General features: G+C 46.1%; 2 pseudogenes; one reads left to right on the top strand and one right to left on the bottom strand.

The window, feature by feature from the left end:
- The first annotated feature begins 35,054 nt into the window (after positions 1–35,054).
- Positions 35,055–55,161, top strand: LOC143387419 (aminopeptidase N-like; annotated as a pseudogene).
- Positions 55,162–60,106: 4,945 nt separating this feature from the next.
- Positions 60,107–62,092, bottom strand: LOC143387418 (mesoderm posterior protein 2-like; annotated as a pseudogene).
- Positions 62,093–72,089: the final 9,997 nt, after the last annotated feature.

Genomic DNA, 72,089 nt, shown 5'->3' with positions numbered 1-72,089 from the left:
GACCTTTTAGGATATCAAATAAAAGTCCCAACTCTCCTGTTGGTATACCTAGATAAGGCCTTATCCAATTTATGTCTCCTAATAACTTTTGAAAGTCATTAATTGATTGGAATTGATCTACTCGTATTTGAATTTTAGGTGGACTGACCATGGTTGAAGATAATAGAACTCCTAAATAATTAATTGGAAAATTTAATTGTACTTTATCTATTGCTATCACTAGTTTATAATTTTTAATATGTTTTTAAGTGTTGCATAACATTCTAGCAATGTATTTTTAGCTTTTTGAGCTAATAATACATCATCCGTATAGTGAAATATTTGTAGTTCAGGATTTTGATTTCTAAGTGGCTGGATTACTTTGTTAACATAAATTTGACACATAGTTGGGCTGTTAGCCATCCCTTGAGGGAGTCCTTTCCATTTGTATCTCTGATCAGGACCTTCATGATTCAGTGCAGGGATAGTAAATACAAAACGTGGACTACCCTCAGGATGAATTGGAAATGAAAAAAGAAAACAATCTTTAATATCTATAACTAAAACATACCAGGTTTTTGGCAAAGAAGAACATTGAGGAATCCCCAATTGAGCAGGTCCCATAGTAACCATCCAATTATTAATGGCTCTTAAATCTTGCAATAATCTCCATTTACCAGATTTCTTTTTGATGAAAAAAACGGGAGTATTATGGGGAGATACAGAAGGTTGTATATGTTCTTCCACTAATTGTTGTTTGACCAGGTCATGGACTGCTTGAATCTTTTCCTTAGTCAGGGTCCACTGAGCAACCCATACTGGTCTTTCTGATTTCCAAGTAATTTTTACTGTCTCAGTGGCCCTTTCTGAAAATCCAACCCATGTCTGTCTGTTCCTTGATCAATTTGTATTGGTGCTGCTATACATTGTTCTTGTTTTTCTAATATTTTTCATTTCCTAAAACTTTGTCTAGGCATAATAGTTGGTGCATTTTGATTGATGTTATTTGTTAATGTCAAACCTAATTGATCTAGGACATCTCATCCCCATAAATTTATGGGAAGATGATCCAATACATATGGCTGTATAATTCCTTCACATCCTTCAGGATCCTTCCAATCTAATACCATTGCTCTTCTATGGGGATTAGTCACCACTCCTAGGCCCCAAAGTGTTTGAGTGGCTTGTTGTAATGGCCAATGTTTTGGCCATTCTTGACGAGAGATGATGCTAAGTTCTTCACCTGTATCCAGTAGCCCATTAAATTCATGTTTAGTTTTAGCAGGGGCGAGAATCTAAATCTAAAGAAAGCATAACCCAATCTATACCTGTGGAGCCTAATCCCTTGGAACGTCTTTCTACAGCATGACTGGAAAATTTGGAAAATTTATCATGTTGGCTTGGTATTATTAGTAACTCTGCTATTCTGTCCCCTGGAGAAATTACTGATATAACCTTTGGAGAACTGGCTATAATTTTGATTTCACCTTCATAATCGGGGTCAATTACCCCAGGACTTATCATAAGTCCTTTTAGAGTAGAAGAGCTGCGTCCCAGTAATAAGCCTACTGTTCCTTGGTGAAGAGGTCCTTTTACCCCCGAGGGAATGATTTGAACTCCCAATTCTGGAGTTAGTACTGCTCTGGCAGAGGTGCAGATGTCCAACCCTGCACTCTATCTGTTTTGTCTGATGAGGTATCTGATGGATAATGTGTCCTGGGCACTACCCTGATGGGGTTGCTTGGTTCCTCCAGTGCTCCGTATATTTGTGGTTTTGGGCCCCGGAGCATTGGGCACCCCTGTCCATTTTGTGGCAACGTACCCTGCTGCCTTTCTCCACAATATCATGGAAAAACACCTTGTCCTTGTTCGTTTTTTGATAACGAAGTACCCTCTATGGTGGTTTGAGAACGACATTCGTTAGCCCAATGTCTCCCTCTACGGCATCGTGGCCAAATAACTGGTATTCTACTCCTTTGATACCTAGTTTTGTTAAACCCTCCCCCATTGGGGCAATTCCTTTTAAAATGTCCTGTTTGTTCACAATTGTAGCATGTTCGTGGCCTGGCATCTAAAGCCTGTTTTACTGCAGCTGCCACGACTTGCCCTTGTTCTAAAGCCTGTTTTACAACAGCTGCCATGACTTGCTCTTCTTCATTATTGTCTCTACATAATTTAATATATGTGTTTAAATCTTCATGTTTCCATGGTCTAATGACTTCTCTACACCATCGATTCTCTTGCTCATAAGCCAGTTGTTTTAGTAATGGCATTGCTTGTTCTGTATTCCCCAAAAATCTGGTAGCTGTTTGAATAAGACTATCTACAAATTCAACATGAGTTCATTAGCTCCTTATATTACCTTAGATAATTGACCTTGTAAACCTCCATGTCCTTGTAAAGTCTTCCATGCCTTAACTGCAACTACAGCAATTTGTGCATATACTCCAGGATCATATGCAGTTTGTTGCTGCTGATCCTCATAAGGTCCCTTTCCTAACAACATTACTAGATTTCTCTGAGGATAACCAGCTGCTGCATTTCACCTAGCCGTCTCCTTGCAAAATTCCTCATTGGCAACCTTCCATAACAGGTATTGTCCTCCATTTAGCACAGCTTTACACATATTAGCCCAATCTGCTGGCGTCATGTTCAAGTTGTTAATGTATTCGACCATGCTTACAGTGAAGGGTTCTCGAGGACCATAGTTTGTTACAGCCTCTTTTAGCTGCTTCACTGTTTTGAAATTTAACGCATGGTGAATTCGCTGCCCTCCTGCATCAAATACAGGGCATGTTAATATTTGAGATCTTGTCTCAGGATCGCAACTATCAACTGCCGGGTTTGGGGGCCTTCCAGCATATGGAGGTGGCCTTGTTAGTTGGACACATACGTCCTTTGGAGATAGAAAGGTGTTAGCAGCAGTCTCATTAGTGGTGGTGCTGTTGCCTGGACACTTACACCCTCTGGTGATAGAAAGGTGTTAGTAGCAGTCTCCTGTTTTAACTTTCCCCCTGATGGCTTTTTCTGCTTTACACTTTCTTTCTCTGACTAACTAGCTTGAGAGACCTTCTCTTTTACTTGAATTTTTTCCTCTGTCTGACTAGTACCAGAGACTTCTCTTTAAATTTAAATTTATCCTCTGTCTGACTAGTTTGAGAGACCATCTCTTTTAATTGAATTTTTTCTTCTGTCTGACTAGTTCAAGAGACTTTCTCTTTTACTTGATTTTTTCCTCTCTCTGACTAGCTCGATAGACTTTCTTTTTTACTTCAATTTTTATCTCTGTCTGACTAGCTCGAGAGATCTTCTCTTTAACTTGAATATTTCTACTATAAATATAATACAACCCAAGAAGGTAACACCAAACAAAACTGAACCAGAATAAAAAAAAAGTGGAACAACAGAAAATCATTATAATACCTTTTCTATCCTCCTGAAATGTCCATCCGTCCTTTCTCCCTATCTGTTCCTCAGATGTGAGCAGTTTTTCTTCCATTTTACCCCTCTTCAGGGACTGGCAACTTAAAACAGAAGTGAAGCCAAAAAAAGAGGAATCTTAAGATGGCTTCCCATCCCCTCGCCCTGCCTTCAGGGGTAAGCAGTTTACCTTATCACTTACCCTCTCTCATTCCCCTTGCGGCCCATCAAATGCCACAGTCTGGCTGGGCACAATTCAGGAGCCACTTAACAAAAGAAACGAACTTTATTTTAAGAACAACACACGCCAAACACAAAAGCTCCTCAGGAAAACCTTCAGAACCCAACGGCCACCACCGGCTTCCCACAGGCCAGCAGTGACCTACCTCACTTACTTGGTGATGGAACTCCCTGAACTGGCAGGCACACAAAGCCAGTCCCAGTCCCAGTCCTAGTGGGTTCATTGTTTGGATTTACTAAGGACAGTTTCAGTCTTTCTTGGTACATACTGATGTGAAGATGGCCAAATGACAGAAGAGCTATGAAGTGGAGCCTTTCCTGAGAAAGCATGTAATGGCTCACCACTGGAAACTGACAACTTCACAGAGTTGGTTAAGGAGACCAGATCTGAGACAGGACAGGCCATTTTGCGGGAACATAGTATGGACAACCAGTCAGAGGACACTCCGGATAGTCACAGACCTACGTGGGGGAAGGAGGTGACTTGTGGGTGTGGGTGTGAGTTTGTGGTTTGGTCTTATATTCTGACAATAGGTAGGAAAGGCAGAATGTTTTGTTTGGAGTGGACTGTGTCTAGTAAGTCCTTTGACAAGGCGAGTGTTTCTATGTCTGTGTATCTCTGTGTCCGTGGTTGTAGACCATAGAAAAAAGAATGCATCAATGGATGTGTCCTGTCTACTACAAAGCTTCCCAGCATTCATCCTGCCCAATTTATGAATGGACTGTGCCTTGCCTTATGGATGGGCAACACCTACTATCTTCCTAAGTTTCAGTTTTCTTCCTGAATTCTGGCCACTCTCTAGGATAGGCTCATCATTTTGTGTCCAAGATATGCACCACCTCCAAGCTCTGTGACATGGCCATGTCCTGGATAGCTGAATGGAATTGGAGCATCTCAAAAAACTCAGACATCAGTGTGACTTGTAAAGTCTCAGTGGAGAAACCCTGCTTTGGCCCATTTGCTTACCTATTGTTCATTTTCCCTGAATGTCAGGAAGGTCTTGGATTCAGGCCACCCCTTTGTGAAGTCTGAAGAAAACAGTTTTCAAATAGAAATGAATGGGCATCACCAGTGGCTCTTGCTTAAATGCTTTGGAAAGGGATATGTCTGAATCAGCCTCTTGGCCCTGTGTGGGGCTGTGGCTTAGATGCTCATCACCTGATGAATCTTTTCATGTGTGAATCCATAACCAAAATGGCCAAAAGAGCAGTCCCTGTGGATGAAGTCTCTTGCCTTCCTCTGTAAGGCTTCTGACTTCTCTCAAGTGAGAATCGGGATCCTTTGGGTCAAATGAGTTCTTCAAAGCCCTGGACAGTCTAGCACATAGGTTCTTGGGTTTTCTCATGACTCGAATTCACATAAAAAAATCTATACCCGACAGTCAGTAGACATAAAATTGGAGAAGCAGAGCCGTATTAGGGGCAGGTCTATTTGATCACACCTGGTTCAAAAGAAGGGTGTCCAGGCCACCCTGACTTTAGGCAAATGAGGGGCAAGGGAGCTTATTTTGGACACTGTCTTGGGCTTCGCTGCTCATGGAAACCTCCAGAAAGTGCTTAGAATGAGTGTGTATATATGGAAGAAGATGAGTGCCATGTGGGAGTGTTTCGGTTTTAATTGTGGTCATTTGTGTGGTAGTTAGAAAATATGACTGGGTCCACATGGGATGAACTCTGGTGTGATTCCCCTTAGAGAATGAGTTCTGAAACTGACCTCAGAGAAGTATTACCATGAAATGTATTGGGATTTTAGTTGGCCACGCATGAGAGTCGCCCTTGGAAACTGAGATCTAGGCACAGGGTTGCTTTCCACAGATCACTGGGAATCTCAGCCAGGATATCCATGATTTTATTCTGAAAGACATGGCAGCCATAGTTGAAAGTCAAAACACACATGGACCTCACGTTGTAGACCACAAAAGGCGTGGCTTCATGTGACCTTTTGACCACTCTTTGGGAAGATTTGCCTGTGAGATTTCTCCAGATCTTTCTTTGAAAGGAGCTTCATCACCATTTAATGGTTACTGAATAAATTGAAACCCATAGTGCCTCCAACTACATCCTTGAAAAATGGCTAGATAAATACCATGACATTTTTTTAATTTCCCATGACCAGTTGGCACTAGAGAACATTTGGATGTCTTGTTGCTGATCATGAGTATACCAGACAGTGCCTTGATTGACTGGGTTTAATGAAAATGGTGTAGAATCAAGATGCCAGTAAGTTGGAGACTGGTGAGTAGTGGGCCTAGAGCAGTGGTGTGCAGGTGTGTGATAAAATATCTGTGGTGGGGCCATGTGGATCTGCCATTGGTTTCCAAATGGATTGTGACTGACAAGGTGCAGCCAGAAGACCCTTATATGTAAAGGCATCTTTTTATATGGAGAGGTTTAAGGGCACTGTTCAGATTTAGGATACTATGGGAAAGGGGGCAAGCTATGTGGGATAGAACCCTGGTTGGTGCATTCTCCTGCAGACACTAACACATAAGATGTGACAGAACTCTCTCCAGCACTGTGTCCCATTTGAACTCTTTGTATTTCATGAAGCAAATACCAAACTCCCAGTGCAGCAGCAAGAAACACCACGAAAGTTGGAGGATGACCAAATGTTTTCACAGTTCACACGGGGAAACACTTAGCCCCATGTGGCCACAGTTTACCTATAAAGAGAGAATGTAGCACTGTTGCCTCATGTTCACTGGAAAATCAGAAACCATATCCTCCAGGTCACATAGATTCAGACCCAGCATTGATGGACTAACTACAAAGAAAGCTAAAGCTCCTGACAACATCATATATTTCAAGTGCCCAACCTCAGAGGCAGTTTCCCAAGAAGTCTTTAGGCCCACAGAGCTGCATGTTTGTGGAGTGTTTACCCTGTCCCTTACTTTTGGAAACTCCTCTACAACCTCCAAGTTTGTGAACTCGTGAGCATATTCCATTCCAGATATGTATTCACAGATTTTCTAACTCATCTCCTCTAATTGTGCCTTACTTGGGGCGAAGGTATTGTCAAGGCATTGTTCTGGATGAGAGTGGAAAGATTTTTGTGTAGCACATATTTGCATACACATTGGATTCATTTTTCTATTTTCCATTCAAAATACTGAATCCCTAACACTGACCCATATTTACTAGACTCTGACTACTAATCCTAGTATGATGAAGAAAAATAACCCAAACAGAACAGAAATACAAGGAGTTCAGAGGAGGCATGGTGTATAGTTGGATTGCCTTCTGCATGATAAAGTGTAGGTGTTATAAATCTATTAAATTTTTAATTGAAATAGTTATCCATGTGTTTTTAAAGGTAAAAAATATGTGAATTCCTGTCTCACTTTCTCTGTAACCTATTCAGCACATGTATTTTAATATGCACATATAGAATCCTACCTGGTATCACAAGTAAATTTTTGTGAGGTGGCTGACTTGGAAGATACAAATTGTGAGAAGAGATCACTCCTCCTAAACGCTATTGCAATTGAAAATTCAACTTATGTGTGAGCTTCCTATTTGAACAACATTATACATAAACAACTGATGGATATAAAGAAAGATCCCATGTGTGTATCAAAAACCAAATGGCAAAATACAGTTAATGTGAATAAAGTCTCTTGACTTTCTCAGTACAATTTACCTCCATAAAGTGAAAATAGAGTTCATTTGGGTCAAATGTGTTCTGCAATGCCCTGCAGATGCTAGCCCACAGGTGCTTGGGTTTTCTCATGACTCCAATTCACATAAAGAATCTAAACCCCACAGTCAGCAGGCCTCAAATTGGAGAAGGAGAGCAGTACTAATTGCAGGCCTATTTGATCACTCCTGGTTCACAGGAAGGGTGTCCAGGCCACCCGGATTTTAGGCAAATGAGGCGCAATGGAGCTTATTTTGTACACTGTCTTCAGCTTCGTGCCTCATGATAACCTCCAGCCAGAGGTTATGATGAGTGTCTATATGGAAGAAGATGAGGGTCATGTGGGAGTGTTTTAGTTTTAATTGTGGTCATTTTTATGGCGGTTGGAAGAGATGACTGGATCCACCTGGGCTTGAACTCTCATGTGATTCCCCTTAGAGACTGAGTTCTGGAACTGCACTCAGAGAAGTATTGCCATGAATTGTATTCAGATTTTAAGAGGCCATTCATGAGAGTCGCCTTGGAAACTGAGGTCTAGGCCCAGGGTGGCTTTCCACATAGCACTGGGAGTCTCTGCAAGAAAATCTCATGATTTTATTCTGAAAAACTTGGCAGCCATAGTTGAGAGTCAAAACACACATGGACCACACATTGTAGACCTCAATGGGCCTGGCTTCATGTGACTTTGTGGCCACACTTTGGGAAGCCTTGCCTGTGAGAGTTCTCCAGAGCATTCATTGAAATGAGCTTCCTCACCATGTAATTGTTCCTGAATGAATTTAAACCCACAGTGCCTCCAACTTCATTCTTGAAAAATGGCTAGATAAATACCATGAAATTTTTGAAATTCCCATGACCAGGTGGCAATGGACAATCTTTGAATGTCCTGTTGCTGATCATGAGTATACCAGACAGTGCCTTGCTTGACTTGGTTTAATGAAAATGGTGTAGAACAGAGATGCCAGTAATTTGGCCTGATGAGTAGTGGGCCTAGAGAAGTGGTGTGCAGGTGTGTAATAAAATATCTGTGGTGGGGCCATGTGGATCTGCCATTGGCTTCCAAATGGCTTGTGATTGACATGGTGCAGCCAGCAGACCCTTATATGTAAAGGCATCGTGTTATATGGAGAGGTTTCAGGGCAATGTTCAGAATCAGTTTGCTATGGTCAAGGGTGCAAGCTATGTGGGATTGAAGCCTGGTTGGTGCATTATCCTGCAGACCCTGACACACCACACGTGACCGAACTCCCTCCAGCACTAGGTGAACTCCTTGTATTTTGTGAAGCAAATACCAAACTCACATTGCAGCAGCAAGAAACACCACACAAGTGGAGGATGAATGAATGGCTTCCCAGTCCACATGGAGAGAGACTTAGGCCCCAGTGGCCACAGTTTACCTACAAAGAGAGAATTCAGCACTGCTGCCTCATGTTTGTTAGAAAATAAGAAACCATGTGCTCCAGGTCACATAGATACATACCCAGCTTTGGTGATGTCTCTACAAAGGAAGTTAAAGCTCCTGACAACAACAAATATTTCAACAGCCCAAACTCAGAGGTAGTTTCTCAAGAATTCTTTAGTCCAGAAGAGCTCCATCTTTGTGGAGTATTTACCCTGTCCCTTTCTTTTGGAAACTCCTCTACCACCTTCAAGGTTGTGAACTCTTGAGCATATTCCATTCCAGATATGTATTCACAGATTTTCTAACTCTTCCACTGTAATTGTATTTTAACTTGGGGAGAAGGTAAAGTCAAGGCATTAGATTTTTGTGTAGCACATATTTACATACACATTGGATTCATTTTCCTTTTTTCTATTCCAAATACTGAATCCCTGACAGTAACCTATACCTTACTAGACTCTTACTACTTATTCTAATAGGATGGAGAAAATTAAGGCAAACATATTAGAAATACAAGCAGTTCAGAAGAGGCATATTGTAAAGTTGGATTGCCTTTTGCATTATATAGTGTAGGAGGTATAAGTCTAGTCAATTTTTTGTTGAAATAGTTCTCCATGTGTTTTTAAAGTTAACAAATACGTGAATTCCTCTCTCCCTTTCTCTGTAGCCAATTCAGCACATGTATTTTCATATGCACATATAGAATGGTACCTGTTATCACATATATATTCTTGTGAGATGGCTGACTTTGCAGATACAAATTGGGAGAAGAGATCACTCCTCCTAAACATTGTTGGAACTAAAAATTCATCTTTGGGTGAGCTTCGTAGATGAACAACATGATAAATAAATCCATGTTCAGTAAAATGAATATTTTTGGATCAGTAGATGATATGCATTTCATGATGAATTTTGATTTGCATATATATCGCTACTTTTTAATGTCTGTGTGTGTGTATATATATTTATATAAACACTCTCCAGATTTTTTCAATATATAAAATATATGTGTCTTATTGTACATTCCCTAAATTCATTCATGTTCATGTATGTGGATTTATAATCAAATTTTCAAAAGATTATTCTCAGAAATATTCATCCATCTGAAATACATATTTGTTACCTAGAACTGAAGACTAACTTCAGTGAATGGTGCATACGAATCCTAGTATTTCTACTAGTATTTCAGTAACTGTCCCAATTTAACATCAATGCAAGTAGATACCTATGGAACATAATGTGTATTTTTATGTTCATTTCTAGTCAACACTGGTACATTAATATTTCTTCAGTTTATGCCCATCATAAGATATATATTTTATCCACAAGTTAACAAATTTAAAGGCATTTGTTTCACTTTCTATAACTTCCGGCTTCAGAATACATGTATTCCTATATGTTTCTTGACTGTTCTTTCATTAGACTTCTTTATAAACACATTATTTTCATTTTCATAATTACTTTTGAAGCAAAACTCACACACTCTTCATGATGAAATATAACCCTAATATTACCATTAGAAATATAACAGGTTGAATGAATGATTGTAAAGCAATATAATATTTCCTGTATATTTTCAGATATCAATTGAATCCGTTATTTAAAGCAGAACCAGTTATATTATTTATTCACAGTATGTTCTATTCTTGAATTATCTCTATATTCATTGACAGATGGTACACCTCCTTGTACCCCCAATACTCATTTATACGTCTTTAAAATATTGCTCAAGAAATGGTGGAAGAAATACTCATGTCACATGATCTACATATACATTTATGAAAGTAATATTCTGGAAAATAAAGCAAAGGTCACACTTATGATTGTACTGAAGCCTAAATTTAAAGTGAGCATGGATTTTTAAAAATATCCATGTCCAGGTTGCCTAGTTCTCTCAAATGTCAATCCAAATGGTGACTACATATTTGTTTCTTTCTAAGATTATATATTCACACTCAACCCTGTTGAAAATGTCTAATCCTATCACTCACTTTATACTTTGCCTGATATCCTAATGTCTCTATTGATATCTGCTTTCCTACATAATTTCCCCAGTTCATAATTTTGACTGACTGTTCATTTGTGCTGACACTTACATTCACTCTCTATCTGAAACCCAATTGTTAAATAACTTTTGGTCCAAATCCTATACTCACTCATTGTTCTGAATCTATTGACTATCTCCCAAATCCTACTGCCTATCCTTTTTTGAATGGATGTTCTCTTCGACATTCAATCATTCAAGGTACAAGGTCCGATGCCATTGTATATTAATTTTTCTGAGACATCTGCGCAGGACATAATTCAAAGTTAAGTCTCCCAATCAAGGGCAAAATCACTTTCTGGGCTTCAAATCTTACTTAGATTTCTGTTTTCATACATATATTTCACCTCTATATTTTTATAAATATCGCAGGTTCCCAATACCATTATTCATCCAGGAAAATAATTCCTAACTCAAAGCGAACATGTTATTAACTCAAACCATATACTGTTCCATCATTCTAACTTTATTGAAGAGCAAGGACAGTGTTCGCCTTACAATACAGGAATGTAGGGGAGCAGAAATTATCCCTGGAGAAGATGTAGGCAGCTATGAAGGACCTGAGAGAGCAAAAGTCATCTTCCATGGCAAACAACCTGGTCTGGATGAGGAGTTGTGTCTGAATCAGCCTCTCTGTTCCTAATGTAGAGAAGATGGACGAAACCAGGCCTGTGTGGAGAACTGTTCCTGGGTGCCTATGGGTGATATACCATTCTAACTTGGGAAAGTGTCATGGGAAATAGGGGCAGCATCCATCTCATGGGAACCTTAGAAGCAACTGTTAGGACAAAGTGGTTGCAAAGGCAGTGACCTCATTCAGTTCCTGAATGTAGTGACCTCATCTCAATTCGTTGGTGATGGAACTCTCTGAACTTGCGATCCAGGTAGCCAGACACCCAGAGCCAGTCCCAGTCCCAGTCCCAGTGGGCTCACTTGTTTGGATATTCCAATTACAGAGTCAGTCTCTCTTGGAATATACTGATTTGAGGATGGCCAAATGCCAGGAAAGCTTTGAAGACTGGCCTTTCCAGAGAAAGCAATTAGTGGCTCTCCACGTGCTCCAGACAACTTCACAGAGTTGGCCAAGGAGACCAGATCTGAGACAGGACAGGACATTTCGGAGGAACATAGTAAGGCTCACCAGTGAGAGTACACTCCGGATAGTCACAGACCTACTTGGGAGAAGGAGATGCCTTTGTGGGTGTAGTTTTGTGTTTGTGGTTTTGTCTCATATTCTGAGAAAAGGTAGGAAAAGCGTTTTGTTTGGTTTGAAGTGAACTGTTTCTAGTAAGTCGTTTGACAAGGCAAGTGTTTCTATGTCTGTGTATCCCAGTGTGTGTGTGGTTGTAGACATTAGAAAAGAGAAAGCATCAATGGATGTGTCCTGTCTAGTAGAAAGCTTCCCAGCATCCATCCTGCGCAATCTATTAATGGACTGTGGCTTGCCTTATCGAAGGGCAACACTGACAACCTTCCTAAGTTCCTGTTTTCTTCTTGAAATGTGGCCAATCTCCAGAATAGGCTCATGGTATTGTGTCCATGATATGTACCACCTCCAAGCTCTGTGACATGGCCATGTACTGGATAGCTGAAATGAATGGCGAGCATCACAGAAAACTCAGGTATCAGTGTGAGCAGTAAACTCTCAGTAGAGAAACCCTGATTTGGGCCTTTTGCTTACCTGTTGTTCTGTTTCCCTGAATTTCAAGAAGGACTCTGCCTCAGGCCAAACCTTTGTGAAGACTGAAGAAAACGGTTTTCAAATGAAAATGAATTGGTACCACCTGTGGCTTTTTGCTTACTTGCTTTGGAAAGGGATGTCTCTGAATCAGCCTCTTGGCCCTGTGTGAGGCTGTGGCTTAGATCTCAGCACCTGATGGATCTAAAGAAAGATCCCATGTGTGCACCCAAAAGCTAATTGCCAAAAGAGCAGTCATTGTGGATGAAGTCTGTCGCCTTCCTCTGTAAGGTTCCTGACCTCCATCAAGTGAGAATAGGGATCCTTTGGATAAAATGATTTCTTCAAAGCCCTACAGAGTCTTACCCATAGGTGCTTGGGTTTTCGCGTGACTCCAATTCACATAAAGAATCTAAACCCCACCTTCAGTAGGCCTAAAATTGGAGAAGCAGAGCAGAGCAGTATTAACGGCAGGCCTCTTTGATCACTCCTGCTTCACAGGAAGGGTTTCCAGGCCACCCTGACTTTATGCAAATGAGGGGCAAGGGAGCTTATTTTGGACACTCTCTTTGGCTGCAACCCTCATGGACACCTCCAGCCAGAGGTTATGATGAGTGTTTATATGGAAGAAGATGAGGGCCATGTGGGAGTGATTTGGTTTTAATTGTGGTCATTTGTGTGGCGGTTTGAAGAGATGACTGGGTCCAACTGGGCTTAAATACTAGTGTGAATCCTTTAGAGTCTGAGTTCTGGAACTGACCTCAGAGAAGTATTGCCTTGAATTGTGTTGGTATTTTAAAATTCCATGCATGAGAGTCACCCTTGGAAACTGAGATCTACTCCCAGGGTTGCTTTCCACAGTGCACTGGAAATCTCAGCTAGGATATCACATGATTGTATTCTGAAAGACTTGGCAGCCATAGTAGAGAGTCAAAACACACATGGACCTCACATTGTAGACCTCAATTGGCCTGGCTTTATGTGTCCTTTTGGCCACTCTTTGGAAAGGCTTGCCTGTGAGAGTTCTCCAGATGTTTCATTGAAATGAGCTTCCTCACTACTTAATTGTTCCTGAATGAATTGAAACCCCCAGTGCCTCCAACTTCATCCTTCAGAAGTGGCGAGATAAATACCATGAAATTTCTGAAATTCCCATGACCAGGTGGCACTGGAGAACCTTAGGATGTCCTGTTTCTTATCATGAGTATTCTAGACACTGCCTTGATTTACTGGGTTTCATGAAAATGGTGGAAAACAGAGATGCCAGTAATTTGGAGCCTGCAGTGTTGGGCCTAGAGCAGTGGTGTGCAGGTGTGTTATAAAACATCTGTGTTGGGGCCATGTGGATCTTCCATTGGCTTCCAAATGGCTTGTGACTGACATGGTGCAGCCAGCAGACCCTTCAGTGTAAAGGCATCTTGTTATATGGAGAGGTTTCCGGGAAATGTTCAGAATCAGGTTGATATGGACAAGGGGGCAAGCTATGTGGGTTAGAAGCCAGGTTGGTGCATTCTCCTGTGGATCCTGACCCACCACACGTGACAGAACTCTTTCCAGGTCTGTGTTCCAGTTAAACTCCTTTTATTTCGTGAAGCATATACCAAATTTCCAGTGCACTAGCAAGAAACACCATGGAAATTGGAGGATGACCAAATAGCTTCACAGTCCACACGGGGAGACACTTAGCCCCCAGTGGCCACAGTTTAAATACAATGAGATAATTCATCACTGCTGCCTCATGTTCATTGGAAAATAAGAAACCATGTCCTCCAGGTCACATAGATGCAGACCCAGCTTTGATGGTCTCACTACAAAGAAAGGTAAATCTCCTGACAAAAACATATGATTCAAGTGCCCAACCTCAGAGGCAGTTTCTCAAGAAGTCTTTCGTCCAGCAGAGCTCCATGTTTGTGAAGTGTTTACCCTGTCCCTTACTATTGGAAACTCCTCTACCACTTCCAAAGTTGTGAACTAATGAGCATATTCCATTCCAGATATGTATTTACAGATTTTTTAACTCTTCTCGTATAATTGTGTATTACTTAAGGTGAGGGTAATGTCAAGGCATTATTCAGGACGAGACTGGGAAGATTTTTGTGTATCACAATTTTGCATACACATTGGATTAATTTTCCTAGTTGAACAACATTATACATAAATCCATGTTCAGTAAAATAAATATTTTTTTATCTGTGGATGATGTATATTTCACTATGGCATATGTATTGCTACATTTTAATGTCTTTGTGTGTTTTGTGTGTGTGTGTGTATATATATATATATGTATATATATATATATATATATATATATATATATATATATATATATACTATCCAGATTTTTCAAAATATGAAATATATGTGTTTTATTATACACTCTCTAAATTCTATAATGTTCATATATGTGGGTTTATAATCAACTTTTCACAAGATTATAGTCAGCAATGTTCATCCACTTGAAATACATATTTGATTCCTAATACAGAAAACTAACTTCAGTGAAAGGTATATACAAATCGTAATATTTCTACAGTAACTTACTCAGTTTTACATCAATGCAAATTGATTCCTATGGGACATGATGTGTATTTTGACGTTCATTTTTATTCAACACTGGTACATTGCTATTTCTTCAGTTTATGCACATCATTCGATATATATTTTATCCACAAGTTAGCATATTTATAGGCATTTGTTTCACTTTCAATTACTTTCTGCTTCAAAACACATGTATTCCTCCATGTTTCTTGACTGGTCTTTTCATGAGACTTCTTTCCAAACACATAATTTTCGGTTTACATAATCACTTTTTAAACAAAACTCACACACTTCATGATAAACCATAATCCTAATATTACCATTAGAAGTATAACTTGTTGGAATGAATGATAGTATATCAACATAAGATTTCTTATATATTTTCAGATATCAATTTCATTCATTATTTAAAGTGGAACTAGTTATATTATTTTATCACAGTGTGGTCTACTCATGCATTATCTCTTTATTCAGACACACAGGGTACGTCTCTTTGTACCCCCAATAATAATTTATAGGTCTTCAAAATATTGCTCCCAGAAATGGTGGAAGAATTACTCATGTAACCTGATCTACATATACATTTTATCACAGAAATATTCTGGACACAAAACGCAAGGGTCACACTAAATGGAAAGTGAACATTGATTACTAAAAACATCCATGTCCAGGTTGCCTAATGCTCACAAATATCAATCTTATTGGTGACTACATATTTGTTTCTTCCTAAGATTATGTATTCAAACTCAACTCAATTGAAAATATCTAATCCTATCCCTCACTTTATACATTGCCTGATTTTATAATGTCTCTATTGCTATCTGCTTTCTTACATATTTTCCACAGTTCATCATTTTGACTGACACTTCACATGTGCTGACATTTACATTCACACTCTAATCAATAACCTATTGCTGAAGAACTTTTGTTCCAAATCCTATACTCACTCTTCTTCCTAAAACTACCAACTATCCCAGTTTGAGTGGATGTTCTCTTCTACATTCAATCATCCAAGGTCCAAGGTCCTATGCCATTCTATATCGAATTATCTGAGAAAACTGTGCAGAATGTAATTCAAAGCTAAGTATTTCAATCAATGGCAAAATGCCCTTCTGGGCTTTAAATCTTACCTAGATTTCTGTTTTTATACTTATATTTCACCAATATATTCTAATAAATATTGCATGTTCCAAGACCATTATTAATGCCACAGAATGATTACTAACTCAAATGGAACATGTTACTAATTCTAACCATGCAATGTTCCCTCAATCTAATTTTACAGAAGAGCAGGGACAGAGTTTGTCTTACAATACAGGAATGTAGGGGATCTTCCAACTGCTGAGAACATCAAAGGTCCATGCAGAAATGATCCCTGGAGAAGATGTAGGCAGCTATTAAAGACCTGAGAAAGCAAAAGTCATCTTCCATGGCAAACATTCTGGTCAGGATGAAGGGATGTGTCTGAATCAGCCTCTCTCTTCTTAATGTAGAGAAGATGGACCAAACCAGGCCTGTGTGGAGAGCTGTTCCCAGGTGCCTATGGTTGATATACCATTCTAACTTGTGAAAATTTCAAAGGAAGTAGGGGCAGCGTCCATCTCATGGGACAATTGAAAGCAAGTGTTAGGACAATGTGGTTGCTAAGGCAGTGACCTCATTCCATTCCTGAAGGAAATTACCTCACCTCACATTTTTGGTGATGGAACACTCTGAACTTGGGATCCAGGAAGCCAGGAACCCAGAGTCAGTTCCAGTCCCAGTCATAGTATGCTCACTTGTTTGTTTTAACAAGGACAGAGTCATTATTTTTTTGGTCCTACTTATGTGAGGATGACCAAATGCCAAATAAGCTCTGAAAACTGGCCTTTCCAGAGAAAGCAGGTAGGGGCTCACCATGAACTCCTGAAAACTTCACAGAGTTCACCAAGGAGACCAGATCTGAGACAGGACAGGCCATTTGGGGAAATACATTATGGTCCACCAGTCAGACCATCCTCTGGATAGTCACAGACATACTTGGGGGAAGGAAGTGCCTTTGTGGTTGTGGGTGTGAGTTTGTGGTTTTGTCTCATGTTCTGAGAATAGGTAGGAAAGGTGGTTTGTTTGGTTTGGTATGCACTGTTTCTAGTAAGTCATGTGACAAGGTGAGTGTTTCTATGTCTGTGTATCCCACTGAGTCCGTGGTTGTAGACATTAGAAAAGAGAATGCATCAAAGGATGTGTCCTGTCTAGTACAAAGCTTCCCAGTATTCATCCTGTCCAATTTATGAATGGAATTCGGCTTGCCTTATGGATTGGCAACACCTGCTATCTTCCTAAGTTCCTGTTTTTTTCCTGAATTCCGGCAACACTCCAGAATAGGTTCATGGTTTTGTGTCCAAGATATGTATCACCTCCAAGATCTGTGATAAGGCCATGAACTGGATAGCTGAAGGGAATGGCAAGCATCTCAGAAAACTCAGATATCAGTGTGACTACTAAAGTCTCAGTGTAGAAACCCTGCTTTGGGTCTTTTGCTTATCTATTATTCTTTTGCCCTGAATGTCAGGAAGGTCTTTGCCTCAGGTCACCCCTTTGAGAAGCCTGAAGAAAACAGTTTTCAAATGGAAATGAATAGGCATCAGCTGTGCCTCTTTGCTTAATTGCTTTGAAAAGGGATGTGTCTGAATCAACCTCTTGGCCCTGTGTGAGGCAGTGGCTTAGATTCCCAACACCTGATGGATGTAAAGAAAGATCCCATGTGTGCATCTAAAATCAAAATGGCAAAAATTGCAGTCACTGTGGATGAAGCCTCTTGCCTTCCTCTTTAAGGTTCCCGACCTCCATCAAGTGATAATAGGGATCCTTTGGGTAAAATAAATTCTTCAAAGCACTGCAGAGGCTAGCCCATAGGTTCTTGGGTTTTCTCATGACTCCAGTTCACACAAAGAATCTAAACCCCACAGTCAGAAGGCCTCAAATTGGAGAAGTGGAAAAGTATTAATGGCAGGCCTATTTGATCACTCCTGGTTTACAGGAAAGGTGTCCAGGCCACCCTGACTTTAGGCAAATGAGGGACAAAGGAGCTTTTTTTGGACAGTGTCTTGGGCTGCGTTCCTGATGGAAAACTCCAGCCAAAGGTTATGATGGGTGTCTATATGGAAGAAGATGAGGGCAGTGTGAAAGTGTTTTGGTTTCAATTGTGGTCATTTATGTGGCGGTTGGAAGAAATGAATGGTTCCACCTGGGCTTGAACTCTGGTGTGATTATTCATAGAGACTGAGTTCTAAAACTGACCTCAAAGAAGTATTGCCATGAATTGTGTTGGGATTTTAGAAGGCCATGCATGAGAGTCGCCCTTGGAAACTGAGATCTAGGCCCATGTTGGCTTTCCACAGATCACTGGGAATCTCAGCCAAAATATCTCATGATTTCATTCTGAAAGACTTGGCAGCCATAGTTGAGAGTCAAAACACACATGGACCTCACATTGTAGACCTCAATAGGACTGGCTTCATGTGACCTTTTGGCCACTTTTTGGAAAGGCTTGCCTGTGAGAGTTCTCCAGATGTTTCATTGAAATGAGCTTCCTCACTACTTAATTGGTCCTGAATGAATTGAAACCCCCAGTGCCTCCAACTTCATCCTTCAGAAGTGGCGAGATAAATACCATGAAATTTCTGAAATTCCCATGACCAGGTGGCACTGGAGAACCTTAGGATGTCCTGTTTCTTATCATGAGTATTCTAGACACTGCCTTGATTTACTGGGTTTCATGAAAATGGTGGAAAACAGAGATGCCAGTAATTTGGAGCCTGCAGTGTTGGGCCTAGAGCAGTGGTGTGCAGGTGTGTTATAAAACATCTGTGTTGGGGCCATGTGGATCTTCCATTGGCTTCCAAATGGCTTGTGACTGACATGGTGCAACCAGCAGACCATTCAATGTAAAGGCATCTTGTTATATGGAGAGGTTTCAGGGCAATGTTCAGAATCAGGTTGATATGGACAAGGGGGCAAGCTATGTGGGTTAGAAGCCAGGTTGGTGCATTCTCCTGTGCATCCTGACCCACCACACGTGACAGAACTCTTTCCAGGTCTGTGTTCCAGTTAAACTCTTTTTACATACACATTGAATTCATTTTCCAATTTTCCATTCGAAATGCTGAATCCCTGACTCTAACCCATTTACAATTTACACACTGACTACTAATACTAATAAAATGGAGAAAATTAACCCAAACAGAATAAAAATACAAGCATTTCAGAGGATGCATGGTGTATAGTTGTACTTGCCTTTTGCATTATATAGGGAAAGAGTTATAAATCTAGTCAATTTTTTGTTGAAATAGTTCTCCATGTTTTTTTAAAGTAAACCAATATTTGAATTCCTGACTCCCTTTCTCTGTAGCCTATTCACCACGTTTATTTTTATATGCACACATAGAATTCTACCTGGGACCACACGTACATTCTTGAGAGGTGGCTGACTTGGCAGATACAAATTGTAAGGGATCACTCCTCCTCAACGATATTGGAACTGAAATTTCAAATTATGGCTGAGCTTCCTACTTGAACAATATTATTCATAAATTCATGTTCAGTAAAATAAATAATTTTGCATCTGTCGATGATATATATTTCATTATGAATTTCGATTGGCATATAGCTATTTTTAATGTCTCTGTGTGTGTGTGTGTGTGTGTGTGTGTGTATGTGTATATATATATATATATATATATATATATATATATATATATATATACTCTCCAGATTTTTCAAAATATGAAATATGTGTCTTATTTTACAATCACCAAATTCATTCATATTCATGTATGTGAATTTACAATCAACATTTCACAAGATTATTCTTAGAAATATTCATTCACCTGAAATACATATCTGTTTCCTAGTACTGAAAAGTAAATTCAGTGAATGGTGCTCACAAATTCTAATATTTCTAGAGTAACTGACCCAGTTTAACATCAATGTGAGTAGATTCCAATCGGACATGATGTGTATTTTGACGTTTATTTTTATTCAACACTGGTAGATTACTATTTCTTCAATTTATGCACATTATAGGATATATATTTCATACACAAGTTAGGCCTTACATGTAATTTAATTACATGAAATATATGATATATATTTCATACACAAGTTAGGCATACACAAGTTAATTTACAGGCATTTGCTTCACTATCAATCACTTCCTGCTTAAGAACACATGTATTCCTCCATGTTTCTTGACTGGTCTTTTCATGAGAAAAGAGACGGACAAGGCAAGGCAAGGCACCTAAGATAGCACCGAATAGAGGGAAACAGTCCTATTTGGTTGCGACCAGATTTAGAGGGCATTGCTTCTGTTGTAATCAATTAATTCCCTGAAACCCAAGTTTAGGTTGTTTCAGAATTTTGTACCAACATGTAAGGGAGGGGCTCATAAGTTCACAGTCTCCAGAGGTTCACAAAAAGCAGTTTTTGTTTCTGTTTTTTTCTCTGTTCTGAGCAATTAACATTTTAAGGAGACGTGGGAGAGGCAGAGCTTTTTTCATCTCTTTTTTTTTTCTCCCTGCCAGCTGTTACCGTGGAGTCCAGTTGGTTACTTTTTTATCTTAGATATGTAGCCATCTCTGTGAAGCCCCAGCTCAAGGCCAGAGGCCTTGTTCACATATTGTCAGCATTGTTACTGACTCTTTCTAAACACATTATTTTCGATTTCCATAATCACTTTTGTAGCAAAACTAACATATCTTCATGATAAACCATAACCCTAATATTACCAATAGATATATAACTGGTTGGAATGAATGACTGTATATCAATATAAGATTTCTTATATATTTTCAGATATCAATTCAATCCATTATTTAATGTGGAAACAATTACATTATTTATTCACTGTATGGTCTATTTATGCATTATCTCTATATTCATAGACACAGTGTACACCTCTTTGTACCCCCAATACCCATTCATATGTCTTAAAAATATTGCTCCCCGAAATGGTGGAAGAAATACTCATGTCACCAGATCTACATATACATTTTATCACAGTAATATTCTGGACACAAATGCAAAGGTCACACTTATGATTGTACCAAAGCCTAAATGGAAAGTGAGCATGGATTACAATAAACATCCATGTCAAGGTTGCCTAATGCTCTCAAATGTCAATCCTATTTTGGCTACATATTTGTTTCTTCCTAAGATTATATATTCTAACTCAACCCTGGTGAAAATGTCTAATCGTATCACTCACTTTATACTTTGCCTGATTTCGTGATGTCTTTATTGATATCTGCTTTCCTACATATTTTCCCCAGTTCATTATTGTGATTGTTCACATGTGCTGACATTTACATTCATTCTCTAACCGAACCCCTATTGCTAAAGAACTTTTGTTCTAAATCCTATACTCACTCTTCTTTCTAAACCTACCGACTATCTTCTTAATCCTACCGACTATCCCTATTTTACTGGATTTTATTTTCTACATTCAATCTTCCAAGTAATGTTCGTGCGAGCGTTGGAAGAAGAGACCACCAAGAGACTGTCTCATGCAACAGCAAAGGGTTTATGGGGCGTCCAGCATGCTGGGGCTCAGAGCTCACATGAATAGAGCAGACAGCCCTGAGAACAGCTTAAGCAGAGCTTATATACTTTCCTTGGAGAGGGCAGGGACGGAAGTTTATTGAGGGGTCAGAGCAACTGGGCTGTTTGCGTGTAACTAGGTGAGGGAATACATTCTGCAATTTGGCAGTTGGGGAAAGCACATTCTGGGAACAAGATTAGCAAACAGTTCTCAATATTTCAACAGTGTTTTGTTAAGCATACAGAAAATCAAGAAGATACAAGTACCTATTTTATTAACCTTTCATTCCCCACTTCTTTTTCTGGCTGCTTTTAATTATAAAAGTGATCATTGGGGGGTGTCACATTCTATGTCTGCAAGTGGGAAATTACCATAAGTTTAACTTGTCCAATTTGAGCTTGGAGAAGAAAAAATTACACGTTTGAGCACACAGGGTTTTATAGTTAGCAATAATATGAGCATAATTATTGGACCTGCCAGGGTTGATAAAAGCGTAGTTATCCAGAAGGACTGTATGAACCAGACTCAAATCACCCTTTTTGGGTGTCTCTCTCTTATTGACTCTCTTCAATGTGTCTTTTTAAATTACTCATAGATTTTGTTACAACTCCAGTATGGTCATCATAAAAACAACATTCCTCACTCAATGCAGCACAAAGGCCCCCTTCTCTCATGAAGTGGAGGTCCAACCCTCGACTTTTCTGTAAAACAACTTCAGACAGAGAGGATAAAGATTCCAGAAAAGCTGTGATGGAGGTTTCTAATATCTTTAAGTTTTGGTCTATTTCTGCTTCTAATTGGGTTATTGTTGTGTCCCATGGACCATGACAGTGGTTCCTCTGCCCACCCCTGCAGCAACTCCTATTCCTAATAGGATGGCTAAAGTGAGGGATATATTATCCCAGTGGAACCGGGTTGTATGCCCCCCTGTTTGAACTTCAAATGAACCTGGGTCATTATAGAGCACTCTGGGAAACATCTGCACCATTACACAATTAATCACATCTGTTGACCATTTTATGAAAACATAAACAATGTTTAAGGATATAGAATTATACTGTTGTAAGGACAGGCAAGGCAAGGCACATAAGACAGCAACGAACACAGCTAAACAGTCCTATTTGGTTGCAACCGGATTTAGAGGGCATTGCTTCTGTTGTAATGAATTAACTCCCTGAACCCCAAGTTTAGGTAGTTTCAGAATTTTGTACCCAACATGAAAGGGAAGGGGCTCAGAAGTTCTCAGTCTGCAGAAGTTCAGAAAAAGAATTTTTCTGTTATTTCCTCTTCTCTGGGCAAGTTAACTATTCAAGGACACCTGGGAGGGGGAGAGCTTTTTCTTCCCTTTCTTTTATCCCCCTGCAGCTATTACCATGGAGCCCAGTTGGTAATTTTTTATTTTAGAAATGTAGCCATCTCTGTGACGCCCCAGCTCAAGGCCAGAGGCCTTGTTCACATATTCTGTGAAAAACTATTAAGGGGGTGTCTAGCTTAGGAGTGCTGATTTTTCCAGCCAGTGGCCAAGTAGAACAGGTCAACAGAAAAAGAGGAAGTTTATCTACAGTGAACTCTTTTCTCGGGACTCTCTTGCTGAAAGTCCTAAAGTCAGCAATGGTGAAGACTTCTGGAGAAGTTCAGTTAAGATTTTTCTGTGGGTCTGGTACAGAGGGGGAAGACAGGGAAGGCATGTCTGAGAGCAGCACCTTGGGTCTGAGCATGAGGAAGGAGAGATGTAAAAGAATTATGGGAAATGGGTTTGGGATTTTCCAGGAAACAAAATGTTGAGCATTAGAACAGGTAGAGCAGAGGGGAAGACGGGAGCGAGTATCCCAAAAAGCCTGTGAGGGACTTTAAATTGTTAGTAACCTGTTTTCAGTGATGACAAAGAAACTTTAAAGGCCATTTTCATTACATCTTTGATAGGGGTCTGAGGGCTCTCCTAAGCTGGTTTGGGCTTTGGGTTAGCTGGTAAGAGGACCTGGTGGGACCCAGTGCAGGCACTGACAGGAGAAGAGAGGAGTGAGTGGGTGGAGGGGTACCTCAGTACCTGCTACCTCAGAAAGGGGGCAATGGTCTGAGAACCTGCGGAGGTTTGGGTTTTTGATCTAGTAATGGGAGGAGAAAAATCAGGTTGCTGAGGTGGGACTGACAGCAGAGAGTCTGGAGCAGAAGGCTGAGGGTGAGGATATATTGGAGTAGCATAGCTCAGGATGTGAGTGAAAGAGGGAAAAGGCCTCCACATAGGGGAATTTTCTTTTACCCTTTTGAGAAGTTGCAGAAGTTAAAAAGGTCACACAGAATTTGAAAATCTAGAGACTACTCTGGGGGCCATCGGTTTTGGTTGTCTAATTGAATATATGGCCAATCCTGTGTACTAAATTGATGAGCAGTTTGGGTTCCACCAGGCAGCCCCTGTATCCTCAAATCCCCATGACTTACAGAAGTAGTCAGCTTTTCCCCCACACAGCCGTGGCGGTTTGTCGCTTTGATAGTCTCCCGGGCAAGCATACTAATATAGGTTAGCCAACCTGCATCTGCCTCGCATGTACCTACAACCATAAATTTTGTTTCCATTGTCTATATTACAGAAAGGATTTAATGGAATTTTAGTGGGATCCTCTTCATCAGGGATATTCTAATAGGAAAGACCTACAGCCAGCTGACAAATGTCTGGGTGGAGAGATGGCTACCAGATCGATAAGGGGGCTGTATGCGAGAGAGTCCATACTTCTTGTCTAGTATGATTTGTGATCAGCCATCGTTGCTTAATTGGCTGATGAGCGTTAGGTCTACTGGTGGCCAAGGGGAGAGTCCATTGCCTTATCCACATGGCGAATACAAAATTTGAAAGGGTTACCAGTCTTTTCCAGTTTCCAGGGAGAGTCTGGACAGGGCGCAGGCTTGAGATGAGAGGCATGGATCCAGGAAGTGATTCCGTCTACCTTTACCGCTGTAGGTGTTATATAAGGCACTTGGTATGGTCCTTTCCATCGGGGTTCCAGGGATGACACCTGATGTCGTCTTATGTAGATGAAGTCTCTTACTTGATATCGACGTGGAGTCCCCTCGTCCCCAGGTTGGTAGGCCGTGGCCAGCTGTTTTAGCAGGTATCTCTGAGTTCTTTCAAGAGCTTTAAGTCTGTCAAGTAAGGGAGTTTGGAAGGGATCGTTAGGTCTTAGAGTTATGTAAACTTTGTAAAATGATATTTAAAAAACAAAGATTAGCTTTAGAACTAAAACACTTCAGATTTATAAAGAGCCCTGCCTTACCTGAGATAAGGCTCTGTGTCCCACCTTACTACATGTGAGAATGACTACGAAAGCAGTAGGTCAGATGCTATTTCATTTAAAGTTATGTTCAAAAGTTTTTTTTTTTTTTCTGTCAAGATTACTAGGATCTCAAACAGGGGATATAATGTATAACTCAGCCAAAAAATTCAGGGTAGCTATTACACGAACGAAGTATATTGACTCTTGTTAATTTTATTTTGTAATTTCCTTATAAGTGATCTAAAGATTCCCTGTTAGTGTTTTACAGAAGTGTTGCTTTAAGAACACAACATAGGTTAATTTAAGATAATAAGTCATCACCCACAAGACAGACAGAATGATACAGATCCCAATTAATTAAAATTTAAATAATTTTAAATTATAGACATTAAAGCCCAGTACTCTTAATTTAAGGCTGTTAAAATTTATTTGCTGGATGTTTAAGATTAGGATTTAAAATTAAAGTTAAATGAAAAGGGACAAGAAAACCAATTTTTGGCTGTTGCCCTCTGAGTCAGTCTGTATCCAGGAAACACGGGACTTCTCCAAAGAGCTTTGCAACTCTGAGCCACATAACCTCCTGATCAGGGAGATTAATGAGACCACTGGAGAACAGAAAGCCAATCAGTGCATTTGCTAAGAAGAGGAGAGTCATCAGAGAAGGGAGACATCCCTGATGCTTCTGAGGGAAGCCAAATGGTCAAGCAAGACCTGGACCCACATAGCGCAAATGGCACTAGCAGAACTGAGAAGCTGCTCTCAAGTTTCCCCAGGAATGACTCCCATAAAAGCTCTGCTGACTGTTAACAATAGATAGAAACAAAAGTCAGTTTGACTGCTTCATCTTAAACACTTAGCAAAGACAGTGAAAACCAAAATACAGCCATTACTGGGCATTTTAAATAATAATAATAATAATAATAATAATAATAATAATAATAATAATAATAATATTTTAAGGTATACATTTTATTTTAGCCTCCCAAAATAAGTAAGACTGGAGGCTACAAAGAAGGATTCTCAGACAGGAATGCCTCATAACTATAAAAAGAGACTATCAAGAGGAGCTGCCAGAGGCAGAAGTTTTTAGTTTAAGGCCTACAGATATTCCTAAACTACACAGGTAGGCTTGGTGTTTGTTAGTACGATTATCCAGCCCTGAGTAACAGAATTAAAGGTTTCTCTATTAGACACAGTGGTCATACTAGTAAAAGGATTTTGCAAGATCAGATGACATTAAATTATTAAACTGTATCTTATGGGGATGGACAACAGTAACACTAAAACTTAAATATTAGGTTGACACTCCTGATAACTGGGGATATTAAAGACTGGTGAGGGAACTTGTATACAGTGACATGTTCCAGCTGCTGCAACATTTATTCAGTACTCATGTTTTTTTGTTTCTCTCATAGAAGAACCCATCCCCAGATGACTTTAAAACCTGTTCTTCCCCAACCAGACTTCAATCCAAACTGACTTCTAAAAGGCAACTCATGTCCCTCAGGCCGTGCCCACTCACGTAACCGTCTCTCAGCTCAGAAGAAGCCAAAATGAGTGACGCCTCTCTTCTTACAACAATGGAGCCAAAAATAAATAGATTATCAATATAAGTAATTAATTAAGTCAGGTAAAATCAGGGAGACCTGTATTTGGGTAAGTTCAAAAAATAGGGAGACTGTTACCTGAGGGATTAAAATTCCCTCAGTGCTCTTCCCCTACCCTATCAAATATTTGAAAGGGTCACATTAGAAAAGAGGGTAATGATAGACACAACCTGATCTTTTATTAAAATTGGGAGCCATCTTGCCACAAAGCCATGAAAAGATAATTTTGTCTTAACTATAAATTACAGCAAATTCTGAACCTGCTTGGAATGCCTGCCCATGCCTTGAACTCACATATGCCTGGCTCTCTGACCAGATAACAACCCTTTCTAAAACTTTATTGACACCTCATAAATATTGTCCTTTCCTGGCCAGATGACACTCTCTGAGGCTCTAATGATCCTCATAAATTTTGATCTTGGGGGCAGCAAAAAAAAAAAAAATGTAAACTACCATTAGTGTGATGCTTGTCAGAGTTCTGTAACCCCCCTTTTGTGTAACTTTCTGGGCTATAAAGCTGGGTTGTAGGAAAGGTGGGGTTGCTGTCTTGTTTCCGCCGTTTTGGGAGGGAGAGGCAGCCGGGGTGGTGGAAATAATAAGCTTGCTTTAATTTTATTTTAATTGGAGTCAGTGGTCTTTTCTTGCGTCCAGGTCTAAAAGGTAAACACTCCACAAACATGGAGCTCTGCCGGCCTGAAGACTTCTTGAGAAACTGCCTCTGAGTATGGGCACTTGACATATATGTTGTTGTCTGGAGCTTTAGCTTCCTTTCTAATGAGACCATCAAAGCTGGGTCTGCATCTGTGTGACCTGGAGGACATTGTTTCTATTTTTCCAAAGAACATGAGGCAGCAGTGCTGACTTCTCTCTTTGTAGGTAAACTGTGGCTGCTGAAAGCTAAGTGTCTTCGCATGTGGACTGTGAAGCCATTTGGAAATCCTCCACTTTTCAGGGTGTTTCTTGCTGCTGCACTGGGAGTTTGGTATTTGCTTCATGAAATACAAGGAGTTCAACTGGGACACGGTGCTGGAGGGAATCCTGTTACAGGTGGTGGGTCAGGGTCTGCAGGAGAATGCACCAACCTGGCCTCTAACCCACATAGCTTGCCCCCTTGACCATAGCAACCTGATTCTGAATATTGCCCTGGAACATCTCCATATAACAAGATGCCTTTTATGGAGAGGTTCCAGACATATGAGTGATTCCTGTCTGCACCATGTCAGCCACCAGCCATTTGGAAGTCAATGCAGATCCACATGGCCTGACCACAGATGTTTTATCACACACCTGCACACCACGGCTCTGGGCCAACTACTCAGCAAGCTCCAACATACTGGCATCTCTGTTCTACACCAAGTCTCCTGATTGTTGTTTCCCCTGGTGTGGAAAAAGTTAACACAGTCACTCCGTTTATGACTGCCAATTAAGCTTCCTCATCTGCCCTTCTGTTTCCAACCGCCACGGGGTCGTTTCCTGGGGAGGAGGCTCGGAGAAGCGAGTCACGCGCGTGGCGGCCCCAGGCAAGTGGGGGGTGATGGGAGAGGGGCGCGGGGCGGGGGAGCAGCAGGCCGTTGGTGGGCGGGAGCCCGAGGGGGCGAGCGAGAGAGCGAGCTTGAGATGCCGTGTGCGCAGAGCCAGACAGATACTGCGGACGACCCCTTTCTCAGATGGGTAAACTGAGGGCCAGGGAGCGCCACGGATTCTCTTGGCCAAGTTCCCTCCAAGATCTCATGGCCAAGTGGGTTCCCCAGCGGGCTCTCAGAGGCTCAGAGGCCCTCCGCTGGAGGGTCTCCAGGGTGTGGGGACAGCCGGAGTCTCGGTAGGAGCCGAGGGAGAGCGGGCAGGGCATGGCAGTGCAGGGTGGGGACGCAAGGTGAGGCGCCGCTGGGAGGGCTGGCCACGGTAGGTGGGTGGAGCCAAAGGCGTGGGGAACCCTCAGCTGGTGCTCGGGGTCTCCTAGCGGTGGCTCCGGGGCGGGGCTAGGGGAGGCCCCTGGGCCAACCTTGACTTCCTACCTCCTTCGGAAGCCCTCTGCCCCAGCCCTCGACCAGTAGGAAGGGCACTCAGTTTTAAATGCCCATTTTACAACCCTGGTGTCCCCTGCTCGGATCACAACCTCATACAGGTGCCGGGGTTTTGGACGCGGAACTGAGTATTAGCGCTCTCCCTGGGGAGCAGCCGAGACAGGTGAAGGCTTGCATTGCAAACGGCGCTTGTTCTAGGGAGGTGTCCCCCAAATAGGACTCATGGGGTCTTAACCCGGTCACCTCCAAAGTCCCCAGCTGTGCTTAAATCCCTCCTTCTGCCCGAGCTCCTTAGGATCCAAACGGGAGTCACGAGGTTGGGTGCCTTCTGGGATTGACACTGGGACTCGGGATCTGATGGTGTCATATCCGAGTTACAAAATGCCCCCAGGCTTCCCTGGGCCTCATTTGATTCTCCTATGCAAGGGGAAAGTTGGACGGGTGGTCCCTCAGGTCATGTTTTGAAGAGAGGAGGTAGACATGTAGGGTGGGGGTGTTCAGGAAGAGGTGGGGATGGGCTCGCATTCTACAGGAGGACTGGCCTTGCCCCATTACCCAGTGTGAGAGGAGCTGGGGGAGGAGAGGAGAGAGTTGCCCAGGCCCAGCTCTCATCCTCTCTAGCGGGCCTCCCTATAGAGCCTGGGAGTCTGAGACTAGACCCAGACTTGTTTTGAGTACAACAAAGTTACTCAGAGATGGAAAAAAAAAAAACAAAAACAGGCTACACTCTTTGAGGCAGCCCAGTCCCCTGCCCTCACATTCCCCTAGAGCCTTCTAGGCCTTGGGGCCTACAAACATTTAAAGCAAGTCCTCCAGCATGTATGGCAGGCCAGCTACTCACACTGAGGCCCTAGTGCCCTTATCCACACGGGCCAGCAGCCATCTATCCCCAGCCTGAGCCCAATCCTGGGTTTCTGTCACCAGAGGCCCTACAGTGGCCCCAGCCATAGCTCTAGAGGCAGGGCCAGGGTCCTCCACAAACCTGTGTGTGAGCCGCTGCTTACAGGAAGTTTCACTTCTCAGAACTGGGCCCTGCTCATGGTCCTGACCTGACTAAAAGAATGTGTCTTCTATTTAGGTCTTTAACTCTTCTGGGCTCTGCCACTATAGAAATGAGGGGCTGTATGGGAGGATGCTTTTGGTAGGCATATATAACTACCGTTTATAGAATCTGATGCTAACTTGATGTGTGGCCTTGGACAAGTCACTTAACCTCTCTGACCTCCATTTTCTTATCTGTAAAAAAGGATAATTATCCCAGCGTGGTACCTAGTAGATGCTTTCATACTGATGAGAACTGCCAGGAAGGACCTTCAGCCCAGCATGGCCTCTCCATAGCTTCTGTACTCCCCCCACCCCACAAGGACCCCTCTGTTCCCTCCCTCCCAAGTGCCTTGCATTGGGCTACAGATGCTCCATGGAGCCTGATGGGGTTCTCACAGGATGGACAATGTCTAAGGCTCCCAGAGGAAGCACCCTGGGGTCTGGCCCAGGCCCAGCCAAGGCAGCTGTGGTAGAGGCTGGAGCAGGGCAGGAGAAGCCATGGTCAGAGTGTACCCTGATGGGGCCCAGCCTTGTGCTTGCCCCCATGACTACTCCTTTAGGACTTCAGGTTGTCCTCTCACTCCCAGCCTGCCCAGCCCCATATTCCACAGTGGAGGCACTCAGGAAGAGTGGCCAGGGGCCTATCCAAGGAGACAGTGGTCTAGGATGCAGCCTGGGTCACCCAGCGGTTTCCTTGACTACCCATCCACTTTCAGGCCACAGCCCTTCCCAGCTCCTGGGTCTTTGTGCAACTTTACCCTCTGATCTGAGACAAGGCAGCTTCTTCCTTTCAGATGACATCTTCTGCACATGTGACCATGCCTACATCTTCTGTGGCACAACTGTTGGCAGTATGAGTGTTTTGTTTTGTTAGTTTTTTGTCTTCTGATCTCAAATATCAGCAAGCTGGAAATGTAAGCCTATAGAGAAGTGGTCTTGGTTGAGATGGGCTGGGGGTCTTGGCTTCAACTCCAGCAAGAAATGAACAGTTTGGAAAAGAAGGCATACATTTTACTCACCTGCAGAAAGATCCCATGCCAAAGACAGCCCTTAGGTGACAGCACCCCCAAATCATAAAGGGCACAGCAGTGGTTCCCAAGTGGGTGTAGAGGTAGAAGATGACTTTAAGTGAACAGGTTTGTTGTGGTGGTTGTTTTGCGATACTAGGGATTGAACCCAGGGGTGTTCTTCCACTGAGCTACACCCGCAGCTCTTTTTAAAATTTTTTGCTTTGAGACAGGGTCTCTCTAAGTTTCCCAGGCTGCCCTGGAACTTGCGATCCTCTGCCTCCCAAGTCACTGGGATGACAGGCACATGCCACCATACCTCACTAAGATGAACATTTTTAAATTAATAGTCATGAGTTGATGTTTATCAGAAAAGAAATATAATTTAACACATCCAACCATGGTTTCATTGTCATTGTTACTCAAAAGGAAGCTAAGAAAGAAAAAATGAATTGATTTAAAGAAAATATTAAGTAAACAATGTGCAGACAGATCACAAAAAGTGGTTCACATGCACCATCTAGGAGTTTGGGAAAGAGTGTGGCGACAGGACCTGCCCTAGGCTGGAGCTCCACCTTTAACTGCTGTCTCTTATTTTCCTATTGGTGCCTCCATTTTACAAGCCTGTCTGCTGTTGCTAGGTGCTGTGCCCAGGTGGGGCTTGGATGTACACCGTGCTACCCCTGTGGGGGCATGGGGAGGGCTGTGTTGGGCAGCACCACTGAAGGGAGACTCTAGGACCTGTAGGCAGGTGATGTGGGAAAGGCTGGCAGCTTTCAGGCCCTGAGGGCCCAGCTTGTGTGCACATTGGTTCAAGAAGGAAAGAACTTAGTAGGCTTGAGGAACCCAAAGAGGCCAGTGGGGTGGAGATGGGGGTGAGGGCTCGAGATGAGTTGAAAGAATCATCTGGGATGGATCACTGGACACATAGGTCATGGCAAGGATTATGGGTATTGTTGTTCATTTAGCCAGCATTGACGGGTGCTTAGGTCTCATGGCAGGCTTCTGAGCACAATGATGGCCTTTTTGTAAGTGTTGTGATAGAGATGTGAACTGGAGGCCAGGGAATACAGATGGGAGAGGGGCTGCCATACACGACAAGACAGGGACATTTGAATTCGGTTTTGAAGGATGAATAGGAGTTTGACAGGACGAAAGAGCAAGACATTCTTGGCAAAGGTGCAGAGGTTAAAAAAAAATTGCTCAGAGGATTTGGGGAAATGCTGGCAGCTGGAGCCACAGTGGGAAATGGAAAGACAGACAGGCAGGAGGATCAAGCTCACAGAAGATCATGAGGCTTCATTCCAAAGGCATTGAGGTCCTTGGGACATAGTTTGTGTGGGAGAGTCACCCCCAGAATCTCAGGCAGATTACTCTACTAAATGTGGTGGCAGGGTTGGGTGACAGTGAGAGGCAGCAGGGCCACCTCTGCCTGATGGGGGTGTGAAGGTGGCCAGGCCTGGGCCCAGGCCGGGGGCTGGAGAAAGGGCTGCAAAGCCTGCCCTCCTTCGCTGTGCCCCTAGCCTGGGCTGGCATGGTGCCCAGAGCAGGGACCTCTCATGAGGGGGCCAGGTCAGGGCTTCCTGCTGTGCCAGATTGGAAGACCAGAGGCCCCTTTCCAAGAGAGAAGATTGCAGCCAGCTGGGCCCGTGGTCTGTGTCCAAAGCAAACAGGAAGAGACCACGGTGGGCCAGGCAGGGCCTTTTTCTTTGTTTGGAGAAGGGATTAGGCTGAATGGACTTTTGGGTGTTTCTACTGCAAAGGTGTGAGGGCTTTGCACCATCTAGGAGTTCGGGAAGGAGTGTGGCGTCAGAAGATCTGCAGCAGGCCCAGTCACTTCTCAGAGTGAAGTGAGGGCCAGGGGGATGTGTGGCCCTCAGCGGCCAGCCTGTGGGCACTGTGAAGATGACCTTCCCTGGGCAAATTCCACTCTGAGCACATAATGAGTCACCCTTGGGGGCCACTATGCCCTCTGTCACTGTGCCCACACCAGAGCACTACCCCAGATGCTTGGCTTCCTGTCACTGCCCCTTGGCCATCAGCCCAGGCTTCGTGGGACTGGCTACAGGTCCCTGTAGTGGGAAGCCCACTTTAGTCCCACACCAAGGCCCCGGGGACGGGTCTCTGGAGGGAAAGGGAAATGTCAAATGTTCAGAGCACCCTCAGTCTGAAATGCGAACTTTCAGGATTCCCCCCCAAAGAGCCTAGGCACAGACCCCAGCCTCCATGGACCAGATGAGAGTGGCCATCTTTCACTGTTCACTCCACATTTTGGGCCTGAGTGAGTTAATCTAGGTGGCCTTTCAACTAATGCACTTGTTTATTTAACAAGACTTCGTGTGGCCGTTGGCTGGCAGGAGGTGGGAGATGAATGAGACCCTCAGGAGCCGACAGACGCGCGAGCCCTGGATTCTTGCGCCTGCCCAGAGTTCTGCACGTCTACGGAGGCTGGGGAAGGCCCAAGAGGGTGAACACTTCTCCTGGAGCATGTGTGGGACAGGGTATAGGGTGGAGTGAACGCTCCAAAGACGTCAGTAAGGAATTTCCCCTGGATTGAGTCATTGGTTCACCCATTCATCCATCTATCCATCCACCCGTCCATCCACCCATCCACCCACCCATTCACATACTCACTTCTCCACATGTGCATTCTCTCAATAAATGTATCCTGAGCACCTACCGCACGCTAGGCATCAGGCCACCCTTGGGGGCCACAGCCAAGGTCCTGCTCTTGCAGGGCCTGTAGTCCATGACTCAAGTCATCATCACACGGATCAGGTGGAAACCTGTGCTGAGTTTTAGGGCTTTGGAGAAGAGATTTATGATGGTAATGGCTTGTCAGGGAGGTCGGCATGGCTTCTCTGAGGAAAACTTGAAAGATGAGCAGGGATTAACTCAGGCAAAAGGGAAGAAAATTCAATCCAGGCAACTGGAGCAGAATGTGCAAAGGCCCTGTGGTCGTGGGGCTGGATGAAAGCCAGAGTGGCTGGAATAGTGTTGGAGGGGAGAGTGGTGGGAACCAGGTTGGAAGTGGTTGGGCTAACTGCTTCTGGACTTGTGGGCCCCTTGAAAAGGTGTGGTCTGGGTTCTACAGAGCAAAAGGAAGACTTTAAGCAGTGGCAGAAAATTATTCAATGTGTGTGGTGAAGAGTTTTGAAGGCCCTGGAAGATGAAGGGAGTCCATGAGGGTACAGCAGGGTCCACATCAAGGACATGGTTAGTTGGGGGTGAAGTGGACATGGTGGTGAGTGTCAGGCTGTGTCGAGAGACCCAGCTGGTGGACAAGAAGGACAATCAGTGAACATAGTTTTCCTGTGTGGGCATATATTATTAAGTATAAGTAATCTCTTCATTTTTAACAACAATAGAAAAAAAAGGCAGCACTGAGCTCGGGTGAGAAGGATGGGCATGTCTGCTAGGTTCTACTATGGGGTGTTTAGTGATTTTTCCTTAAATCTGTTGTACAAACCTGAGATATAGATACTGTAAAGGTCACATACGGGAAGAACTTTAGTTTCCAACTTCTTTATTTTATTTTTTAAAATTTTTTTTAGTTGTAGATGGACACAATACCTTTATTTATTTATTTTTATGTGGTGCAGAGGATCAAATCCAGAGCCTCACACGAGCTAGGTGAGCACTCTACCACTGAGCCCCAGCCCCAGCCCTCCAACTTCCTTACTTTAAAAAAAAAAAGCAGCAGCCAGGTGGTGCACACCTATCAACCTGTCATCCCAGAGGCTTGGGAGGCTAAGGCAGGAGGATCACAAGTTCAAAGCCAGCCTCAGCAATTTAGCAAGGTGCCAAGCAACTCCATGAACCCTGCCTCTAAATAAAATACAAAAACTGGGTTCAGTGACTGAGTACCCCTGAGTTCAATCCCCAATACCAAAACAAACAAACAAAAAAACCCAAACCAAACAAAAACAAACAAACAAAAAACCCAGGAAAACAACTCATTGCACTTTATTCAGGGAGCTAATTGAGGGGAAGGTTTTTGACAGAAAAGAAAAGGGAGGGGAATCGGAAGAAGGCAAGAGAGGCTAGGACCTTGTCGCTAAGGTGCCCCTGGCATCTTTCCAGGGATCAAACCTAAAGGGTGATTTCTGAGTGTTTGTGACAGGGAGCTGGGAATAGCCTTCATTCTTCTCTGTGCATGTTCCTGATCTTTCTTCTGGGAAGTCCTTCCCTGACTCTGACTTCAATCCTGATGTTGTGCCCACCATCTCTGTTCACAGGCAGATCAGTGCCACCTGGCGGCTCCCTCTTCCTCCTGGGCCCACAGCCTAACGCCTGTCCTTCAGTCCTCCAGCCCAGCTCCCAACTGCCTGCAGCCTGTAACCAGGCACCCTTTGCTTCCGACAGGCACCCCTGAGCCGAGCTCCGCACAGGTTCCTGGATCTCCTCTCTGGAGCCCTGGGCAGAGCGTGCCCCTGCCCAGGCCAGTGACCTTCGCTTGTCTGAGCGTTGGTTAATCTTTTCCCAAGCCAGTGGCGGTGGGGCTCCTCCCTCTGCAGGATATAAGTCTGGCCCAAGGCTGCTCCATTCTCTGCCCAGACTGAGCTGCCCTGAGGGCCCTGCCACCCTCACCATGGCCAAGGGCTTCTACATCTCCAAGTCCCTAGGCATCCTGGGCATCCTTCTGGGCGTGGCAGCTCTGTGTACCATCGTCGCTCTGTCTGTGGTGTACGCTTAGGAGAAGAATCGGAATGCTGAGAGCTTCACCGAAGCCCCTGAAATCCCTGTGGTCTCCACTACTGTCTCAGCCACCACTGTGGACCAGAACCTTCTATGAAACCAGTACCGCCTGCCCAAGTCTCTGATACCTGACTCCTACCAGATGAAGCTTAGGCCTTACTTCACTCCCAATAAAGATGGCCTGTACATCTTTGAGGGCTCCAGCACCGTCCTCTTCACCTGCAAGGAAGCCACCAACGTCATCATCATCCACAGCAAAAAGCTCAACTACACAAGGAAACAGGAGCACATGGTGGTCTTGCGGGTGACTTCCAGCCCCCTGCCATCGACAGGACTGAGCTGGTGGAGCGTACAGAGTACCTGGTGGTACACCTCAAGGGCTACCTGGAGGTGGGCCACAAGTATGAGATGGACACCGAGTTTCAGGGGGAGCTGGCCGATGACCTGGCAGGCTTCTACTGCAGCGAATACATGGATGGCAACGTGAAAAAGTAAGTTCCCTGGGTTGGGCTGCCCCTGGGGGCAGACCTGGGTCCCAAGGCCCACCAGAGGGTTTACATTCAAGGCCTTAGAAACTTCTGGAGCCCTGGGATGGCCCAACATTTATCTCCAGCTGTGTGGATCATATACACACCATGTGACAGAGTGGGAGGGCTAGCCTACCCCAATTCAGGGAGCCAGGGATGAGGGACAGAGGGGTCCCTTGGACAGACAGGAAAACCAAGGCTCAGAGGAGAGAAGCTTGCTGCAGTCCCCCAGCTAATACAGGGGTGGAACCTTCTGGGACTTAGACTGAGTCCTGGAACCTTGATCTCTCATCCTGTTGGCCTGCCAGGGCCCCTGGGCACCTGGGGGAGGGCAAGGGCAGGAGCCAGGCTGGAACAGCTGCCATGCACCCCTTCCCTGGTATGTCCTAGAGCACCCTAAAAACCCCAACATTGCGCCCCAGCATACCCTCTAACACCCTGGTTTGGGCAGAGTGGTGGCCACGACACAGATGCAGGCAGCAGATGCCCGGAAATCTTTCCCATGCTTTGATGAACCTGCCATGAAGGCCCAGTTTAGCATCACGCTCATCCACCCCAAGGACTATGTGGCTCTGTCTAACATGCTTCCCAAAGGTGAGCAGATTGGTCCCGGGAGCAGGCAACATGGAGCTGGCGTGCAGGGCAGAGGGTGCACCGTCCCACACTCATACGACCCCTGCATAGGTCCCAGTGCCGCATTGGATAGAGAGCCTGACTGGTCTGTCACTGAGTTCGAAACGACACCCAAGATGTCCACATACCTGTTGGCCTACATTGTCAGTGAATTCACAAAAGTGGAGACGCAGTCGCCCAATAATGTCCTGGTAAGAAGCTGTACCCATGTGTTCTGGGCCCATAGTGACCCAGGCTGGAGGAATATTTCCGTATCCTCACCCCTCTGCCGGCTTCTAAATGGTTAGGCCACTGTTTGAGTCCCAGCTCTGAGTGATCCCAGGCAAGTGTCTTAAGTTCTTTGAACCTTGTCTCTGCATTGGAAAAATGGGAACAATAATTCCTCATCATGAAGAAAGTTCCCGACCACAGGTGCCAGACAGATGATGGCTATGGCTCTCATTATCCCCAAAGGTTCCTCCCTAGGACCTAGGGCCCTCAAAGCACCCTAATTGTCCCCCTGCTGACCAGGTCTCTCAGTTTAACCTAGGCTTGGCATCTGGAGACCCCCCAGCCCACTGGGTTCTGTTACTCTGCCCTCTGCATCAAGATCCAAGAGGGCACTTAGCCTCCCGCCTTCCACCCTCCCGTTCTGCAGATCCGGATCTGGGCTCGACCCAGTGCTATCGATGAAGGCCATGGTGATTATGCCCTGAACGTGACAGGCCCCATCCTAAACTTCTTTGCTGGGCATTATGACACACCCTACCCACTTCAAAAATCTGGTGAGTCAGGGGCCTTGAAGCGGGAGACAGTGGGCACAGCTCCACACCGAGGCCACCCCACCAACCGCCTCTCCTCTGCAGATCAGATAGGCCTGCCTGACTTCAACGCTGGGGCCATGGAGAACTGGGGGCTGGTGACCTACCGGGAAAACGCCCTGCTGTTTGATCCTGTGTCCTCCTCCAGCACCAACAAGGAGCGGGTGGTCACTGTGATTGCTCACGAGCTGGCCCACCAGGTAGCCAGCCCCTGCACAGAGAGGGCAGAGAAGGGATCAGGGGCTCTGGGAGCAGATGGCACAGTTCCAACTCTGCCCTGAGTAGCTGAGAGGGGAAGGGGGTAGCACCTGGCGCAGTGGCAGGAGGGGCTCACCGTGCTGGCAGTAGAGTGCCTGGCCTGTGCCTGGTAGATGCCTGGGGCTTGGTAAAGTGCTGTTAGGGAGCAACACAGATGAATCCCCTTTCCTTCCCCACTCAGTGGTTTGGGAACCTGGTGACTGTGGAATGGTGGAATGACCTATGGCTGAACGAGGGCTTTGCCTCCTACTTGGAGTACCTGGGTGCCGACTATGCAGAGCCCACCTGGAATCTGGTGAGCCAGCCACCCTGGGGACTGGGGGGGAGGTAGAGGGATGCCTGGGTCACCCCCTCCCAGGCCAGTCTCCTGATGGCCGTCGGCCATCTGCAGAAAGACCTCATAATACTGAATGACGTGCACTGTGTGATGGCTGTGGATGCCCTGGCCTCATCCCACCCGCTGTCCACCCCTGCCGAGGAGATCAACACACCATCCCAGATCAGTGAGCTGTTTGATGCCATTTCCTACAGCAAGGTGCTGCCCCAGCCCCCCTCTGGACCCTGAGACATGATGGGGTGTGGGGAGAGAGACAGGGATTCACCCTCGACAGGGCCTTTTCACACCTGGGGTCCTGGGGTTACCTGTCCCACACCCTTGGGGCACAGGGTCCTGGTAGCCAACAGCCTTCTGATTCCCCCTGTCACCCCTACCCCAGGGTGCCTCGGTCCTCAGGATGCTCTCCAGCTTCCTGACAGAGGACCTATTCAAGAAAGGCCTGGCGGTGAGTATGGCACCCCTTGGCCAGCCCCTGGAGTGGGATTCCATCAGCCCCAGTGCCCCAGCCAACCAGAGGGGAGCCTGGGGGCACTGGTCCAGTCCTCACGGTGGCCTGTCTCCACAGTCCTACCTTCATACCTTTGAGTACCAGAACACTGTCTACCAGGACCTGTGGCATCACCTGCAGGAGGTGGGTACCTGCCAGCCCTCCCAAACCTTTCTTTTTGCCCAAAATCCCTGGGGATGGCACATGCCTGAGAGAATGTGTCCAGATCCCCTGCTTTCCAGCCCAGGCAGGACACTGGGAGCCTCAGTTACTCACCATGAAATGGGTGGTGTGTGATGTCACTGGTCATGACCCCTCCCCTGCAGTCTGCCTCAGGCTCCAGCTGTGGAGCTCCAGGGGGGGAGACTCGAGTTCCCCCATCCTTAATGATTGATGAGGACTTGGGCCCTCAGAGTTCACAAGTTTGAACCTTCCTCCCCGTGGAACTTTGGAGCCAGCCATTCAACTAACGAAGCGTTGCCATTCTAATTGGGGGGAGACCACACACACTGTGCCCCATGGGCCCCTCCCAGTGCATCTTGCATACATCAGCACCCTCAGCACAACTCTGATGCTGTGCTCCTACCCATCTTGCATTCCAAACCTGAGCAGCCCCTATCTGTGGGGCAGACTCTGACCACCACACCCTCTGGCCTTCCCAGAAGCCACTGCTTCCTGTCCTGCTGCTCCTTGTGCTGTAGTCCTTCTCCATTGTCCCATCATTTCCTCTCTGTTACCACTGCCCCCACCCCTTCTCTTCAGCTGTCACCCACTGTAGCCTCCTCAACCCCAGGACAAGGCCTGTCCCCACACCGACATCCCCTCCAGAACCCCAGACCCCGGGCTTCCTCCAGCTCTCCCCTCATGGTTGCGCTGTCCTTCTAGTCCCCGTGGTCAATCTCACCACAGTGGGAAGACCCAGGATCTGGTCCCAGAGTCACAGCTTGGCTCTCTCCTGGCAAGTCTATGACCTAACAGAAATGGGCCCCAGTGTGGTCCCCCTCCCTCATCCCCTGACTCTGTTGACAAGATGGTGCCACTGTTAGTTGTAGGTCCTCCCTCCCCTCCCTATGCCTTCCTCCCCTCCAGAGCACATCTCCATGCCTGGCCCTGTCCAGCCCCCTCCCTCTGGCTCCCTTTCTCCCTGGGTCCCTTTCTGCAGGCTCTGGGCATCTTTTCCCTTCTCAGCCTTCCCCTTTCTGAAAAGCTCTTCTGCCCTGCTCCTAGGTGCTTCTGATTATCAACACAGATTACCACTTTATGTTGTGGTTGTAAGAGCAATGCATGAACAGGGAAAGAGGTTTTTTAGAAAGACCCAAGAAGACAACACCCCAGCGGCCCCTAACCTCCTCCCATTCCTTCTGGTCTGTGTGCACATCCTTCACTCCCACCCCACCGTCGTCCTGTCCTTCACACCGGCCTGGGAGCTGGTTTTCCTCCATCTCCATCTCCTCTTCCCTCTCAGCCTCTCCATGTTGTTCAGAAGAAGCCGTGGGCACCCTTCCCTGACACACACACATGCTTTAGTGTGGGCCCACAGTGGGGGCCGTGTAGGTGTCTGTGCTGATGTGAAAGGAACCAGAGTTAGGAAGGTTCTCCAGCTTGCCCAGCACTGGGCCAGCTATGGAGAGGCAGAACCAAATGGGACTTTAGCTCCTGCCCCCCACACAGGTGACACCATGGGGTAGAGGCTGGAATCTGCAGGGGCTACCCTGGGTAGATGGGGACTGAAAAATGGCAGTCCACTGATGGCCATGCTCTTGCCTTCTGCCCACAGGCAGTGGACAATCAGTCAGAAATTGAACTCCCTGACCATGTGAGCAACATCATGGACTGCTGGATCCTGCAGATGGGCTTTCCAGTCATCACCGTGGACACCAGCAAAGGGGAAATCTCCCAGGAGCACTTCCTCCTTGACCCTGAGTCCAATGTCACCCACCCCTCCCAGTTCAAGTGAGCCCCCAGGCCCAGGCCCAGTGAAGTGAGGTGGGCGGGGCAGAGGGAGGTTGCTGCAAAGGCCTCCTGACCACTGTAGGACCTGGCCTACTGTGCTCCCAGCCCTGTGGCTGGACACAGGCTCGCTCTCTAGGGACAAGAGGATGGAAGCACTTTGTACCAGAGTTGCGCAGAAGCTGGAAGCCTGGCAGGACCACTGTTTGCTAGCAATATCGAGAGCTGTCGCCTCTTGCCTCTGACCTCTGACTCTCTTGCTGCAGCTACCTGTGGATTGTGCTCATCACATCTATCAGAAATGGCATAGAGCAGAAAACATACTGGCTACAGAGTGTCCAGAAAGGTAATCCAGCCCTGCCCCAGTGGGAGGAGCCCCACCCCATACTTCTAGCTCCTGGCTCACGTTCCAGGGATTGGAGTGCGACTAAAGTGGTTTCCATCGTTACTTCAACAAATGGAGCTGACTTCTTTGGTTATAATGTCTACTTCACTGCTGTCCAGCTGTGTGACCTTGATTAAGTTTCCATCCCTTACTGGTCTCCATTACCTTGTCTATAAAGTGGAGCCAAGAATAGTACCTAGGGGCTGGGGATGTGGCTCAAGCGGTAGCGCACACGCCTGGCATGCGCGCAGCCCGGGTTCGATCCTCAGCACCACATACAAACAAAGATATTGTGTCCGCTGAAAACTAAAAAATAAATATTAAAATTATCTCTCTAAAAAAAAAAAAAAGAATAGTACCTATTCATGTGAAGATTAAATGAGAATTCACAGCTGGCAATGTAGCTCAACAGAGTACTTTGCCCCGTACTGCAAAGAGAGAGAGAGAGAGAGAGAGAGAGAGAGAGAGAGAGAGAGAGAGAATTCACATAAAATGCATAAACAACGCCTGGTACATGGAATGAGCAGCACTACTTGGCCAAGCACTAAGGAAGTGAAGGTCAAGGCATGTCATTTTTGGCCTAAGCCAACTATAGGTAAAGGGAGGGCAGATGCAGTTAAAGACATCCTGGCACTGTGCTCAGGGATTTGCAGAGATAAGGTCAGGAATATGGGGAAAGAGAGATTCAGTTTCCTGTGGAGGTTGGGGAAGGCTTCCTGGAAGAGGTGAGCTGTGTTGTAGAGGAAGAAGAGGGTCAGGTAGGCCCAGGAATCAGACTCTGCCAGCTCTGCTCTCTCCCTACAGCCCAGCACGAGTATTTTAGAACGTCATCAGACAATGAATGGGTCCTGCTGAACCTCAACGTGACCGACTATTACCTGGTGAATTACGACGAAAGCAACTGGAAGAAGATTCAGACTCAATTGCAGACAAATCTGTCGGTGGGTATCTCCCCCGCCCCCGCCCCAGGATGGACCACCAGACCTGCCCCACCCCCTGCAGCTGGCAGTGCACACTGAGGGGGTACACTATCTTCCCTCCAGGCCATCCCTGTCATCAATCGGGCGCAGGTGATCCATGACTCCTTCAATTTGGCCAGGTGAGTGTCCTCATGGCCTCTGCTGGGCTGAGGCCCCGTGACTGACTATAGGATGGGAGCCCTGCTCCCTCCATGGCCCTGAACGCATGCCAGGCACTGTGCAGAGGGCTCCCTGCACACCCTCCCTCTGTCCCCACATGCCCATTTCACAGATGAAGGATCTGATACTTAGAGTCGCACCACCTGGCTGCAGGTCACATGGTAGCCCAGGGTGGCCAGACTCAGGCCTGTGCAGTGCTCTGCTCATATCCTACTCCAAGACACCCAGCTTTTCCTGGGCACTGACTGTGTGCCAGACCACTATGCTAGGTGCTAAAGTAAACCTGAGGTGGGTGGGACAGCGGGGATACCGCCCAGATAAACAAGTACTTATTTAGCTTATACTCTGTTTGCAGCGGGTTGCTAATTCTTTGACCTGAGCCACCCATTGACATGGACATTTGTGGATCAATGTGCACCAATGAGGGCCTAGAGGAGAGCAGAACAGAAAGCACTGACTTTTGGTCCTTTTGTTTTTTTTTTTTTGTACTGGGAATTGAACCCAGGGGTGCTTTACCACTGAACTTTATCCCCAGCCCTTTTTATTTCTAATTTTGAGGACAGGATCTTGCTAAGTTGGTTAAGACCTTCCTAAATTGCTGAGGCTGGCCTGGAAATTATGATCCTCCTGCCTCAGTCTCCCCTGTTGCTGGGATTACAAGCATGCACCACCATGCCTGGTGCTTTTTGTCTCACTTCTGTCTCTTATGAGCTGTGTGGCCTTGAGCAAGTCATTTTATTTCTGTGAGGCTCAGTTTCTTCATCTGTAAAATGGGGATGATAAGGGAATGTGAAAGGCACTGGGTCAGTGTGAGGGTCTGGTTTATACTCCCGCATCACTCCTTCCCTCATGGTAAGTACTTGAGCTGACTTAGCTGGGACCCTGGGAGGGGGCAGGGAGGGGGCAGGGGTCCAGGGTCCAGGTGCATCTTGAGAGCTTGGGCTATGGTTCTCCAGGTGTGCTGGGCTGGGTAGGGGTGCTTACTTGGTCCCTTCTCTTGGTCCGCAGTGCTGGAAGGATCCCTGTCACTCTAGCACTGGACAACACTCTTTTCCTGATTCAAGAGACAGAGTACATGCCCTGGGAGGCTGCCCTAAGCAGCCTGAACTACTTGAAGCTCATGTTTGACCGCTTCGAGGTCTACGGTCCCATGAAGGTACAGAGTCGAAGGGTGGGGTGGGTGGGGCACAGGAAAGACAGACTGCTAGCAAAGCTTGCTTTTGGAAGGCACAGAATTAGCCATTGTGCTGGGAGACTGAAGACCCGTGCAGCCCTTTCTCAGCCCCAGTTAGCCCCTCTGTAAGGTGAGCAACCCTGCTTGCCCAGCCAGCAGGGCACACTGGTTTTAACAGGCTTTGATATATTTTAATTCAGAACACAGGGGCCTACTTTAGGGTTGATTCTCCCACCTAGGACATGAAAAAAGAAACTGGAGCTTGTTCAGGATGAAGCTACAGCATTGCAGCATTGTTTATTTAAAAAAAGAAAAAATGAACAGCTGGACACATTGGTCCACATCTGTAATCCCAGTTACTTGCGACTCTGTCTCAAAATAAAAATAAAATAAAAAGGGCTGGTAGCTCAGTTGGGCATTGGTTCAGATAAACTAGAATATCCATTTGAAGGAGTATTACATAGTCACAAGATCATACTTGAAGAGTTTTTAATTAAATATTTTTAAAATAATCTCTTAACATCCTGTTTTGGTAAATGAAGTTTTAACTCTTGCCTGCCTTCCCTGGGATTCTTTTGTCCTTCTAACATAGTTGCGTTACAATCCTTGGTGAAATCAATATTTGGCATTTGGTTGATTAAAATTATTTAAATATTCTCTACCTAGCCACCTAGAGTACTATATTTGTATTTTTCTTCTTTTTTCTGTATACCTTCACAGACCTGTCAGGTCGTTTGTGGGTGTTGTTTTTTCCTGGCCCGGTCACCCCCCCTGCTCAGAGGACCCCTCTCCAGTGTGGCACCTTCTGCTTTCTGAACCCCATGGATTCTTTCCTGGATTTTCTCTTTCCTAGGGGAGCACATTTTCTAGAAGTTTTGAGAAAGGGTCATGAGAACAGGTTTTCTGGGTTAGTTTGTCTGAAACATCTTTTTTCCAGCTTAGAGTTCAGCCAGGTTTAGAAATTTTTAGATTGGAAGTTACTCCTCAGAATGTTTAAGGTCTTGCCCTGTTGACATCAGGTTCCCCTCATTGCTGCTGAAGAGCCCAGAACCTTTCCCAATTCTAGGTCTTGGAATGTGGCCAGTTTTCCATCGTCTGGAAGCTTCTGGGCTCCCCCTTCTCTGTCCTGGTGCTCCTTGGTTTGGGTCTTTTCTCATTCTCCTTTTTTTCCAACATGGACTCTTGGGTCCTGCGGTGAACATTCCTGCATCACTTCTCTAAAATCTCTTCCCTTGTTTTCCAGTTGTCTCTTTCTGCGTCCCGTCAATACCTCTTACTTCTCTTACGTTGGCCTCTAGCTTTCTGATCTCTTCTCTGTTCCGGCTTGTTGACTTGAACCCTCTGGGAGGGTTCCCCTAGATTTTGCACATCCCTTCACCTAGAGAAAGTTTCCATTTCTTCTTTCATGTTCCAGAATTTCTGAGTGCTCTTTCTGGTTCCAGTGTCCTATGTGATGTGATGCCTTCTGTTCACTCTTAGAGGATATTTATTGTCGTCTTTTTGAAGTTTTCTTTTTCTTCCCTTATTTCCGCTGAGTTTTCTGTTTGTTTTGGTCTCCTTTCAAGTTGGAGGCTGAACTTCCCTTTGGATTTCAGAGTGAGGCAATAAAAACTGATTGGAAGCCATGCTTGCTTTGGCAGCACAAATATTAAAATTGGAACAATATGAAGAAGGTTCATGGGGCCCCTGCACAAGGTTGTGAAATCATTAAGTGTTCCTTTTCTAGTTTTGGTATTGGGAATTAAACCCAGGGGTGCTTTACCACTGAGCTACATCATCATTTTTCTTTTGAGATAGGGCTTCTGATGGGGTTTCTGAGGGTCTTTCTAAGTTGCTGAAACTGCCCTTGAACTTGTGATCCTCCTGCCTCAACCTCCCAAATCTCTGGGATTAGAGGCATGTGCCACCGTGCCCAGCAAGCAAGCATGCCATGTTTTTAAAAATTGAAAAGAGATTGGAAGCTCCATGGAGAAGTGGGGTTTGTGTTCTGGGCAGGTTCTTATTGCAGGGTGACCTGGTGGAATTGGGGACCCTCAAAAATTAAGGACTGGGGGTTTAACCTAGAGAGAAGCATGTGCTTAGTGTGCAAGACCCTGGTTCAATTCCCAGCACCAAAAACAAACAAACATATATATATATATATATATATATATATATATATATATATATATATATATATATGTGTGTGTGTGTGTGTGTGTGTGTGTGTGTGTGTGTGTATGTATGTGTATATGTATATATATATATATATATATATATATATATATACCTGGTCTCTCAACACTAGTTTGTGCAGAGAATGTAATTGGGATAGAAATGCCCACCCTCTGGGATCTGAGTGGGGAAGGGAACTCAGATACCACCATTTAGTATGGAAACTTCCACCTCTGACCCTCTTTGCCATCCCTCCCACTGTGTCTCGTGACCCCACATCTGGAGCTCCTCTGGCCCAGTGTCTTTCATAAGGAGAGTGGAGAGATGTCACCTGCTACAAGGGAAGTGGGCCTCGAAGTTGACTCACCCCTTCTGCAAGGTTTAGTTCTGTCTCCATGTTGGTCGTCCCTGTGTTGTCCCTAACATGCAGCTCCCAGGCCTCCTCAGAACAGTCCCTTCGATTCTGAGCCTTGTCACAGCAAGTTCCCCTACTGCAGCCACCCAACTGCAAACTCTCCCTCTCTGTCATGCCTGGTTCATCTCCCTCTGAGCTTCTCAGCTGCCTCAACTCTGCAGATGTCGTGCCCACCACTGTGTCTCCTGTCCTCTTTGAGGGTTGGTTCCTTTTACCTTTGGGTGTGGGTTCAGCTTGGCACAGACCTCCATCGGCCATGTTGGACCAGAGTCTGCGAAGGATTTTAATGACATGGTGTAGGGCTGACATTACAAGGTTAGGTAAAAAGAGCAGCATGCAGAATGATAGACGCACTAAGTCAAAATGAAAAATAATGTAGAAATAAGAAGGAATAAAGGACCAATTTGGAAATCATAGTTTGGTGGGTTTCTGGGTGTGTTTTATTTTCTGCAAATGCTTTCCTTTCTTTTCTAAATTCCCCACAACAAGCACGTATCTGAGGGGAAAACCCAGACCTTTATTTTAAGAAACGGCATTGCTTAAACTCGCCAGGCATAGGGGCGCACACCGTAATCCCAGCATCTGGGAGGCTGAGCAGGGGGATTGGGAGTTCAAAGCAGGCTCAGCAACTTAGCAAGGACCTAAGCAACTCAGCGAGGCTCTGTCTCTAAATAAATATTAAAAAGTAGTTTAAAGTGTCCCTGAGTTCCATCCCCAGTACCAAAGAAAGAAAGAAAGGTGGTGGGGAGAGGGAAGGAAAGAAGGCAGGAAGGGAGGGAGGGTGGGAGGAAGGGAGGGAACTCTGTTGCTTATCCAGTTCTAACCCTCTTTGTCTAAGACTGTGAGAAGACTGTCAGTGGAGTGGTCTAAATCTAGCCATGTGCCCGCCCACTGGGGGCTGTCCAGCTGTGGGCAAAACCCTGACCCCTCTGCTTACCAGCCTCTCCTCTACCTCCTGCCCACCCGACTGAAGTCCTGGGGGCCCTGACTGGTCAGCGCCACTCTTCAGAGCTCTTCCTGTGTTCTTTTTCTCAGAACTACCTGAAGAAGCAAGTGTACCCCCTCTTCACCTACTACCGAAACCTCACCAACTTCTGGACCCAGCGACCACCAACCCTGATGGAACAGTGAGTGTGACTCTCATGGGTTTGGAAGTCAGGACTGACCTGGGGAGTCAAAAGCCATGCCTGGCGGGGTTCTCCCCTGGACCTCTGAACACCTGGCCCAGGCGAGGCCACCATGCCAAGAGAGACACCTGCCCAGGAGCAGGGATCCTTGTGGCCTTTGAGCCCATCTGGCTTCATTATACAAAGGCTTGAACTAAACCTTCTGAGGTCACCCCACCAGCTTGGAGTCACCAGCTTCCAGGTGTTGAAACTGGCACTGGAGCCTGTGCCTACCCCTGTGGTTCCCTGGGCAGCTCTGAGAATCAAGGAAGCTCAGAGCCAAGGTGAAAAAAACAGGGAGAGCCCCAGAAAGTCCGGTGGGCCGGGAGGTATGTCAGGAGTAACTTGCCAGCAGTCTGGGCCAGATGTGCTAATCATGTTACCCTGGGACAGATACAATGAGGTTAATGCCATCTCCACTGCCTGCGCCAATGGGATCGAGGAATGTGAGACAATGGTCACCAACCTTTTCAAGGAATGGATGACAAACCCCACCATCAACCCGTGAGTGTCTTGCCCGCATCTCTTCGGCCAGTTCTTATCTGTCTCTCAAGTGGGTTGGGAGCCCACAGCCCTGTCCTGAGCTGCCCCTCACAACCCCCTCCCTGCTGCTGCTCTGCATCTGACACCCCCACTCCACAACAGGATCCACCCCAATCTTCGGTCCACCGTCTACTGCAACGCCATCTCCCAGGGTGGTGAGGAGGAGTGGGAGTTCGCCTGGCATCAGTTCAGAAACGCCACCCTAGTAAATGAGGCTGACAAACTCCGAGCAGCTCTGGCCTGCACTAATGAGGTGTGGCTCCTGAACAGGTGAGCTGGGAAGAGCGGGGCTGCTCTCCACCTGGAAAACCTTCCAGGTCTCTGCTGTCCTCACAGGGCCCTCACACTGGCCTCACGAACCTGTGCAGTATTTCCCCCATTTTACAGATGAGGACACTGAGGCTCAGAGAAGCAAAGCAACTGACCCAGAGACCACAAGCTTTAATGAATGACAGAGCCAAGATTCAAACCCTGGTCTGGGGCCATGTCCTGTGCTTTTAATAGCTGTGGCCTTTTAGCCCTTACATGACAACACATCTTCCTCTCTGTCAAGGGCCCTGGCCTGGCTGATCCTGTCCTGGACATCCAGCCAGGCACCCCTTCAAGCCCTCGCATGAGGGCTCCTCACTCCCTCTGTGTGCCTCATCTGTCATAACCTGGACCCCCATCAAGAAGAGCCACCGTCGTGTCACCCTACCTTGTGCCAGGGCTCAGGACTCTAATACTCCTTCCTTCATTTATTTATTTAAAAAAAAAAATATTTGGAAGCTGGTACAGTGGTGCATGCCTGTAATCCCAGTGACTTGGGAGGCTGAGGCAGGAGGATTCCAAGTTTGAGACCAACCTGGGCATCTTAGTGAGACCCAGTCTCAAAGTAAAAAATAAAAAGGGCTGGAATGGGGGCTCAGTGTTAAAGCGCTCCTGAGTTCAGTCACCAGTACCTCCATCAGGCATACATTTGGCATAGCCAGTGACCCTGTGACCCTGTTTAGGTGACTCAAGTTTCCCATCTACAGAGAGTGGTAGGATCAAGGGGTCCATTAGTCTTTGACACCACAAGGGGATGTTGAGAGGACACAGGAGAAGGTGATGGGTGTGAGAGCAGGGTGCTTTGCAGTTGGGGTTCTCTCTGCGTCATCTGACTGCAGCCCTTGGAGTGGTCACTATCCTGGAATCCTGCCCTTCCAGATACCTCAGCTACACCCTGAACCCTGACTACATACGGAAGCAGGACACTGTCTCCACTATCACCAGCATCACCAATAATGTCATAGGGCAAACTCTGGTATGGGATTTTGTCAGGAGCAACCGGAAGAAGCTCTTTGAGGAGTGAGTCTGTGGTGAGGGTGTCAGGGCAGCAAGTACAAAGGCTGGGATGCCTGGGTGTTCTGTGTGTGTGGGATGCCCCAGGAAGAAGGGGCACTGGGCAGGAGCCGTTCACCATGAACCCAGCTTGGGGCCTGGGGTGGGAGGCAGGCATGGAAAGACAGTGAGGTATGGTTTGTCCGTTTTCCCACTTGGAAAGAAAATGTGACTGCTAGAAGTCTCTAGAAAGAGGAGAGTCAGGGACACTGCAGACAAACCTGTGTTCAAGTCCCAACTCCCCAACATCCCTGTGGTACCTCCTTGGGCATATCATTTCATTTTAGCCATGCTCAAAGATTCCCAGGGCAGTCTTGAGGCTTCAGTCTTGGCTGCCAGGCAATGTGCCCTTCTCCTGGGCCCTGCTCACTGCACCCTTCTCTCCACCCTGCAGTTATGGTGGTGGCTCCTTCTCCTTCTCCAACCTCATCCAGGCGATGACCCGGCGATTCTCCACCGAGTATGAGCTGCAGCAGGTAAGAAGCTGTCCCCCAGCCTGGACTCAGCCGAGGCACTTCTCAGCCTAAGGTGGCAGCCACCACTCAGCCTCAGTGTCTATCACAGGGAGCCCGGGCTGAGCGGCCAGACTTTGTAAATACTGGCAATTCTGTCAGGAAAAAAAAAAAGCATATTGGAATTTTAAAAATATATTTAATGGGGGCTGGGGTTGTAGCTCAGAGGTAGAGCGCTTGCCTACCATGCGTGAGGCACTGGGTTCGATCCTCAGCACCACATAAAAATAAAGGTATTGTCCACCTATAACTAAAAAATAAATACTAAAAAATATATATTCAAATGTATGAATTGCCAAGATCATTGTAATGTCATGTGTAGCAAATATATATTATTATTTTTTTTTTTAACTGAGTGATTGAGACAAGGTCTCATAATGTAATCCAGACTGGCCTGAAACTCATGGGTTCAAGTGATCTTCCTGCTTCAGGAAGATCACTTGATCTTCCTGAAGCAGGAAGATATAAGATACATACATCCAGCTACCTTTTTTTCCAAAAAGTGAGATATAATTCATGTACCATAAAACTCACCACTTTAAGAACTTTTTTAGTATATTTGCAAGATTTATATAGCCATTGCTACTAATTTCAGAACATTTTAATCATTCCCTCCCCCAAGAAACCCTGTTCTCATTAACACTGGCTCCCCTCCATCCCACCCTGCCCAGCTCCTGACAACCACTAATCTACTTTATGTGTCTATGAAGGATTTGTCTTTTCTGGACATTTTGTAAAATGAAATCATAATGATGACCATTTCCGTGGCTTCTGTCACTTGGATAGTGGGTGGTTTCCACTTTTGAGGTTATCATGAATAGTACTGCTGTAAACATTCATGGGAATTTTTTTTCAAACTTTATTTTTTTATTTTTTTTAGAGAAAGAGAGAGAGAGAATTTTAATATTTATTTTTTAGTTCTGGGCGGACACAACATCTTTGTTTGTATGTGGTGCTGAGGATCAAACCCAGGCTGCACGCATGCCAGGTGAGCGCGCTACCACTTGAGCCACATCCCCAGCCCCTCATGGGAATTTTTTTGTGCAAACACATGTGTTTTCACTTCTCTTGCGTATACACCTAGCAGTGGGGTTGCTGCTCAGGCAAGTGCTCTATGCTTAGCTTTATAGAAACTGCCAAAATGTTTTTCAAAGCGACTGAAACATTCCCAGGAGCAATGCATGAGGGTTAAATTTCTCTCCATCCTTAGTATCATTATGCCTTTGAGTTGCATTTCCCTAGTGACTAACAACATGATGTAGAGCACCTTTTTGTGTGGTTATTGACCATTTGTGTATCTTTGCAGCAGTTTCTATTCAAATCCTTTGCCCATTTTAAAATTGGGTTATAGCTGGGCATGGTGGCACACACCTGTAATCCCAGTGGCTTGGGAGTCTGAGGCAGGAGGATTTCAAGTTCAAAGTCAGCCTCAGCAACTGCAAGGTGCTAAGCAACTCAGTGAGACCCTGTCTCTAAATAAAATACAAAATAGGCCTGGGGATGTGGCTCAGTGGGCAAGTTCCCCTGAGTTCAATCCCTGGTAACACCCCCCCCCCGAAAAAACAAACAAACAAACAAACAAAAACAAACGAAAATGGGATACTTAGCGCAGGCCTGTGATCCCTGACTCCAGAGGCTGAGGCAGGAGGATCAGAAATTCAAGGCCAGTCTCAGCAACTTAGTGAGAACCTGTCTCAAAATAAACTAAAAAGGGATGGGGTTGTAGCTCATTGGTAGAGAGTCCCTGGGTTCAATTGGGGGCCCCCTGACAAAATTTTTGTGTATGTGTGTGTGTTTGTCTTTTTATTGTTGAGTTATAAGAGCTCTTTATATATCTTGAATACTAAATTCTTTTACCTGACACATGATTTGCAGAGATTTTCTCCCATTCTGAGGATTGTCTTTTCCCTCTCTTGATAGTGTCTTTTGAAACACACGTTTTTAATTTTCAGGAAATTCGATTAATCAATTTTTTTTTTTGGTTTGGTTGTGCTCTAGGTGTCTTATCTGAGAAACAATTGCCTAACCCAAGGTCACAAACTTTTATACCTATGGAATTTAAAAAGAGTTTTATTGCTTTTACTCTTATATGCAGCCATTTGATCATTTTGACTTTTTTTTTTTTTTGCATGGTGAGAGGTGGGGTCCAACTTCATTTATTTGCATGTATGTGGCTAAGCCCTTGTCTCAGCACCATTTGTTAAAAGACTCTTCCCCACTGAATACTTTTGGCAAACTTGTTGAAATCATTTGACTATAAATGTAAGGATTTACAGCTAGAGTCTCAATTCCTTTTCATTGACCTACCTTCCTTCCTTCCTTCCTTCCTTCCTTCCTTCCTTCCTTCCTTCCTTCCTTCCTTCCTTCCTTCTCTCTCTCTCTCTCTCTCTCTCTCTCTCTCTCTCTCTCTCTCTCTCTCTCTCTCTCTCTCTCTTTCTTCTAGGGATTGAACCCAGGGGTGCATCCCCAGCCCTTTTTTTGGATTTCCTTTTGAGACAGGGTCTCAATGAGTTGCTAAGTGCCTGGCTAAATTGCTGAGACTTCCTGTCTCAGCCTTCTGAGCAGCTGAGATTACAGACATACATCACGGGCTGGCTTTGATATGTATTTCTATCCGATGACAGCACCATATTGTCTTGATCGTCGTGGGTCTGTAGTCAGACCTACAAAGAAATTGATGTGAGTGAAATTGAAATCGGTGTGAGTCCTCCAACTTCGTTCATTTTCAAAATTGTTTTGGTTATTCTGGGATCCTTGCTTGCATTTCCTTCTGAATTTTAAGATTGGCTTGTCAATTTCTGTAAAAAAAAAAAAGCAGTTGGGATTTTAATAGGGATTGTATTGAATTTCTTTATCAATTTGGGGATTATTGACTTTTTAATTTTTTACTTTTTTAATTTTAATTTTTGTCTAACACATGCTAGGTAAGCATTCTACCACTGAACTACTTCCCCAGCCCCTTATAGACATCTTAATAATATTAAATCTTCCAACCCATGAACACAGATTTTACTCTTTGGTCCTAATTTCCTTTTATTTAGGTGTTCTTTAATTACCTTCAACAGTTTTTTGTAGTTTTAAGCAAAGTTTTAAGTCTTGTGCTGCTTCTGTCAAATTTATTCCTAAATATTTTAGGTTTTTATGCTATTTTAAATGGAATTTTTAAATTTCATTTTCAGACTTCATTGCCAGTGTGTAGGAGTACAGTTGATTTTTATACATTGTTCTTGTATTTTACAACTTAGATAAATTGATTAGTAGCTCACTCTTTTTGGGGGGCCGGGTGCTGGGGATTGAACCTACGGCTTCCATCATGCTAGGCAAGAGCGTTACCACTGAGCTACATCTCAACCCTTCTAGTTCTTTTATGCATTCCTTAAAGATTCTGTGTATACAAAATCATGTTATATGTTATCTGTGAACAGAGAGAGTTTTACTTGTTCCTTTTCAGATAACTTTTATTCCATTTTCTTACCTAATTGACCTGGCTAGAGTCTCTAGTACTGATACCTCTTTAATGTGTAATAGTATGTCTGTCTGTTTGTTTTTGGAGGGTACTGGGGATTGAATCCAGGGCTTCACCCTACTACAGAGTGATAGCCTCACCCCCACCCTTTTTTAAAGCTACATATTTATTGAGGCAACTGGAACACTTATGGTTTAGAAATTTCCACATGTTTGAATTGACTGTTGCTTCCATGTGGCGTTTTTTAATTTGTCCCTTTCTCCCTTCTTGATTGGATTGAGATTATACAGGAGGATCAACTCAATGAAATATTGCAAAGAGAAAGCCAGATCCCTTCCCGAGCCAAGCTTTGCTTGAGGTTGTCATTTTGCAACCTCTGGATAGATTAGAACTTTGCCCCAGGAGAAGTGAAGGACTGGCCCTCCCTATCTAGGGATCAGGGTGTAGTCTCCAGTCCAGGCTACCTCCAGGTGGTAGTGAGAAGCCTGAGGACTGGGAGACCCTCTCCTGTCCTCCAGGCTGTTTTAGAGACATCGCTTGGAACCTGGCATAGTGGCACTTCCCTGTAATCCCAGCTACTCAGGAGGCTGAGGCTGGAGGATCGCAAGTTCAAGGACAGCCTCAACAACTTAGTGAGACCCTGCCTCAAAAAATAAAAAATACAAAGGGTTGGGGATGTAGCTCAGTGGTAGAGCACCTCTAGGTTGAATCCCCAGTCCTCCCCAACCCCTTAAAAAAAGATCCAGTTTGGAACTGACCATCTTTGTTTTCCTGGCAGCTGGAGAGGTTCAAGATGGAGAACATGGACACTGGCTTTGACTCAGGCACCCGGGCTCTGGAGCAAGCCCTTGAGAAGACGAAAGCCAATATCAAGTGGGTGAAGGAAAACAAGGACACAGTGCTCAAGTGGTTCACAGAAAGAAGCCCAAAATTGTTCTTGTCCTTAAGCCACCTGGCCCCTAGTGAGGTGCCCATGACTCTCTGTCCCACCAGTCTGTGGCAGGGCCTCCATTTTCAGAGCCCAAGACACCAGTGTCCTCCCCTCAATGATGAAGTCTCTGGCCTGTGGGGCCTCTAGTTTCTAATGGCCAGGCTGTCCAAGCACCTCCCAGCCCCTGCCCCTTGTGCCAATCCCACCCCAGGCCCGGCATGGCACCTGTCACCCAGGGCCCTGGGGATGATCTCAGGGAAGACCAGCTCTAGGGCCAGATGAGCAGAAGCCCTTGATGGACAAAGGACAGTCTTGAGGGAGCTGCCCTGAACATTCTCTCACCTTCCCCACAAGACCCCAAAACTGAGGAATCAACAGGGCACCAGATCTATATATTTTTTTCTAAGCGAAAATGTAAATAAAGGATTTCTAGATGAGCTTCCAGACATTACCAAGCAGGAGCACAAGTGGGTTAGCTGGGAGGCAGGACACTTGGATGCACAGGATGCACTGTGGGGCTGGAACCCCAAAGAGCAAAGGAGGGGAAAGATGCCCAGCCTGTCAGCCCTCCCTGCACCTGTACAACGGCGTCTGCCTGCAGGTGTATTTCTTCCCAATTCTGCTGGCAGGATTGCGGTGCTGAGTGCTAGGAAATTCGTCAGAGGTGGAGGTTGGACAACTGTGGACACAGTGGCTCCCACAGGTGGTGTGAGCTGGGGCTGCTGTGGTGCCACGCACAGAGCAGGTCCTGGCACAGTGGAAGGTGTGCTTTTCTAGAAGCACCCACCCTACATGAAGCGAGGGAGCAGGAAGTCAACTGCACCCTTTCCCTGCACTTCCACAACACCAGGGGCCCTGGGATAGTTGGGGAAAGGGTCAATGCATTGAAAGCAGAAAACCTAGGGTCCCAAGCCTGCAACCACCACTCACTGGCCAAGGGCATGTCCTACCACCTCTCCAGACTCCATGGGGGGTGGAATATCAATTTGTCAACAGGCTGTTTTGTAGAGTGGAACACAGAAGAGGGTTGGGAGTAGAGGTAGGCAAGCCACCAAGGGAGCTATACCTCACCTGGAGTCAGGGCTGCAATCTGCAGGTCACCTCTGGCAGCTGGTGGTCCATGCTGAGAAGGTCTGAGGCTCCACCATGCACACTGGCCCTGTGGAGCATCTCTTGTCAAAGGGAGCCAGGTTATAGGGAGCTCACACGGGCCTCAGCTCCACTGGGCCCGTGAACATCAAGGATGGTAAGAGGGGAAGAAGGAAGTAACAAGACAGCTGCGGGCCTTCCTTGGGGGTCACCTCCACTGACACCCACAAGCTCCCCAGCTGGAATCTTGAAGGTCTGGCCTCAGATGGTGGCCCAGGCACTCTTTTGGAGCAAGGGATCTAAACTCCTGAGCCTCAGTTTCCTCCTCCACACAATGAAGACAATAAAGGAGCCTGTTGTGGATTTAGGGAGCACTTGGCATGACACATGACAAGGAGTGTGACATCCTTGGCTGGAGGCCCCAGCAGCTGTCCTCTCACCCTCTCTTCCTGGGAGTGAGAAGCAGGCCGCTGAGACCAGAAAGGCCCTGCCTCTCCACTGCCATTTGCACATCAAAGGGTAGGGCGGGCCAAGGGACAGAGGCCAGCCTGGGTGATGGGGGACTGTCCAGGAGGCTCCCTGGGCTGCTCCAGATTAACTCCTTTGACCCCTCAGCTCTGGGCCAGCCCTTTCTGTCGCCAGTACCCAGCAGTCATGGCTGGCACTTGACCTTCTAAGGACCAACTGGGGAGAGGGCCAGCCTCCCCATCTTGGGTCTCTAGGGGGCTCTGTGCTCAGGGACATTGCAGGGGAGGGTTTGCCTGTAGAGAGACAAGTAATCCTATTACTCTCTGTGCCTGGCTCTGACTGAGCTGTTCTCGCATGTTTATCTGTCACTAAGTGAAAACTCTTTATCTCAGCTTTGTATTTTTATTTATTTATTTATTGGTACCAGGGGTTGAACCCAGGGGCGCTTTAACCCTGAGCCACATCCCAAGCCCTTTTTCAGAGACAGAGTCTCACTGAGTTGCTTAGGGCCTTGCTAAGTTGCTGAGGCTGGCTTCAAACTCTCCATCCTCCTGCCTCAGCATCCTGAGCTGCTGGGATTACAGGCGCATCACTGAGGCTGGCCAGCTTATTTCATTATTTATTTTTGGTGTTCTGGGATGGAACCCAGCACCTCGCATGCTAGGCAAGCACTCTACCCCTTGTCCTATACATCCAGCCCTGACTATTTTATTGATAAGGAAACTGAGGCACAGGGAGCTTAAATCAAAAGGCAGTAGCATGGAACCCAGCACTTGACTCTGATCTTGCAAATCCTCCACTCAGAGCTGCAGCAGGATCTGTGATAGCCACACTGATATGCTTGTGTCACTGGTCCACTTAACAATGCTTGCAGTCAAAAGACTCTGTGTAGCTGGAGGAAACCAATCCCCTATATATAGCGAGAACACCTGAAGCCAAAGACCTGCTTGCAGAGCCTTGGTCAAGGTCATAGAGTAGAAATTTACTAGAACTCAGACTGCTGGCTCCTTGTCTGGAACTCTGCCTGCCCTAGGCCAGCAAGAATGAAAGGTGCTGGGCATTGGCAGGAGGCAGCCCAGTGGCTTCTCAGACCTAGTGCTGGACACTGAGATGACATTTCAGCAAAGCCCTGGACCTGAGCCAAGCATTTCACTGCTCCCAGCCTCAGCTGTCCATGTGCAAAACTGGAGTCTGCTACACTGCAGGGTCATTGAAAGACCTGAGCAAGGTACTCAGCCAGTGTCCAGTCTCTTATGACTGGGGACTGGGGTTGCCATGAAGGTGTGGATGGACTAGTCAACCTGTGCAGCACATAGGTGTTCAGCCCCTCTCTCTACCCTGCTGGCACTTAGCAGACAGGTGCAGACCAGGGAGACCTGCGTAGGACACAGCCATAGACAAGGAACTGGATGGGGGTCAGCAGCAATGAGAGTTGCCACTTTGAGAGGTGGGACTGAGCCTTTCCTTCCAGTGAGGGAGCATGAGGATAGAGAATCACCCTAAGCCCTCCTGGGCCCAGTTCTCCTCAATCCAGCAGAATCTTGGATGTCTCCCAGGCAATTTTAGCTGGTGATGTTTCCTGCTTGGATGGCTTAGGGTCCTCTTTTCTACCTTTGAGTGCCTTAGAAGAACAAAGCTGTCAAATTCCAGAAGATGCTTATATCGGCCTATAGCTGGTGGGGCTGGTCCTCTTGGACTCCACTAGGGCTTGCACACAGCCTGGGAGCGGGGAATCATGAACATGGAGGGCCTCCCCTGCCTCTGCAAGACAAGCCCAGGTTGGTGAGAGCCCCTGTTTGGTTCTGCCTGTGGTGCAGAGTTGAGCGAGACTGTGGAGCCACGATCCTGAGTCTTTGGGGAAAGGAGAGAGCACTGGGCTAGGAGTTAGGGGTCTGAGGTCCACACCTAGTTGGGGGATTATGGGAAGTTGATCCTCTCCCTGGTCCTCAGTTTCCTCTGCAGTGAAATTAAGAGGTGTAGAATATCTATTGCTTCCCAACCTGGCTCATCCTCAGAATCCTCTGGAAAGGATCTTGGGAAATTGATGCATTGAATCACGCTCTCAGAGATGGACCCTGGACCCAGATGGCTCAATATGCAGCCAGGTTTGGGAGCCACTTGTCATCTCTTAGGTCACAGGTCTCTGCTTAGTTACTCATTTTACTGAGTACTTTCTATGCGCCAAGCCTAAGAACTCTGAGAGGTAGGTAAGGTCTCTTAACTCCATTGCACAGTTGGATAAAACAAGCCTCAGGGAGGTTTTAAATCTTGCTGTTGGTTACACTTCCAGTAAAAGCCTAATGGAATGTCCTCTTAGGTCCACAGGGCCTGTCTCCATCTTTTTGCTCTAACCTTGATTAGGGTTCTCTCATCCTTTGAGGATGACTAACAGTCCCTGAGGATGAGAGGGACCTGGGCCAGAAACCAGATTCCTGCAAAGTTTTGAGGAAGAAGATACCTCAGTGATCACCTAAGCCAGTTCTTCCTTTAGGAGATGAGAAAATAGGCTCAGAGAGGAAGTGACATGCCCAATGTCCCAGGGTATCACAGCAAGCAATGGGCTGTCATGAGAGCCAAATGCAAGGCCCTGAATGTGGCCAAGAACTCAGGTTAAGGAAATCAGGCAACTTCCTCCCTCCCTTTCTCTCAGCCTGAACTATTACAGTGGCCTCCCTGCCTGCTCCTTTGGTGTGAAGCAGGCAACAGGCCAAGAGTACCCTTGGCCAGATCACCCCTATTCCAAACCATCAGTGCCTCCTGCCGCCCAGGAGAGAGGCCAAATTCCTATAACACCCCCACAGAGCTCTGCACACCTTGGGTTCCTTCTCCAATTTGTTACTTTCCCCATTAACTGGAGATACCAGCAGCCTCTGTCCTCACTTGGCTCATGCTGTTCCTTCCCAAGTCTCTCTTCCTTTGCTTGGCAAACTCCTACACATCCTCCAACACCCAGTCCCAAGGTTACGTCTTCTTCAATACTCCCTGCCTTAGTCAGAGTAGATACAGAAGTAAGATACCATTTCTGTTGGCTCCCAAGTCCATGGCAACCTTCATGGATCATGACATCCTTTCTTCAAGATTCGCACAGTGCCTCTTCTTAGGTAAGTCAGCCCAAATCAAGATAGTGAGACTAATGGATCAGGTAACTCAAGAATGAAAAGGTACTGCCAGGCTGAAGTTGTGGCTCAGCGGTAGAGCGCTCACCTAGCACATATGAGGCACTGGGTTCCATCCTCAGCACCACATAAAAATAAACAAAATAAAGGTATTGTGTCCAACTACAACTAAAAAATAAATATTAATAAAATAGGAAAAGATACTGCCAATTGCCATCCCCCAGCCTGTCATCTCTCTCTGGTCCTAATGCCTTTTGTATAAACTCTCATCCTTGCATTTAGGACCTGAATTCTGATCACTTATGTCCTTGCAATTTATCTCATTAACTGGGAAGTAATTTCTGACACTTATCATTATGAACTAAACAGTAAAATTCATGCTTAAGCCTAGCTATTGTTCAGATTTTAAATGTCTCCCAAAGGTTGAATATTAGAAACTTAGTCCCAGGTGGTACTCTTGATAGGTGGTAAAACCTTTGGCAGGTGGGGCCTTGTGGGAGGTCCTTAGGTCTTTGTGGGTGTGTTTCCAAAGGGGATTATGGGATACCATCCCTTCTTCTTTTTGCTTCTTGGCTCCTGATGTAAACAGTTTGCTCTGCACATCCTGGCACAATGTGCTCTGCTCACCAAAGGTCCAAAGGAATGGATTGGAAACTCCAGAACCATAAACCAAAATAAATCTTTTCTCTTTATAGTGACAGAAAGTTAACACAAGCCTTAGCCCCTAGCACCCCAGAATGTGACTGAATATTGAGATAAATCCCTTAAAGAGGTAATTAAGATTAAACAGGGCCTGGTACATACCAGTAATCCCAGCAATTTAGGAGGCTGAAGCAGAATTGCAAATTCCAGGCCAGCCTCAGCAATTTAGCAAGACACTGTTCCGGAACAAAAAATAAAAAGGGCTTGGATGAGTCCTTAGTTTCAATCCCCAGTACTGGGAAAAAAAAAACATTAAATGGTGTGTGTGGGGTGTCCTTAGGGTAGGCCTGATTCCAATATGACTGATATCTTTTAAAAAAGAGATTTAGGACACAGATAACACAGTGAGAAGGCCATCTGCAAGCCATGAAGTAATCAAACCTGCCTATACTTCTTGGTCTTCTAGACTCCAGAACTGAAAAATGCATTTCTGTGGTATTTTGCTATGGCAGCCCTAGACACCAGTACACTGGGCCAAGCACATAGGAGCCACTCACAGCATCCTTTGGAAAAAACTTTATATCATTGTGAAAGAGCCCTAAATCACAGGTCTCTGCATCTCAGGCATCTTCCCCTGGAGGCCCTGTTTGTTTATAACTGCATATGCTTACCCCATGGGTCAGCAGGAGTGCAACCAGAAGAATGAAAATCAGCTGCGGTGATGTGTCTGAAGCAAGTGAGAAGGCCCTAGTCTTAGCTTACCTATGGTCACCTTGCACAGCAGGCCAGGCAGTACTCTCAGCCCTGGAACCAGGACACAATAAATACCATCACGATAATAAGCAAGGGCCCACATCTATCTTGGCAGGCCTCGACTCAAGGAGTGCAAGGGCAATTGGCCTTGTTCCCCAAGAATGGGAATATCCCCCCTACCCCAGAGGCAAGGAAAACCTATCTTGATAGAAAAACAGACTGTATCAAAATTTTATTGGTATTTTTTCTTTTTTTAAAAGTTACAAAACATCTTAAGTATATTGGATTCTGGACAGCTGTCACTAAGAAGCACAGCAGAGCAAGAGCCTGGCCTCCATGCCCACTCCCTTACCAGTCCAAGCATGGTCTCCTTGGGGTCAAGCAGCCCCCTTTTCAGAGCAGCTCAGACTGTGCTCTGCAGAATACAAGGCATGGTATATGGGAGGGGGGTACCTAGCAGTAGAGTGTACTGTCTTAACCCCTATCCAGCTAGGGAGGATACCCACTATCTCTGTTCCAGATGTTTTCATGATAAGTATTTGGCTAGAAAGCTTTAAAACCACCAAAGAAACAGAAGAGGAGGACGTCCACATTGCAAGCCTGATTCTTGGATGTAAAAAGGCCAGGTAGGGCCATTAGAAGATGCCCAGGTGGGTCCCCTCCAAATCTTCTTGCCAAAGTTCAGGGCAGCTACTGAGCCGTAGGCCTGAACTCTAGGTGAGGCTCACTTCACTGAGTTGGAAAACAGGGCCAGGTCCCTGGTCCTCTGAGCTGGGCAGCACCTCTGCACTGTGGCTCCAACACCCCCACTGGGTCTGAGGCTGGAGTCTCGGCATGAAGGGCGGGGCAGAAGGGGTGGACTTCCCAGAGGTAGACAGGATTCTGAAGACCCAGAGATACCCTGTAAAAAAGACAAGAACAGCTTGTTGGCCAGAAATCTAAAACCTGGATGCTCCCCAGGGCATGGCTGATGATGTCTTTACAGTCCTGGTGCCATGGATGCAGTGGAGCAAAGTGGTTAAAAGCACTGGTTCTGTAGACTCACTGCTGACCTTTAAATCCCAGCTCTGCTACACTGTGGGAATCCAGGTAACTTCTTTTTGTCTGTGTTCTCATCTTTAAAATGGGGATGCTAATATATGTTTCATAGGATTGTTTGAAGGGCAGAATGAATGAATAAATGGAAAGTGCACAGAATAGTGTGGAGCAGACAATAAGAATTTAATAAGTTTGGTTACTAATATGATCGTTTATGAACCACGATTCATTCATTGGCCTCATAAATGAATGAAACTTGAAAAAAATATGACTGTCTCCAACTGCAAGCCCATTTATTCAGGATGTAGTGAATGGCCAGAGGCAGCGTCTAGATCTTGGTCAGGCTCTGCAGGAGGCGGTGCAGCTTGTGCAAGGCGCAGGCAAGGGTCCACCGCTGTCCACCCTTTACCTTGGGCTCCCTTCCCCTCCTGAACCCTTAATGAAGAAGCACTTGGCCTTTCCTGAGAGTGCAATCTCCCAACTTCCACCCCCACCTCTGAGCAAGCTCGAAGGGAGCCTCTCTTGTCCACCGCTGTGAGTATTGCTGGGTGGCAGTGGTTGTGGCATTCACTTCTCAGGGCCTCATCTCTTTCCCTACAGATGTTAGGGTTCTTTCCATCCTTCCCGCCCTTAGATAAACTAGGATCTGAAAAGATGAGATCCTCCGCAGACTAGAAACTACCCACCCACTCCATTCCCAAATTAAACCAGGGGATCAAACCAGGGAAAGGGCAAGGGCCTCCATGGCGTACCTGGTACACTGCAGCCAGCTCCACTGGTGGCGTCCAGGGTGCAGCGGGGTTTTGAGGCTCTAGGGATGTCTGCTTCCCGGGACAGGTTTGGGGTGGCGTCCAAAGAACCGGGTCAGGAACTCTCCCTAGGGGCTGGAGCGGGGGCGACTGTATCTTGCGGCAGTAAGGGGGTGTTACCCAGGAATCCGTGTTGGAAACCCTGCTCCCCGGGCTCTCAGCCAGGGCTCCGGTCGCAGGATAGGAGGGCGGGGACCCCCAGCACGGCCCGGTACAGAAAGCAGTGCCCAAACCCGGGCCAGGATCCCGGGTCTGCACCTGCATGGGACCGCCGTCGGGGCAGAGCGCGCAGTCCTGGGGAGACACTGCGTCCGCGCACCACCGGCGCCGACACTGCAAGTTGTCCTCGTTAAGGCCCAGCATAGCCGACAGGTGACCGATGTAGCGAATGGCCAGACGCAGCTTCTCGATCTTGGTCAGGCTCTGGCCAGCCAGCGCGATGGACAGCGGCAGAAAGCGGCGCAGCTCATGCAAGGCGCGGGCCAGGGTGCGCATGCGCAGCTTCTCGCGCTCGCTGGCGCTCTGCCGCTGTCCACCCGCTGGTCCCGTCCGTGCACGTCTGGGCACTGTCGGGGTGGCTTCAGCTACTCGGACGCTGCGGGCTGGATTTGCGGTCTGAGAGAGGCCGAGGGCACTGTCACAGGGGCACGAGCTCGAGGAATCCGAGGAAGAGGCTGGGGACGTGGAGTCAGAATGGCCCTCCCAGCCCCAACCCTGGGAGAAGATCCAATGGTCTAAGCCAAGGAAGTTCTGCTGAGGAGGCGACTGGGCCATGCCGGGGCTGTGGGCTCTGGGAGGCTGGACCTGCCACCTTCGGGCCTCAGCTTTCATCTGAACCAAAGGTGCGAGGTGGACCCCCACCAGGTTGCAGAGAGGTGTCAAAACCCACAGAGGCCAGGGAAGGTCTGGGCAGGGGGGCCCTGGGAAAGCGGGCCCATTTGCGGAGGTGTGGATTCTGACTCCTCAGGAGCTCTAATGGAGGCCCCCGCAGTCCAGGAAGTGTGGGAGGGACAATTCGCATCTGGATGGAGCTGCTAAGCTTCTCACCCCACACCCCCGCCCCAACCACTGCACAGGGCTGAGTGCCCAGGAGTCCCTATTAGAAAGTAATGCCATGGTCTGTGGACTGAAGGCTGCCCCTCAAGTGCCTCATGGACTCCTTGAGGATTGGCCGCCTCTCCTCCTTATTGAGGTTGTGCCCAATAACTTCTACCCAGTGTCTCCTGTGTGCTGGACAAGAAACGAGGACAAGCCCAAAGAACCTGCCCACAGTGATGGGGTTAGGGGTGTTCATAGGTAAACCTTTCTTGGACCCTAGAACCTGCACTTGCTGATTTGGTGGGTGACACTGAGAAGGTCATTTTACTGCCGAGGGTCTGTCATTACTGACCAGAAATGGAACCAAGCAGCCTGGAGAAGGATGGAGTACAGTAAGCAATGAAGATCGACTACCAAACCCACCTTTTTTTATTGTTTTGAATGATCTTAGGCAAGTCACTACTCCTTGGAGCCTCAGTTTTTCTCCCCATCATTCCAGTAATAATACAAGGTACCTCCCACCTGGGATGGTTTCTGGTAGCAGTGCAATCATCCCTGTAAAGAACTTAGAAAGGGCCTGGCAAGTAGGCTAAATGTTTGCTACTACTATTACTCTATAAAGAAGGTACTAATATTTCCAATCACTTATGAGCATTATTCATTTAATTCATATTTATTTAGCAACTGGTAAATGTCAGGCACACCAGAGTGAACCACCCCATTGCCATCTCTGGTCTCATGATGTTCAGTCTAATGGGAAAGACATGTGGACACATTATTATATAACTAGTAGTTCTACCCCTAACTAGCTGGGGGCCTTTGGGCATGGTTCTTAACCTGTCTGATCTTGACCTCTGCTCCACAAAACAGAAGCAATAATTATAGTATCTACTTACAGACTGTTGTAAGGAATAATTTTGAGATAATAAGATTGTAAAGTAAGTGTTCTCAGCAGCAATTACAGTTAGGAGGTATCCATGTCCCTTGTGATTTCCAGAGAAAAGGCTGAGCCTGGAGGAAGAGCCAAATGAAGGCCAGGACAGTTGGGTTCTGGCCACAAAGGTGGGCGGGTCACAATTAGGCCTTGAACTGTGAGTAGGATTTGAGTAGGGAAGAGAGGAGTGTGGAGAGCATTCTGGAAGGGGATTGCAAAAGCAAAGGCTTGGCAGCAGGACCCCTTCAAGGTGCTTCAGGAGCAGGATGCTGCTAGAGGACTACTGTGGAGGACTATGGCACTCCCTGGCTGGGGCCAGGCTGAAGGAGTTGGATTTTATTCTCAAGGTCATGGGGAGCCACAGAGACTTTGAGCAGAAGGGTGACATAGTTAAAAAACCAACAATCAATAATTAAAGGTCAACACGATGACAGTGTTCAAGAATATATTAGCTTGCATCAGCCTGGAGTAGTAAATGGTTCTGTAATTTTTTTATGACTGTTTTTTAAAAATTAACTTTGAATTACACAAATTATTTAACCAGTACGTTTCACTGTGAGAAATGGAAACAGATAAAATTGGAGTCCCTTTAAACACCACTGTAACTCTCCCCAAAGGTAATAGCAGTTGTTAGGTTATATATTTCCTTCTAGCCCTGTCAGTAAACTTACATACATGTGTGTTCTTAGGAAGCCCACAGTACTTACCATGGTGTGGGTCCATCTCCCTGGAATGCTTCCCAATGCAGCAAGATTCACAGTGGGAACTTTGGGGGGGGATTGGATCAATGGGGTGTTAGGGGAGTGGTTTTGTTATGAAAGGAGCTCTCTCTAACATGCTGCTCACTCCATCTCACCTTGAGATGTCCTTGGCCATGTTATGATGTTGCTTGTGCCTTGCTCTTGGACTTTTAGTCTCCAGAACTGTAAATAAGTAAAGTCCTTTATAAATTACCCAGTCATCTGGGTGTGGTGGTGCACATGTGTAATCCCAGCAATTTGGGAAGCTGAGGCAAGAGAATCACAGGTTAAAGGTCATCCTGGGCAACATAGCACATTTGAGACTATCTGAAAATAAAATAAAAAAGACACTGGGGATGTAGCTGTGGTAGAGGGCCCCTGGGCTCAAGCCCCAGTACAAAAAAAAATTTACTCAGTCTATGGTATTCAGGTATGGTAACAGAATAATGGATTACATACTCATGAGTTTACATTCTGCACATTGTACATTGTATATATCAACTTGAACCTTGTCTGTTTTTTTTTTTTTGAGGGGTTTTGTTTGTTTGTTTCATTAGACAGCATTTCTTTGATCATTCCATGTCAGGACATATTTAGCTGACTCTTTCTTTAAAAACAATGAATCAAATTTCTATTGCTTATGAATGCAGATTTAAACTATTGATTATGTACAAAACAAATCCCTGGCCATAATTGATTTAAATGTTCATCCATTTAAAAAATGTCAACTTGGGAGAAATGGTAAAAGGGCAGGACATACAGGTAAACCTTCAGTGATGTAATTATATCACTTTCTACTTCACAGAACTTAAAGTATATTGGGGGAAAATATGCCTAAATTTCTGTTCTGTTTTAATGAAGTAACAGTTGATGCTAAATAACACTGGTGGTTGGGATGTAACTAAGTGCTAGCATGCTCGAAGCTCTGGGTTCAATCTCCAGTGCAAAAAGGGGAGAAAAAAAAAATGGACCAGGCATGTCATTTGTTGTTTATCCTAGCTGATATGAATGAAAAGGAGAACTTTTAAATTTGTCCATAATATGAAAAAAAGGTGGACTCAATTTCAAACAGGGTTGGTTTTATTTTGTTTGCTTGTTGCAGGGAGCAGGGTAGGGGAGAAGCAGCCAGTTAGGCAGCATTTTATGATTGCTATAGTGTGGATGTGGCTTGAGTGCCCCCGCAAGGGTTCCTGAGTGGGAAGTTTGGTCCTCCATGTGGCCATGTTAAAAGGTCATGGGACCTTTAAGAGGTGGGGCCTAATGGGAGGTGGCTAGGTTATTGGGGGGCATTTCTTTAGAGGGGATTAACGCAGCTCTCATAGAGCCCTGGTTAGTTCCTACCAGGATGAGTTGTTATAAATAGAGCAAGATTGGCTGCTCCTCAAGCCTCTCACTTCCTGTCTCACCATGTGATCTCTTGCATACATGCTCCAGCCATTGTGATATCATCACCATGAAACCCTTACCAGAGCCAAGAAGAAGCTGGTGCCATGCTCTTGGACAGTTAACACTGTGAGCCAAACACAATAATGGAAAACAGACTAATACAATGATGTAAAAAGATTTAAACCAAGATTTTAAAATTGCCAGTGTTTTGGGAGGCTGATGACGGAGGATTGCAAGTTCAAGGCCAACCTGAGCAACATAATGAGACCCTGTCTCAAAGTTTAAAAAAGGTGGGGGCTAGTGATATAGCTCAGTCGTAGAGTGATTGCCTACCATGTTCAAGACCCTGGTTTCATTCACTGTTCACACACACACACACACACACACACACACACACAAATACCATTTACTGATGGAAGTGGATTAGAAAACAGACAATCCTAGACTTTTTAGGTTAAAATAATGGCAAATGTAGTATAAGTACATATTTATTGATCCAAGACCACATAAAATTCTCGATATATTGTCTAATGAGGAAGTTACATACATGTACTTGACAGCTATAAACAAAATCCATCCAGTTTCATAGACATGACTTTAAATTTTTTTTAATCAACACTTAACTGTATATATTTATGGGCTACAGTGTGGTATTTCAATACACAGTACAATGTGTAATGATACATCAGGGCAATTGGTGTATCCATCACCTAAAACATCATTTCTTTGTGTTGGGAACATTGAAAATCCTCTTTCAGCTATTTGAAAACTTAAAGTTGATTGTCATCAACCACAGATCCCTACTGTGCTATAGACCATTAGAAGTTATTTCTCTTATCCAGCTGTACCTTTTTCATAGATATCTTGATCTGCATTCAGAAATTTCAGATCCATATATTTTACTGATGTTTCTGACTCACACCTTTTAACTGCTATATGATATTCCACACAGTCCCTTATTGATGCCCTTTAGTGTATTTTTAGTTTTTGCCACATAGTGCTGTCTTGTGTGTGAACAGTTGAATGGGCAGTGGTGGAACAACTTTGTAATTTCCAGGAAGGTTCTGAATTTCCAGAATCATTTCTCTACCCCCTACCCTCCCACCCCCCTGCATCCTATAGAACCAGCATAAAGGAGTTTCCTGGGGAGGGATTTGGTGAGGAGTGAGACCCCACCACCAACACAAGGCCATGCGCATGGTCTGTACTACCCTCTCATCTCTGGACTATCCTGGCCCACTTACCTTGGTTTGGGGTAGCCCTAAAGCCCAGGCACTAGGCTGTGGGGTGTCTGAGTGTAAGTTCTGGTTTGCTGTGGCCTCTGATAGGCCCCTCCACCAGCTCTTGAAGCATAGGGAACACTGTCAACTTCATTCCACTCCCTGAGACTCCACTTGGCAAGGGAGGCAGTGTGGCTAAGTGGCTAGTGCTGGTCTATTGCATCATAAAGGGCTGGTTTAAACTCCCAGTTCCACCCCTGAACAGTTCTAGGAACTTGGATAACTCATTCAACCTTAGTTTTCTCATCTCTAAAGTAGAAATTCTGATCACGGGATAATTCAGATGGTGTGTGCCATAGTATCTAGCACAGAGTTGACGTTAGGCTGATAGCAAGTTTGGGGGTGGCAGAATGAGGTGGGTAAAGGAATGGATTCGGTTGTAAAGGGGCTGATACCCCCAGCACTGTTCCCAGCAGAAAGAAAGTAATCCATCCTTCTATGACACTGTCCAGCACCAGACTCTGGGCATCCACCGCACCCCCTACTCCAACTCTAGCCTGGACTCGGCACAGGGCCATCCTCCACAGGTGCCTCCTTATGGCGAGAGTCATCAGACCTGCAGTGCAGAACTCCAGTGCTCGGAGCTGGTGCTGGCCAACCAGCCACAGAAGACTAGAAATAGAGGTCAGAACCAGCTCCTCCTAGTGGGCAGGGTCCTGGCCCAGCCAACTTACCCACCTGCCTGCATCCCTGCAAGCTATTCCTCTGGATGATGGGTGTGGAGCCAGGTACTTACTATGGGCTGTAACCTGCTCCAGGTGCAGGACAACTAGTTAGGCTTGAGTCCTGCCCTCCAGCCTTCATCTGACATTGTGGAGAGGAGGGAGCATGGCTGTGCTGCTGGGCAGGGTGGCTGAATTCTGGGCCTTGGCCTGCTGGTAATGCCAGAATTACCTCTTCCTTCCTGCGACAGGAAGAGGCAGTGGCTAGGTCAGGGAAACGTGGTTGTGAAATGTGTGGATTTCACAAGTGTGACTGACACAGATAGTTTACCCGTACTGCATCTGGTATGACCTCTAATTGTCTTGTTTTCTTAAAATAACAGGACTCTGTTTTGTTGAGGGTGGTGCTCAAAACCTACATTTCTTGCAGTTGGAATGACCTATGAGATGTTATTAGGTGTCATTTGTCATTGTTTGGGGCTTCTGGGAGACCACTGTTTTTTGTTTGTTTGTTTGTTTGTTTGTTTGTCTGTTTGTTTTAATCTTGAGCTGGGGTCTCACTAAATTGCCCAGGCTGGCGTCAAACACCCAATCCTCCTTCCTCAGTCTCCCAAGTAACTGGGATTCTAGGCATCTGCGCCAATGCCTAGCTTGGAGAGTTGACAGGCACAGTCCTGTGACTCTGTACTGTATCTTTTCTTCCTACCTGAAAAACACAATGGGTGGAAATTCAGCTACCCTCCTCTTACTCTGAGGCAGTCCTGAGGACAGAAATCACACACTAAGGATGGTGAAGCAGAAAGAAACCCTGAGGCGTTGGTGACAACATGGAAGTACCACAGGGGCTCTGGACTCTCCATCCCTGAATTTCTTTAATGTGGAAGAAAAATCACCATCTCATTTGTCATCGTGCGTTTATTCTATGAGCAACCAAACACAATCTCTGTCCATATAATAAGGAAATTTCGAGGATTTTCTTGTCAACAAATGACACTCATGAATTATTGAGTGAATTCACAAGAGACAGTTTCCAGATGATGCATGGACAGATGTTCACCTGGAAGATGGTCTCTGGAGGGAGGTGCCTGCTTGGAGGCAATGTGATTTTGAGTGAAGATGGGGACTGATCTAATTTGGGTAAGACCTGAACCCAGGAAGTGAATTGGGCAACAGCCAGAATCTAAAGAGACTCTGATGGGCTGGGACAAACCCATCAGGTGTAAAAAGATAGAATCCACAAAGCCGTATGTACCCCTCCTGCGAGTTAGGATGTGGAGGCCTCAGGTAAGCAGCAGCACAGGTGGGAAGGGCGTGGCAGTCATTGTCTTCCAGGTGTCAAGTGCAGAAAAAGCCAAGGTGCATTCCTACTGGCAAGAAGCAGCAGGTCTTGAACCAAGAAGGTGATGGCTCCCATTCTCAGGCAGGGTGGATACCTAGAGTAAGCAGTGAAACCTGGAAGCCACAGTGAATTGGGCTTGGGGACAAACCCGAGCTCAGGGGAGGGAGGTTTGAAGCCAGGTCACCAGAGAAACATCTCAAGGACTTGGTGGGGTGTTTAGTCCAAAAAGAAGAAGCTAAGAGGATGTGTTAGTAACCCTGAGAGACCTGGCCCTAGGGGTTGGAGGGACTATCTTGTGAGACAGGGAGTGACCTGTTCATGGAGGCAGATGAGAAGAGGCCATATCACTATTACACATTAGGTGCATGCCAGACAAGAGTGGGCAGTTGTGATGGCCCTTGCCAAACACCGACACAGCAGAAAGGTTGGGGCTGGTGATCACTGAGGTACTTCTAGATCCCAGATCCAGGGGCCAGTCCCAGGATAAGGGAGTGCAGAACGAGGCTCCCAGGCCCTTCAGCTCAGACCACCTCCACCCCTGCTCTCTGTGCCTGCAGCTTGTGGTTCAGGTGGGCCTGCTTCCAGGACAGGAACCAGAAGGCCACTCTCACCGCTGGATGGACATGCCCACGTGGTATGGGTCAGCTTGGTACTGTGAGGCAGGCAATGCCGTGTTGGTGTTCCTGTCAGACCAGTGAGGAGACCGAAGCCTCCATCCCACCACTCCCTTCTCCCCTTCCCCAAACCACCAATCAGGTTGGGAGGGCAGGGTCCCCAGATTCTCCCCCATTACCCGTGCTCAGTCAGCCCTGACCCTGAGAGGGGCGTGGGAGGGCAGTGACCCAGGTCCTGCCTGACTGTGGGAGCTGAGCACAGGTCTCCAGGTTTGCTCACGCCTGGCCCCAGCAACCCTGGGCTGCCCACAGTACTGCGCCAAGAGTCCTCCACAGCATTTCCCCTTTGGGAAGGCGACACAGGGCCCCGGAGAAGGCCTCTGACCACAGGTCTCATCCTTTCATCTCGAGTCCTCTCCAGGCCCTGGGGTGTCAGCTATGGGATACTGGAGGGAAGGGGGGCAGGCAGGGGCCGAGTGGTATTCTCATTACCAGCAAACACAGAGGTCCTTGCCACTGTGGCTGCCTTCACACCTCTTGGCTGCCTGTTGACACTGCTGCTGCCTCCCTCAGGGCAGAAGGTGTCGACTTGGGAACCAGAATGTGGAGGGGCCTCCAAAACAGTCAGGCAACAGGCCCCCTCAGAAGCCCCAGAAAGTGTTCCTGAGGTGGGGTTGGGAGGCCAAAGTAAAGACAGGGCATGTATCACTGAGCCAGGGATGGGAGGAGTATGGGGGCAGGTGTCAGAAAGGGGCCCCTCACTTCAGTTGCCCTGAGTCAGCCTCCCCGGGTCCCAGGGAAGCCTGATGACAAGGCCCTGTCTGACAGTGGACCATGAGTGTTATCAGGAGGCCCAGAGACTTACAACCACCAAAGCAAGGTTGCAAAGCAGTCCCTGGAACCGGGGCCGTCCCTGACCTGACCTCAGACCGGCCTGTCTTCTGAGCACTTCAGCACAAAGCAGGGCTGAACACTGTGCCTGTTGGAGCCTGCTCCTTTCTCAAACCCCGTGCACGGCACAGATGAGGAAACTGGTCCCGGAGAGGTCCTGTCACTTGCCTAAAGTCTTCAGAGCCAAAATTCTATCTCACTGGTATCTGCCTTTGAGTCAGAGTCCATGCATTGAGCCTGGTGGGGCCAGGGCTGAGGTTCCCCGGAGGTCTGAGAGGCCTGCTAGTGAGTGGAGGGAGGAGGAAGACTGCTCTGCAGCTGGGGTGACCTGGGGTTCAGATGCCTGTGGAATCAGAGCAATGCTGCTGTCTGGGCCATCAGGATGAGTCCCCGGAGGGAAGGGAGCGGCCCTAAACTGTGGGTTTCTTCACATGGAGGGATCCTGCAGAGGAGAAGTTGCGAACCTAAGTCCCAAAACTCAGAGCTCACTGGGCCATGGCAGGGGCTGGAGCCCCACTAGGGCAGCAGGAGATGGTGTGGACAGGCAGGTGGGCAGGGGTTGGCTGAGTGCAGAGCTTGGACTTTTAGGAAGGCAGTGGATCTACAGGGATTTTGAGGAAGAAGAGGAGATGGAGGTTAAGAGCTGGAAGCAGGAAGCCAGGCAGAAGGCTGTGTTTGCATCAGGGCAGGGCTGCCTGGGGCCCCAGGAAGGAGGGGGTAGGCAGGCTGGGCTGCCACAAGGGGACCCCAGAGCCAGCGGGGAGAGCATAGAAGAAAAGGAGGAAGGAAGCGACCACTGTTGACTGGGAAGTAAGGGAGGCTGGAGACACAGGCATCCCTGGAGCACCCGGGAGGCTGAGCATGGAGGCTGGAAGCTTCCTCTACTTTTCCTCCAACAAGAAGATTAAGTCAAGGAGGCCTCAAAGCTTCTAGGACAACAAGGTCCAGGGGAGGCAGCTCAGGCTGGGGCCGGTCTCCCCTCCTAAGGCTTGGTATTCTTCATTAAAGGGTGTCTCTGTGAGGATCAGATGGACACCTGTGTAAAACACCTGAGGCCCTACTGCTGTTGGGAAGGACAAAGGGGAGAGTGAGAGGTGCCCGCCCTACAGGCGCTGCAGGACCTGGGGCAGAAGAGCCTTCTCCCTGACCTTATCTCCAACAGCCAAAAGGGAACTTGGGTCCTACCTCTTGGGCTGCAAACTAACTGGGGAGGGGGCTGCAAAGTGTTTTTGCCCTCCTTTCCTCCTTTCTTATCTTTCACCAAAGTAACACGTGCCTGTTACCAAAATAAGATACAGACAAGCAAAAAGAAGGGTCTCTAAAGTGCCCCTCCCCTGTTCAGTTCTAGAGAGAGCAGCATCCTAGGGCGGGTTCACCTTTGCCAGGCAGCTTCGCTAATACCTGCACGGGACAAAAAGGCATTGAGACAGAGAATGTCACTTTTTATAGTTGTTTTTCTGTATTTTGAAGTTTCTGGTATATTTTTCTTTCCTTTTTCTTTTCTTTCTTTTTTTTTTCTTTTGTAGCACTAGGGATTGAACTCAGAGCCTTCCAAGTGCTAGGCAGTCATTTCATCTCTAAGGTATACCCTTAACCCATATTTTTCTTTTTAAAAACAGCTTTACTGAGACAGAATTCATAAGTCAAGATTTTTTTGCATTGTATTTTAATTTTTTTTAGATGTTGATAGACGTTTATTTTATACATTTATTTATATGTGGTGCTGAGAATTGAACCCAGAGTCTCACACATGCTAGGCGAGTGCTCTACCACTGAGCCAAAACTCCAGCCCATATATTTTAAATTTTTTAAAAATCATGATATATAACACAAAGTATGCATTTTTTTTTCCACACACAGGGTCTCATGCATGCTGGGTAAGTGCTC

Source organism: Callospermophilus lateralis, chromosome 12, assembly GCF_048772815.1.
Source record: "Callospermophilus lateralis isolate mCalLat2 chromosome 12, mCalLat2.hap1, whole genome shotgun sequence".
Classification (NCBI taxonomy): domain Eukaryota; kingdom Metazoa; phylum Chordata; class Mammalia; order Rodentia; family Sciuridae; genus Callospermophilus; species Callospermophilus lateralis.
Note: the sequence above shows the minus strand (reverse complement) of the source record. Positions and strands in the feature narration are given on the sequence as shown.